This window comes from Ruditapes philippinarum, unplaced genomic scaffold, assembly GCF_026571515.1.
Source record: "Ruditapes philippinarum isolate M1 unplaced genomic scaffold, ASM2657151v2 ctg196_1_1_1_1, whole genome shotgun sequence".
Taxonomy (NCBI): Eukaryota; Metazoa; Mollusca; class Bivalvia; order Venerida; family Veneridae; genus Ruditapes; species Ruditapes philippinarum.
In genome coordinates, this window is record NW_026862528.1 from 249,989 (window position 1) to 303,288 (window position 53,300).

The 53,300-nt window shown below is 33.5% G+C and overlaps 1 protein-coding gene and 1 non-coding gene across 2 annotated transcripts; both read right to left on the reverse strand.

Annotated features, from left to right (window-relative positions):
• Positions 1 to 334: 334 nt before the first annotated feature.
• Positions 335 to 406, reverse strand: Trnaa-cgc (transfer RNA alanine (anticodon CGC)). Its single transcript has one exon. It is a non-coding gene; the product is annotated as a tRNA-Ala (tRNA).
• Positions 407 to 13,541: 13,135 nt separating this feature from the next.
• Positions 13,542 to 44,545, reverse strand: LOC132719375 (poly(A)-specific ribonuclease PARN-like). Its single transcript, XM_060703140.1, has 11 exons — positions 44,538 to 44,545; positions 40,053 to 40,095; positions 38,515 to 38,590; positions 37,280 to 37,390; positions 35,503 to 35,572; positions 35,285 to 35,340; positions 22,287 to 22,373; positions 19,399 to 19,473; positions 18,331 to 18,634; positions 17,824 to 17,924; positions 13,542 to 13,815 (listed from the first exon to the last, which is right to left on the reverse strand). The coding sequence occupies exons 2-11, from the start codon at positions 40,074 to 40,076 to the stop codon at positions 13,559 to 13,561; spliced, it is 1,161 nt and encodes a 386-aa protein (XP_060559123.1). The 5' UTR covers positions 40,077 to 40,095; positions 44,538 to 44,545; the 3' UTR covers positions 13,542 to 13,558.
• Positions 44,546 to 53,300: the final 8,755 nt, after the last annotated feature.

A 53,300-nucleotide genomic window follows, 5' to 3' on the forward strand; every position in this document is an offset into this window, starting at 1 on the left:
ACCGAGTCTGCATTTTTCATGTAATTTTATTGTTTTGGCGCTTCCAAGGGATCACATTTTTCAGATATTTATTTCTAGCCCCATCATAATAAAAAATTCCTTCAATTCTGTTCGGATAAACATGCCTTTAAAAATGAGGGCTGAAATATCAAATTACTGGACAGGCTATTTTCATTACATTATCGATCTGTAATCAAATATGAAGTGCAGTATTATTGAGGAGTGACTTCACTTGATGGAAAAGAAATGTCTTACGGTAAATAATTAAAAAGAAGTAAAGTAAAAAAGTACACTGAACCATTTAGAAATATAATTAAAAAATATTAAAAAAGTGTGGAGATGCCGGGGATTGAACCCGGGGCCTCTCACATGCGAAGCGAGCGCTCTACCACTGAGCTACATCCCCTTGAACTCTTTTGGAGACCTATAATTGTATAGATTGATAGTCTCTTACATATCGCGTATATTCTTTTGAAATATGAATGTTTTAATGTATATGCAACCATTTTATAAGGTTGATGACTTTTAATATTTATCACACGTCAATTTACTCTCCATATTATGAACTAATATTTCACAGCACCTCTCTGCTTGTCCGTCTTTTCCAATATCGAAACACGCACTTAATTCTGAGAAGTATAGCTGGCAAATACGAATGGAGGGGCGAATTTGCTTACTATACTGCGCGCAAATGTCTACGTTCGGCTACTACATACGTATGTTCACATGTAAATTTAAAGATATATTGTTTCAAATGAAATAGATCTAGGAAGTAAGACTATGTATTAAATTGCAGAAATTTGACCAAATGATTTAAATCTACAGAATTAAGTTATATCTGGGACTAAAATATAACGTGTATCTAATTTAGTGATTTAGTAATTCACTTTGCAAATTAAAAGATTCCTAGATGCCTTGTTGTCATAGATCACACTAAGGTGATAATTTTGATGAATAAATACATTCAATTTCATATATCTTTGCTTTGATGTAAACAGGAATATCTGTATGCTACTGCACGGATTTATATTACAAATATAAATCCGTGGCTACAGTACTGTTAGAAATTACTTAAAAACATTGCAAGTTAAAAACACAATAACTGCTGCAGTAATTTAACCTGAAACTGTGTAACTGTAACTTAGACAAATATTTTGATGTCTAAAGCTGGGTACTGAGTTTTTCTTTGTTCTGGGTCAGAATAATGCTTCATATACATGGAAGATGCCCAAACTAAATAGAACTTGTGGTACAATTAATCTGACAACTGAGTAACTTGAATATATATAACACAGCAGACCTTTTTTGTACCCTGTATTAATTAACATGTGCACTAGTTTATGTGATATCATGATCAATATATATATATAACAGCAGTACCTATAGTAAAATATACCCTTTATATAGACAGTTGCATGCTGAGTGTAACAGTTAAACTGTGAGGGAAACCTAAAAAAATAATGTACATGGTAACATTTAATGTACATGGCAAAACTAAGAGGGGAAACCTTTAATGTGCATGGTAAAACTGTGAGTGCAACCTTTAATGTACATGGTAAAACTGTGAGTGTAACCTTTAATGTACATGGTAAAACTGTGAGTGCAACCTTTAATGTACATGGTTAAACTGTGAGTGTAACCTCAAATGTACATGCTAAATCTGTGAGTGTAACCTTTAATGTACATGGTAAAAAGTGTGAGTGCAACTTTTAATGTACATGGTAAAACTGTGAGTGTAACCTTTAATGTACATGGTAAAACTGTGAGTGCAACCTTTAATGTACATGGTTAAACTGTGAGTGTAACCTTAAATGTACATGCTAAATCTGTGAGTGTAACCTTTAATGTACATGGTAAAAACTGTGAGTGAAACCTTTAATGTACATGGTAAAACTGTGAGTGTAACCTTTAATGTACATGGTAAGACTGTGAGTGTAACCTTTAATGTACATGGTTAAACTGTGAGTGTAACCTTTAATGTACATGGTAAAACTGTGAGTGCAATCTTTAATGTACATGGTAAAACTGTGAGTGCAACCTTTAATGTACATGGTAAAACTGTGAGTGTAACCTTTAATGTACATGGTAAAACTGTGAGTGCAACCTTTAATGTACATGGTAAAACTGCGAGTGCAACCTTTAATGTACATGGTAAAACTGTGAGTGTAATCTTTAATGTACATGGTAAAACTGTGAGGGAAGCCTTTAATATACACAGTAAAACTGTGAGGGAAAACTTTAATATACACAGTAAAACTGTGAGGGAAACCTTTGATATACACAGTAAAACAGACTGAGTGTAACCTTTGATAGACATGGTAAAACTGTGAGGTTAACCTTTGAAATACACAGTAAAACTTAAAGGGTATACATTTAACTTGCATACACACAGTAAAGCTTTGAGTGTACCTTTACTCCTTGTAACTATCATTTTGCTTGTGGTGATGAACAATGTAAAATGTTTATGCCTTCTGAAATAAAATCTTGAATATACACAGTAAACTGTAGGAGAATACCTTTAATATACACAGTAAACTGTAGGAGAATACCTTTAATATACACAGTAAAACTGAGTGGGTATAGTTAGTTACCTTCAATATACACATTAAAACTTTTAAGTGTACATGTACCTTTAACATACCCAGTAAAACTGCAAGAGTGTACCTTTAATACCAGCAAAAAAAAAAAAGAAAAAAATATGGGAGTGCCCCTTTATACAGGTACATATCAAATGCAATTCAAATCTTTTACAAACATCAAACAGTTTCGAAATAATGTAAAATATTTACAGTCAAGTTTATCAATGGTCTTCAAAATCCATTCATAAACTGCTGGACTACTTTTTACAATGTTTTATCTCCGATATTCAAATTTGATTGGCTTACAAAATTTTGGGGAAACCCCTGAAGATAATATTGGTTTCGGTTTATGTAAACAATGAGTTAACAATGTCCTTGTTTTAATTTCTAACTGTCCAATGTTTTTACTAATAAATAGTGAAATGAAGAATAAGATTTGGCTACCCCACAGCAATTATATTGTATACTGGGTTCTGTAGCTAAGCTAAAGCCTAGTGGCTAAGATGTTTGCCACTAAACCCAGGGATCGTGGGTTTGTACCCTACTCAGGCCAACAAGACCAAGATTCCTTAAATGTTACCAGTAATTGATTTTCATATTGATTCCGAGATTGAATTTTAATTCTCTTCATTATCTTTTGCAATTGTTTCCATTTCAAATGTATCTTAAATGTTTTTATTAGCTCCAAAGAGAGGTTGAAAGATGGACAAGTCCATTTAAGATATATAGTGTGGTAATGGTTTAAAAGACTCATATATTGATCAAGCTAAATAATTGCATAGCAACATTTATATTTAATATGTAGAAGAAAAATACTCTTGCACCTATTAAAGTTTTAAATTTACAGATGATCATTTTTTTTCCAAAATATAATGAATATAGATCTAAGCTCTAACCATACTGTGAATCCATAGGCATGAAATTTCGTGGGTATGAAGTTTCGCGTTTTTGTCACAATGGTCATTTTCGTTGGACCTTAAAACCATGAAAATAAGTGCCCCACGAATCATAATGTTTTTGCAGTAATATAATTATCAAACCAGATAAAAATTGTAACAGTAACCAGGATGTTTACTTTAATATCGCCACATTTCAAAATCGGCAACATTTCTTGAAAGTGAACCAATGTCACTTGACAAGTCTGCGCCCTGAGGTTTTGAGATGTGGTTTTTCATTTTTTACTATTTCAATTTAAGATTAAAAGCTTACAAAATGAAAAGTTATTAACATAAGATTAAACATTGAGATATATGGTTATTGGTTAAATCATGAAATTTGTTCATCAACTTCTTTCTTTTATATAAATTAATTGTCTGCAGTAAAGATGCCATTGTTTCAACAAGAGATACTGTTCAATTATAAACAAGAGGGCCATGATGGCCCTGAAGTCGCTCACCTGTATATAGGCCCCCCGGAGCGGGGCCAGTTTAAACCCCAGGGCTTTTATGTAGACACCCATTAGAAGATGATTCATGCTAAACATCTAAGGTCTAGCTCGTTGGGTTTTTAAAAAAAAGATTTTTTAAGTTTTTTCTTTACACATATATATTTAAAAACAATGACACCCCTGGGGCAGGGCCAGTTTTGACCCCAGGGCTTTTATTTGAACAACCTTTGTAGACACTTACTAGAAGATGTTTCATACTTAATATCTACACTCTTAGCTATTCAGGTTTTTTCGAAGAAGATTTTTAAGTTTTTGCTATACACCCAAGGGCTCTTATTTGAACAAACTTGGTAGACATCCATAAGAACATGTTTCATGCTAAATATCTTAGCTCTAGCTCTTTGGGTTCTTTAAAAGAAGATTTTTAAGTTTTTACTATATTCATATAGGGAAAATCAATGACCCCCTGGGGCAGGGCCAATTTTGACCCTAGGGCTCTTATTTGAACAAACCTGGTAGACATCCATTAGAACATGTTTCATGCTAAATATCTTAGCTCTAGCTCTTTGGGTTTTTTAAAAGAAGATTTTTAAGTTTTTACTATATGCATATAGGAAAAATCAATGACCCCCTGGGGCGGGGCCAATTTTGACCCCCAGGGTTTTTATTTGAACAAACTTGGTAGACACACATTAGAAGATGTTTCATGCTAAATATCTTAGCTCTAGCTCTTTGGGTTCTTTAAAAGAAGATTTTTTAAGTTTTTACTATATACATATAGGGAAAATCAATGATCCCCTGGGGCGGGGCCAATTTTGACCCCAGGGCTTTTATTTGAACAAACTTGGTAGACACTCACTAGAAGATGTTTCATGCCAAATATCTAAGCTCTAGCTCTTTGGGTTTTTTAGAAGAAGATATTTAAAGTTTTTTCTTTTGGTTGTCATGGCAACCAGAGTTCTGCATGGAAATAAATTCTTTGAACAATTTTCAAAGGTGTCCACCAAAGGAACATTCCTGTGAAGTTTGGATGAAATTGGCTTGGTGGTTTATGAGGAGATGTCATTTAAAGCAAAAGTTTACGGACGCCGGACAGTGCAGAGCATGCTGTGCCATCTGATCTTGGTCTGCACTGGTCCCATGGGTAGAATATGTTTCCGCTAGCAGGGTAAGAGTTAAGATCTAAGGGCCTAGCCTCCTAGGGTTGGCGAGTATGACACATAATCTGTGTCTGGAATAATTTTTCTAATGATCTACTTGTTAAATATCATTTTCAGGGTTCAGCATAACAATTTCTGGACACATTGAGCTCTTGCACTGAGAAACTTTCTTTTAAGTTATTGTATGTAAGGAATTTGTAACGGTCACAGACCAGTACTGGTCTAGAACATATGATGTCAAAATTAACAGTCTATACATTTGTATTATTCTGATAATATTAATGAAATTTAAACAAAATTAAGACAGTTTTCCTTTCAGATTATTAATTAAAATACTTTCAGTTTGCATGAAAATTATTTTTTCTTATCTTTCTTCCTTATGACGTGGAAGAATAATTCACTTTAAAAATTGCTAAGCCCGCAAAGTACAGGTGCTGTATATAAAATTAATCACTCATATATTGCTGAATATGATATTGGACAGCTAGGGTAAAAATTTTATGACATGAAGGAGTCAGTTTCACAAATCTATAATTGTAAAGCAGCTGCAAATCTGTCATAGCAGTTAACATATGTCAATTCTGTTAACAATGTAATCACCAAGTTTTAATATTTCAATTTAAACCAGCTTATTTGATTCCTGGAAAAAATCAACTGCTTTTATGCTAGATATTAATGATGTGAAAATAACATATACTTGTGGATTAGGTTCTAGTTATGTCTCTTTACTTGTTGTTATGTATAACTGCTCCAAAACTGTGGTTTCTTCATATATAAAAGGGTTCTAACCTACACTGACAAGAGGCAAGTTATCTAAAATCAGGAATCACATATCCTTCACATATCCTGTATATTAACTAGGAAGGCTACTTAAAACAAGAGGTGTCTAAGGGACCACTTTTCTCAAGGCAAAGTAGAACAAGATTGCATTTGTAAAAAATGCTATGCCACCGCATAAATACAACACTAAAATAGTAATGTAGGAACACATTTTTTTTGTTTTGACCCAAGGGCTTTAATTTGAATAATCTTGCTAAAGGTTCACTACACAGTGTTTACTGCAAAATGTCTCACCTCTAGCCTTTGTCAATTCCAGAAGGTGATTTTTTAAAGTTTTTACTATATACATGTAAGGAAAACCTATGACCCCGGGGCAGGGCTAGTTTTGACACTAGAGGCAAAATTTGAACAACTTTGGTAGAGTACCTAAAGATGATATCATATACCAAATATCAAAGCTCTAAGCCTTGTACCTTCAGACAATAAGATTTTTTAATTTTTTACTAAATGTACATAGTGAAAATCAATGACCCCCGGGGGTGGGGCCAATTTTGACCCCAGGGCTATAATTTATTCAATCTTGCTAGAGGTTCACTACACAATGTTTCACGCAAAATATCTAACCTCTAGCCTTTGTCAATTTAGAGATGATTTTTTAAGTTTTTACTATATACATATGAGGAAAACCTATGACCCCCGGGGCAGGGCTAATTTTGACACTAGAGGCAAAATTTGAACAACTTTGGTAGAGTACCTATAGATAATAACACATACCAAATATCAAACCTCTAAGCCTGGTACCTTCAGACAAGTTTTTACTATATGTACATACAGTGAAAATCAATGACCCCCGGGGCGGGGCCGATTTGGACCCAAGGGATATAATTTGAACAATCTTGATAGAGGTCTACCAGACAATGCCTTATGCAAAATATCTAAGCTCTAGGCCTTTTGGGTCTTTACAAGAAGATTTTTTAAATTTATTCTTATAATTCCTTTTGGTTGCCATGGCAACCAGAATTCTGCATGGAATGAAATTCTTTGAACAACTTTGGAAGGCCTTCACCCAAGGATCAATCCTGCCAAGTTTGGTTGAAATTGGACTAGTGGTTTTTCACAAGAAGATTTTTTAAGTTCACTATATAATCTATATATAATCTATATAACACACACACACACACACACAAACAAACACACAGGTGAATCGCTATATGCCACCGCATCGCAGATGCTGCGGTGGCATAAAAAGGGGTAATAATTCATTAAAATGGCTTGATAGAATTATCTGCCCTTGATAGTATTATCTGCACTTCACAGTTAAGTTCATAATTTTTGAATATCTGCAATGGTTTTTGAGAAAATTATGGCAATAAGAACAAGAGGGCCATGATGGCCCTGAAATCGCTCACCTGTATATAGACCGTCAATTTTAAACCAGGGGCTTTTATTTGAACAAACTTGGTAGACATCCATAAGAAGATGTTTTATGTTTTATATCTAAGCTCTAGCCATTTCGTTTTTACTATATATAAATAAGGAAAATCAATGACCCCCTGGGGCGGGGCCAATTTTTACCCCAGGGTTTTTATTTGAACAAACTTGGTAGACACCCACTAGAAGATATTTCATGCTTAATATCTAAGCTCTAGCTATTTTGGTTTTTTAAAAGAAGATTTTTTACGTTTTTACTATATATAAATAAGGAAAATCAATGACCCCCTGGGGCAGGGCCAATTTTTACCCCAGGGTTTTTATTTGAACAAACTTGGTAGACACCCACTAAAAGATATTTCATGCTTAATATCTAAGCTCTAGCTATTTGGGTTTTTTAAAGTTTTTACTATACACAAATAAGGAAAATCAATGACCCCCAAGGCAGGGCAATTTTGACCCCAGGGCATTTAAATGAACAAAGTTAGTAGACACTGATTAGATAATGTTTCATCCCAAATATTTAAGCTTTTAAAAGAAGATATTTTAAGTTTTTCCTTTCGGTCGCCATGGCAATCAGAGTTCTGCTTGGAATTAAATTCTTTGAACAATTTTTAAAGTTGACTACCAAATGAACATTCTTGTGAAGTTTGGATGAAATTGGCTTAGCGGTTTATGAGGAGATGTCATTTAAAGTAAAAAGCTTACGGACGGCCGGACTCCGGACGAAAAGCGATTACAAAATCTCACCATGTCACTTTGTGACAGGTGAGCTAAAAAAGGGAATAATTAAGCAAAGTGGATTTCAAGGTTATCTGACCTTTAGAAATGCATTCCAATTTTGTTAGCATACAAATATTACAAAAATTTTAAGGCAAATATCTATGAAAGCCTTTGAGTTGGTTATGACCTGTGCTCCTTTTTTTTCTTCAAAGAGAGGAGCTAAAAACTATATTCGGTAATAAAATAGCCTTGTGATAAACTGACAAAAAAAGTCGTAATACAAATAGTTTATTCAGTGACTGTATTGTATACAGCTACAATGTAAATATGTACACATATATTTTTCCTCATTTCATGCACAAACAAAATTATCTTTGAGCGACAAAATCATGAAAACCAAGGTCTTGATATTCAAAGTAAACTGACACATTTTCAGGCTATTATTAAAAAAATTCTAGTTTGTTTCATCTTTTCAAAGTATGAAAATTCCCTGACATCTCCATTGTATATTTTTTGTCATTTAAATAAATAAAGTGTTAAAGAAAAATGATTCTGTTTATAAAGCTATATAGAATGTTGAAGATTTTGCTAAAAATAGAAACCTATACATACTTGTACATATATGCAAATTATCCTTATTGACCTCAATATTCACATTATCACCATTTTATTATCATTATCATAATCACAATATTTAATACTTTCATCAATGACTTTCACATCACCTTGAACTGTAGTAAGTCTTGGCAAAATTACTGTACCCTTACTTTAATTAAATTATCAATATACAATCATGTAGTAATACAAGTGGCACAAGGTGAAAAAAAGTGAGATTCTTCTTAAACATCAATTTAAAATTACATCAAAGACAAAGTACAAAAGTACTAATCCACTATCAGAATGATCCAAAACAATTTTTTCCTAAATTTATTCAATTTCCATTTCCTTTAATTTCCATTTTTTTCTTCTTATTTCCATATTTCTAATATTATTCTTTCAAAAGAAAAATACATTATTTTTCCTTTGCTTTTGTAACGAACTGACAAGGCACTTGACAGATCAACTTTTGTCAATCTCAATGTCCTAATTTAAGGTCAAGGTCACCAATCATCAGGTTCACGAAACAACTTGTCTTCCTCTTTTTCTGAAAAAGACAATAATGTGAAGGGTATAAATAACTAGAACTATCGCTGAATGCGATTCATACCCCCACCAATGTCCTTGACAGAAGAAGACTTGGAAAGGTGGTTAAGGGAATAACTTAAGTGGCACAAATACATAAAAAGAAATTATCTCTGCTGAAAAAAAGACTAATAGTACAGGTAAAAGTGTAAATATATTATCAAATCATGTTCGAAAGAGTTACAAAAACCCTTTCATTTTCCCTATGTACTAAACATTTTATTTTTAAGTCAATTTTTGACCTTCAAGTGTGGCCTTGACCTTAATCTGGCACACGGGTAACATGGGTTTTGCACATCGCACAGTTGGGGTGAACATTTGAGTAAAGTTTGAAGAAAATCCTTCCATTAGTATAGAATTTATAGAGCGGACACAAAATACTGTCTAGTATTGATTGTATGTAAATTTGAAGACTTAAAAAGGGGCATAACTTTGTCAAAATGCAATACAGAGTAATGAAACTTGACCTGCATATCTTATTTGCGACATCTCATATATCTTAAAGTTTCAAGCAAATACCTGTGCTAGTTTCAGAATTATTCAAGTACATGTTAAAATTTAATAACATTTTCTAAGTCAATTAGTGACCTTCAAGTGTGACCTTGACCTTTAGAAGGCACAAAGGTGACATGGATTCTACACATAACCTTGTTGAGGTGAACATTTGAGTAAAGTTTGAAGAAAATTCTTCCATTAGTATCGGATTTATAGAGCGGACACGACATATTGTCTAATATTTGATTGTATGTAAATTTGAAAACTTAAAAAGGGGCATAACTTTGTCCAAATGCAATACAGAATTATGAAACTTGACCAGCATATCTTAATTGTGACACTTCATATATATTTTAAGTTTCAAGCAAATACTTTTCTAGATTCAGAATTATTCAAATAAATGTTAAAATTTAAGAATATTTTCTAAGTTAATTTTTGACCTTCAAGTGTGACCTTGACCTTAAGCCGGCAAAAGGGTGACATGGGTTCTGCACATCCCCTTGTTGAGGTGAACATTTGAGCCAAGATTGAAGAAAATCTTTCAATTAGTGTAGGACTTACAGAGCGGACACAACTTACAGTGTAATATTTGATTGTTTGATATTTAACCTTCAATTGTGACCTTGAGCTGACACATGGGTAACATCGGTTCTGCACATCCCCTTGTTGAGGTGAACATTTGAGTCAAGTTTGAAGAAAATCCTTCAATTAGTGTAGGACTTAAAGAGTGGACACGACATACTGTGTAATATTTGATTGTTTGATATTTGACCTTTAATTGTGACCTTGACCTTGAGCTGACACATAGGCAACATGGGTTCTGCACATCCCCTTGTTGAGGTGAACTTTTAAGCCAAGTTTGAAGAAAATCTTTCAATTAGTGTAGGACTTACAGAGCGGAAACGACATACTGTGTAATATTTGATTGTTTGATATTTGACCTTCAATTGTGACCTTGACCTTGAGCTGACACATGGGCAACATGGGTTCTGCACATCCCCTTGTTGAGGTGAACATTTGAGCCAGGTTTGAAGAAAATCCTTCAATTAGTGTATGACTTACAGAGCGGACAGGACATACTGTGTAATATTTGATTGTTTGATATTTGGCCTTCAATTGTGACCTTGACCTTCAGCTGACACATGGGCAACATAGGTTCTGCACATCCTCTTGTTGAGGTGAACATTTGAGCCAAGTTTGAAGAAAATCTCTCAATTAGTGTAGGACTTACAGAGCGGACACGACATATTGTCTAATATTTCATTGTTTGATATTTGACCTTCAATTGTGACCTTGACCTTGAGCTTACACATGGGCAACATGGGTTCTGCACATTCCCTTGTTGAGGTGAACATTTGAGCCAAGTTTGAAGAAAATCCTTCAATAGGTATAGGAGTTATAGAGCGGACATGAAAATGGAGACGGACGGACCGACCGACGGACGGACCGACCGACGCGACAAAGCGAATCCATTATAGCCCCCCCCCCCCCACATTTTGTGGTGGGGGTATAATAAATGTAAAAGGTCATAAATAATAGTATCAGTAAAAACATTCAATAAATAATATACAACTGAACCAAGTAGGCCTAGTCCACTATGCCACCAGCACAATGAAAGGTCAAATGTACAAGTGCAACAAATAACTGTTACCATAAAAAAATTCAAAACCTTAGTGCAGTAATGGTTTAACTCCTTACATTTATTTATAGGCAGTTAACCTGTTACTGCACTAAGGTGACAACATGGTTCTATAAAATTTCATATTTCCATTATTTATAAAGTTCATTAAACAGAAACATTAAAAAATATAACAGATGATTTGTACATAACATAGCGTTAGAAAAAAAGAGAGGATAAATATATGATATATAAAAGAAATAGCAAACTCCTTGATAAAGAGGGATTTGACCCCTGTGAACATTGGAGGTTGATAAATTTGTGAAATAGATAGTTAACTATTATATTGAATAAAAGGCGTTTCAATCAAAAATTATAAATCCACTTCAGTTTTGCTGGATCTTAATAGCGATATTGAGTGATAAATGGAAACTGTTTTAAGAGGTGTGCAATAAGAAGAACATCTTTTGTATAAAGATGACATTATTAATGACAAAACATAGTTAAAATAGGCTTTACATGCATGAAACATTAAAATGTAACTGGTGACACTAATTCAAAATAATTCTATTTTGAACAATACCTTACAGTTTGTGCTGTTTGCTATACTAAATAAACAAAGAAAGAAGTGAATTGTTAACTTTTGTTAATTAAATGTGTGAATGCTAGTAGTTGAATTTCTAGCATTTTCATTACTTACGTCTTGTGAAACATTACAAGGGCCAATATGCTTCTACATACATGTACTATTATTATTATCATAAAACCTAGTAACATACATTTCTTGCATGTATCATATAAGCCATAGAAGAACCTCCCAAGATTGAAAGGTTTATAAGAGGTACCTCTTAACATATATATCTTACATATCACTTTTATGAAATAAGGTGCTATATAAGAAACTGTAAAGGATAAAGAACTTAATGGCAATATGCAGCATTTGCAAATTTTGTTTTGGTTTTAAACACAGAATTTATCTAATTTTGTTCATATCTTGGTAGTTGGTCCATCTAACAACCACCTGACAACCACCTCACCAGCTTTCCTGGATAAATACCCAGTAATTACCAATTTCTCCACAAGTGACCAACTACTAATCCCACATGATTTCTGAATCAGTGGTTAGAGACAAATGACCACAAAACTCAATGTCCGACATGTATAATTATTGTCATAGAGAAATTCCACTTGGCCTGAAGATCAAACCAGCGACCATTGGATTACATCTGTTAATACAAATCTGTTGCTCTCCCTATTGAGCTAAGAGAGTGGACAAATTAAAAATTAAGTTCTTGTCTCCACCCAACCACTTTAACATTTATCAATATTTAACATTTTTCTATACCAACAAATTTTTTGACAAGTGACAAGTTCATACCCAACAAGCTTATAATTATATTTCATTGGCTTGGTGGAGAAAGATTGTACCTCCTCCTTTAATCCCCATATAAGTTACATCTGCCTTCCAGCACTTTTTTTTTTAATAAAATGTTGCGCAACTACCAGTAGATAGTTAATTTATGTCTCCACCTACCACCATCAAAACTTTAATACCTTGATCTTGTTATATTTTTGTAACTGTTTTATGATGCTTGCTATAATCATAATCACATAACGAAGGTTGATCGCAAAACTGTTGTAAGTCCTTCTTTATTTCATATAAGTTTCTGCAGTTTTGCAGTCAACCTCCAATAATCATTATACTCGCCCACAGCAACTTGGGAAGTAATAAACCTATAGTTATGAATGCACTATTTTTTTTATATATATGAGCCGCGTCACAACAAAACCAACATAGTGCGTTTGCGACCAGCATGGATTCAGACCAGCCTGCGCATCCGAACAACACATTTTAATAACCAGGTAAAGATTGAATAAATCTGATAAATTTAACAGTCTTAATGACTTTATAAAAAACCAAAAAAAAACTTTAAGAGCAACCAAAGTGACAAAATTAAAAATGTTGCAAGCTCAGTTTGACTGAACCTGTTGATGGGCCCAAGCTACCATCTACACCCCTAGCATCCTCCGCTTACTAAATTTTCGAGCAATTATACATAATCATACATATGTATGTATTCATACAATAGTGACTAACTTTTTCAGGAAGGTGAAAATTTAAAAATAAACAGGTGCCATGTATTATAAAACCATTGTAACATCCATCACCAATGAACATCAAATACCTTCAAACATGAACCAACTATGCTAAGGGAGGAAAATCTTCCTCTTTAATTGTAAACTCTGGTTTTTCAATCTTTTCATCTTTTTTCTCTTCCCCATTTTTCTTGCCCTTATGCCATGATTTTTTCTTCCCATCATGTGTCTTATTCTTGTTATTTTTATTGAAATTTTTCATTCCTTCTAAGTTTCTTCTTCCATGGAAGGTTTTCTTTCCATTGTATTTTCCTTTACTTTCCTTTGGTCCTTGGTTGATTTCTTCAGGTCGCTTTAATATCACTGTGTAAGACCATATTTTAACATTAAAGCGAAACACATCCAGATTTAAATAAAACTTTTATGAAAACTTGAAAGTTATTTCTTTGCATAAAATGTTGTCAATGTGTGAGAATGAAGAGATTTAAAGTGCAGAAATTACCTAGACACCTTTTCATTTGTTGGTTGGGGTTTTCATTGCACTACCATGATATCTGTCATTTGGCAACTTTCCAGATTTACAGGTGGAGGAACACCTCAGATGCCCTTCCGTGCATTATTTCAGGCACGAATGAGCACCTAAGTGGAACCAGAGACTTCCATAGGCAAGCTGTTTGTTTGTTTCATTTTACCCCTTTTCCCATCAGTATTTCAGTCATATAGGCGAGTAGTTTCCTAACCATCATTCCTGGAGAGTTACACCAGTACTAGACGACCTTCCTCCGCGCTAAACTACCAAAGCATCTCCCGGGGATCAAACCCACGCCAGAGAGGTAACTGGATTAGAAGTCATCGACTCTAACCCCTCAACCACGAAAGCTGGATGGTTTTCACACATGAAAGAATCAGGAGACACCTGCAGGCTTGAACCTGAACCTACAGAGGTGTGAGGCAAGTGGACCCTAACCACTCTGCCATAGAGTCAGTAACAGCACAAAATTTCAGGTAGAAAATTAATACCTTCCATCAAATTTTGAATATAACGAAATGTGAATATAGTTTCATTTCTTGTACTATATAATATATTTGTTTTCAAAATATTTGATTCCTTGAAAGGGTGTCCCTGGCCAGATGTAAAGTGGTCGACTTTAAACGACTTGGCCCTCATCTCTGCAGGTTCATGTGGATTCTTTCATGTGAGGAAGATTTCTTGAAAATTTACTATGCTAATCAGGAGGCATGTTGCATTAAAAGTGGTTTCAATTTAATTGGCTGAAGTTGAGGAAGCCAAAAATTTAACATTGGCCATTTTGATTCACATTCCCTTTAATGCTGTGTTTGGACATTGGCACATTTCTGTTAAGGCAGTTATCAAGGTTATGACAATTTTTTATTTTTATTTGTGCATCAAGTTACATGCACACTGTTTAAAATGATAGTGACTGCTTCAGCTTAAATGTTGTATGGTGACTTTTTCAGATATCTCCATAAATAATACTTTTTAGCCCCTACTTTATTAGAAAGGTCAATCTATGTAAGGCCTCTGGTAGCCTGGTACTGAAATTTGGTATTGAAATTTGGTATTGAAACTAATCTTCATATACATGTAATGAAAATATCAATTTTAAATTTTTATCTTTTTTTTTTTTTCTTAATGAAATAAAAATATGCATCAATCATCAGATATTCTCTTTTGATTCCTCCTTATCATTACAAACATAAGTGATTGATTGATAATGTCACATTAAAACAAGATTATTAAATATTAAACTAAATATTTACACTGTTTGGAAGTGTTTGCTAAATGCTAAATCAATATAAAATATTTTTTCGTCCACATTACCTGTAAAACAATACCATTTGGCAAAAGTTTAAAATAATCGCTAACCCATTATCTTTAAAAAAAAAGGGGGGGGGGGGGGTAAAAATCTGTCATCTTGCACAAAGAGAAATGAAATGAATAATGCAATTATACCATTGTTATTTTGACCGACTTTACCTTTAAAATAAAAGATTTAAGGGCACGTGTAGCTTTTGAACAAGTTTTTGGACAAGGTCTCTTGTACCGAAATAGGCTACAAGTGCAAATGTTAATCTTGAATGAACAAAAACTTTCAAAAATCTGCTGTCTTACTTTTTTTGTGAAGTATTTTTCTTACCAAATTTTTATTTGTTTTTTATTGGTTAAAAATGAATTGATTCCATTTATATGAAGAATAACACACATAACATGTTTGATTCATGACATCTTACTTTCTGTATTAATTATAATAAAGATTGAATAAGCTATAATACAACGAAACAATGACAATATAAATGTATTCTCCACAAAGACTTTACTTATCTCTACATAAATGTAACAAAATGCTCACAGCCTTAAGTAAATTTGTCAAAAAATTTGCTTAATGTCCTACTGAAAAGACATATCTTATAGAATTAACACTTCTCCTAACAGACCATCAACTTCCTCAAAGATTTCTCCTATCTCTTATTATAGCCAAAAAACAGTCATTTAATGACAAGAGATATCTCTTTTGAATTATTCCACCTTCTTATAGACCTTAGCAATTTAACAGACTTGACCCCATCTCCTCAAAAAACTTGACCCATCTCCTGAAAGACTTGACCCATCTTCTTAAAGGCTTGACACATTTCCTGAAAGACTTGACCCAACTTCTTAAAGGCTTGACCCATCTCCTGAAAGACTTGACCCATCTTCTTAAAGGCTTGACCCATCTCCTGAAAGACTTGACCCATCTTCTTAAAGGCTTGACACATCTCCTGAAAGACTTGACCCATCTTCTTAAAGGCTTGACACATCTCCTGAAAGACTTGACCCATCTTCTTAAAGGCTTGACACATCTCTTAAGAGACTTGACCCATCTTCTTAAAGGCTTGACACATCTCCTCCAATACTTGACACAACTTTACACAGACTTGACCCTTCTCCTCAGTGACTTAAACTACCTACATACTGACTGCAGATTTATCCCATCTCCTCACAGGCAATAAGCAATCCCTGCACTGACCTAACAAATCTAAGGGAATTGACGAATCTACTCATAAATTTATCCCATCTTTTTCCTGACTTGAAATTTCTCACAAACTTAACCTATTTCTTTGATTAGCCTATGTCTTTGTTGACTTGATATATCTTAGTCATAGCCAGGCTAAGCATTTCTTTTGCTAACTTGACATATCTCACACATAGTGTATCTCCTCATTGACTTGCCTTTTAGCCTTTTTCTCACTGACATGACATATCTCACCGACATAAGCCTATCTCCTTATTTACTAGACGTATCTCACAGACTAAGACTACCATATCTCCTTGCTGACTTGACATATCTTACAGTCATTGGCTGTCTTTTGACTAACTTGACATACATCACAGACTCATTTCCTCACAGACAAACACTTATATCCCACAGACAAATTTCATCTCCACATGAAATTTACCCACCTTTATGGATTTGACTTACATCTTAATAGTCTTGATATGCTACCTCGAGACCTTTTTTGCCATTAATTTTATCAATGTCCTTATCAAGATCACCAAGCTTATGGCCTAAATGGTATATCCACTGTCCTCACTCACCACTATATGTATATCCATTAATACCAGAATTTGAAAACAACACATGAATTGTGCAAAAAGTAACACCCTAATATGCAAATATATGGCAGAAATGAGTGAAAACATGAATAAGCGATATACGCTGTGACCACTCTATTTTGTAGTAAACCAAATTGAAAGAACTTTTTTCTTTTATTTCTGTTTGGTTTTACGGCACACCAACACAATTTAGGTCATATGGTTCTTAAACAGGGAAGATGATTTTGGCGAACCATGGTAGTTACAAACTTAAAGCAGCACCAGAGGTCATAACCACCTCATCTGCTGTAGCTAAGAGATGTGTAGACTACAGTAATTCAAAACCATTTATTCACTTCTTACAATCACGCAGGTATAAATGGTTGCTGCAATTCTGATGCCTCAACCCTTAAAGGCTACCCCTCAGCCACAAGAGGTAATAATTAAGATCATGAAGATAGTTAGACATTTTATTCCAACCCTTATTAGAAAAATTTCAAGGAGAATCTTTGCTTTTCAAAATCATTCATTAGAATGACGACCTTGCCTACTTTTATATTTTGGTGAAGTTCGTTTGTGCAATATCATTATTGTCACATCTCTGCACAATTTCAAATCCCCACAATTTCAATTCCTGCAATTTAAAATCTCAGCATTTTCAAATCTCGACATACTGGATATACACTGTGTCAAAGACTAACTTCCTAAAACAAGAACGGACACATGTGCACTAGAATGACACTTTAGAACATGTCCCAACATGAGCAAACACATACCAATCTTTTTCCCTGAACTGTTTATATCCTCGGGCCATTTTATGCTCTCGTCTTTCTCTGGGGTAGATGTGGGGGTAATTCTTGACTGAAACTCTGGGGCACTGTAAAAAAAGATTCTTTTCCTTAAGCTATATTTTCACTTCTGGTTGAATAGCAACTAATTGCAGAAAACAATGCCCACACTTTGTCAGAATCTTGAAAAGAAGAGCTTATATACACAATCTACGTGACACTTATTGCAAAATATAAGAGTTTAATTATTTTAAGTTTTTTTTTATCTCTTGACAATTTTCCATAAAAAGAATGATGGATCAAAACTGCCAAAACATTGTTAGATTAAAACTGCCAAAAAATTGTTAATTAAATTCATATTGATTAAGACATTTTATAACATTCTTTAAGGTATTGGATATTGTATGGATAAACTAACAAGTGTGAAAAGTTTCCTAAACAATTTTTTTTTCAAAGGGTCTGAAAAATTATCAACTGAAAACCAATCAGACTTACTCTACGTTCAATGACTTTGCCTTCTTTCTCCCACTATCTGAAAGAGTCCCATTGTTCTCTGGGGAATGAGATCTTTTCGTGCCTTTCTTTACTTCAGCTGAATGCCCATCATGCAAATTATGCCCACTAGGGGGAGCTGTGGTCTGTGTAGGTGTATGGAATTGGCTATGACCATGTGACTGTTGTTCTGGTTTCTGATTGGTCCATTTGTACTGGCTTGAATGTTCATGCCGAGTGTAAGTTTTGTGATCGTTGTAGGACATTATTCTGTACACAGATCCTTTCTTACATAATGTCTTTAACACTGAAATATCATACAGGTGTAAACTAAGGAATATTATGTGAATGATTAATCAATATATTGTGATAAAAACACACTTCTTTTATGTTATTATTCAATTTCTGTCTTACTTTATTATTTTAAAATCTCACTTTATTATTTTAAAATGTCCCTCAATAATTATTAATGTTTTTTCCCCATTTCATTCTTTTCTTGAGTTACATTGATACAGTAACATTGATATGGCAACCTGTAAGCTGACCTTCTGCATTATTTCAGGCATAAATTGGCATTCCAGCAAAATCATATTTGACTTATGGCACACAAGTATTACCATATAAGCAAACCATATCAGACTAACGACACACAAGTACAACCATATTTGACTTTTGGCAAACAAGTGTAGCCATTTTTGACCATCCTTTATTCCTTTATATAGCAAGACCAATTGACCACATGACAAAATCTAAAGTCTCTGGGATCAAATAAGGATCAAGTGATCTGACCTTGACCGCTTGGCTATACACGTTTCTTTTTAGTGTTATACATTGTAGGTGATGATGTTAACTTGAAGCAGTATGTCTTTATTCAGACTTATAAGCTAAGTGGTTTTTGGCACATCTCGGCATAAAATTAAGCAAGCCTCATCTATACAATGATCAGCTGCTGTGGAATTCTTGTTATTTCAAGGTCTTCAATACTATCTCAAGGGGTATGGACTTATCTTTGACCAAAAAATAGCCAATCCAAGTCCCTATGTATTGATACCATCAGAATTGTAGTATTACCTGAGTTAGCAACAGATTTACTGTTGAGGGCCACATAAGCTGACACTTCATCTATCCAACCAATATGTACACTACCTGAAAAATAATATGATACTCTTATGTAACAAGATATGTTTGTAAAACATGTATGCCCCCTATCAGCAGCCAATTAGTCATGTGATAAGGTTATTATGCACGACTTCTGACCCAGTGATCAAACAATTAATAAGCGTTATCAAGTATCTACTGGTCATGACCTTGACCTTTGACCCCTTGACCCCAAAATCAATAGGGGTCATCTGCTGGTCATGACCAATCACCATGCCAAGTTTGAAGTTCCTAGGCCGAAGAGTTCTTTAGTTATTGATCAGAAACCGTTTTTACTTACAAGGTCAATGGTCAATGTGACCTTGACCTTTGACCCCTTGATCCCAAAATCAATAGGGGTAATCTGCTGGTCATGACAAATCACCATACCAAGTTTGAAGTTCCTAGGCCTAAGGGTTCTTAAGTTATTGATCAGAAACCATTTTTACTTACAAGGTCAATGTGACCTTGACCTTTGACCCCTTGACCCAAAACTCAATAGGGGTCATCTGCTAGTCACGACCAATCATCATACAAAGTTTGAAGTTCCTAGGCCTAAGCGTTTTTAGTTAATTGATCGGAAACCGCTTTTACCTACAAGGTCAATGTGACCTTGACCTTTGACCCCTTAACCCCAAAATCGATAGGGGTCATCTGATTGGTCATAACCAATCACCATACCATGTTTCAAGTTCCTAGGTCTTTTGTTATTGATGGGAAACCATTTTTACCCAAGAGGTCAATGTGACCTTGACCTTTGACCCCTTGACCCCAAATTCAATAGGGGTCATCTACTGATCGTGACCAATCACTATACCAAGTTTGAAGTTCCTAGGCCTTAAGGTTCTTTAGTTATTGATCGGAAACCGTTTTTTGCTTACCAGGTCAATGTGACCTTGACCTTTGACCCCTTGATCCCAAAATCAATAGGGGTCATCTACTGGTCATGACCAATCACCATACCAAGTTTGAAGTTCCTAGGCCTAAGGGTTCTTTAATTATCACAGGGAAACTGTTTTTACCCAAGAGGTCAATGTGACCTTGACCTTTGACCCCTTGACCCCAAAATCAATAGGGGTCATCTACTGATCATGACCAATCACCATACCAAGTTTGAAGTTTCTAGGCCTAAGAGTTCTTTAGTTATCACTCGGAAACCGTTTTTACCCAAGAGGTCAATGTGACCTTGACCTTTGACCCCTTGACCCCAAATTCAATAGGGGTCATCTACTGATCATGACCAATCACTATACCAAGTTTGAAGTTCCTAGGCCTTAAGGTTCTTTAGTTATTGATCGGAAACCGTTTTTGCTTACAAGGTCAATGTGACCTTGACCTTTGACCCCTTGACCCCAAAATCAATAGGGGTCATCTACTTATCATGACCAATCACCATACCAAGTTTGAAGTTCCTAGGCCTTAAGGTTCTTGAGTTATTGATCGGAAACCGTTTTTGCTTACAAGGTCAATGTGACCTTGACCTTTGACTCCTTGACCCCAAAATAGGGTCATCTACTGGTCATGACCAATCACCATACCAAGTTTGAAGTTCCTAGGCCTAAGGGTTCTTTAGTTATCACTCGGAAACCATTTGGTCTATGGAACGACGAACCGACAAGTGCAAAGCAATATACCCCCTTTTCTTCAAAATGGGGGCATAATAATAAGAAGTAATATTCAAACTAATACACTGGTCATTTGTACAACCTCTCCCAAATTTCCAGGAATAGTAAGAACTTTGTTTTTGAAGCCAGCAAACCAATGGTAAAGGTTTTATACACTGCAGAATACATAAATTTCATGTGTTCACTGCAGAAAACATAAATCTCATGTGCGAGAAAAAAATCTCATGTGTATACAGCAGAGTACATTAATCTCATATGTACACTGCAGAGTATATACATGTAAATCTCATATGTCCACTGCAGAGAACATAAATCTCATATGTACAATGCTGAGAACATTTATCTCATGTGTACACTACAGAGTACATAAATCTCATGTGTACACTGTAGTGTATATAAATCTCATGTGTACACTACAGAGTACATAAATCTCATGTGTACACTGCAAAGTACATCAATCTCATGTGTACACTACAGAGTCATAAATCTCATGAGTACACTGTAGAGTATATAAATCTCATATGTACACTGCAGAGTACATACATATCATGTGTACACTACGATTACATAAATCTCATGTGTACACTGTAGAGTACATAAATCTCATATGTACACTGCAGAGTACATAAATATATGTAAACTACAGATTACATAAATCTCATGTGTACACCGTAGAGCATATAAATCTCATATGTACACTGCAGAGTACATAAATCTCATGTGTACGCTGCAGAGTACATGTATTGTATGTGTTCACTGCAGAATACATAAATCTCATGTGTACACTGCAGAGTACATCAATCTCATATGTACACTGCAGAGTACATAAATATCATATGTACTGCAGAGAACATTAATCTCAATGTACACTGTAGAGTATATAAATCTCATGTGTACACTGCAGAGTACATAAATCTCATGTGTATACTGCAGGGTACATAAATTGTATGTGTATACTGCAGGGTACATAAATCTATTAAGTACACTGCAGAGTACATCAATCTCATGTGTACACTGCAGATTACATAAATATCATATGTACACTGTAGAGTACATAAATCCCATGTGTACACTGCAGGGTAGGTATCACATATAGAAAACTTTAATCAACCCATAACATTAAAATATACCCTCTAAATGATAAACATCTATAGCAATTTTAGACAAATAGTCATGAAAAATATTTCATTGACTTACCAAATTGAGCAAACAGTAGACTGATGTCAGAGTGTTTCCAGTCTTTAGGAAATGTTACATGAAATACATGATCTCTTGAAGGCGCCACTGAAAATAGAAAACACAAAATATGTCATATGTTTTATTATATCTTTCCAAAAGATTTACATAAAAGTTGTATGTCATATGTTTTATCACTTCTTACCAAAAGATAAAAATAAAATTTGTACATGTCATATCCTTTGGAAATTTATGTACTGCAGATGTCTTGCTTAGAGTTCCAAACACACCATTGTTAACTGAACGTTTTTTTAAACTCAAATCCCAAAATTTATAACACAAAAGGAAAGTAGGATATAGATGTGACATAGTCCTTATACATGTACTGTGAATTCATTTGATTTCGTTGACATGAAGTTTCATGGTTTTGTTATGGCTTCTTTAATTAGTTGATTGTATATTTTTTTAAATAAATGTAAGAAATGTAATGATTTTACAGCAGGTGACATGAAATTTGTTGGAGCTGAAACTCTTGGATTGACATGCCACGAAAATCAGGTAAATTTGTGTGCCATGATTAATAATAATTTCAAGTAATATGTATTTGGCACTGAAAGCTTCTATTTTAAGAGTTAAAAGAGGTTGAACAATTCGGTCTAAACTAGTAAACATTTCGAAATAAAGAAATATTTTAAGAATGAAATTGAAAAGTGATAATAAAAGAATTTATTAGCCAGAGTTGAATTAAAAGTGTTTTTTACATTTTTATATTTTGTATAATAAATATGATAATTCAGGAATAACTGAGTGAGCAAATAATAGGAAGTTTCACACAAACATTAATTATACTAAGTGAAATGGTATAATAATCTCAAAAAATACTTTTCCAGTCCCATCATGTCAAAAACACTTGGAAATCCGTTTAAATAATAAATAAGTAGGAACAATTGAACAAAATAGAGTGTAAGGAATGAATTTTTCAAGTGAATTCTGCAAAGGAACTCTGCAAAAGAACTTCCAGCTGCATCCATAAAATATTATGTCAAGTTAAAATTCTTCAAAAATTGCTGAATATGCAAAGAGACTTAAGCGTACTCAAAAACATTGATCGTTAGAACCCTTGAAAAACTTTGGCCCTTCCGAACTGCAAACAGTTCATTCCGATTGTTTAAATAACATGATTTACGAGCGTAAAAATAACTACATTATCCAAACTCGTAATCAGTGCCATTGAAATAATGCAACGCATGTAATTACGGTTGGCAAGTTTACACAATGGATTTGGAAACTTTACCCTGCCTTCTGACACCCTACTCTATACAGCCACTAATTAGCCAATTGCACTCTTAACACTGTCATGTAATAATTACTTCAAATAGCCACGTAGCCTTCAAGATGTGTTCCTTTTCAACAAGTCTCTTCGTCATGAATGAAATAAAATGAAACGCATGGTGTGAATTGACGACTATTTATCTTGAAGATGTTTTAAAGCGATAGTGACAATTTCAGTTGAAAATATAATAGGACACTCGCCACTTTTTACAATGGACTAATCATCATTAAGGAAAAATGATTTACATTTATACATGAATTTAAACAAATCTGTACGAGAAAAATTAGACAAATTGTTCTAATCACTATAATAGACAAATTACATGACAACGTAGAATATTCCGACAAAGATATTATAAGAAATTGCAATAGATTATTACCCGCTTTGCTCAAAAAATTTTTTTTACCAATAATTTCAATATAATTGACTTAAACACAGTTTCAAGATTGTGACCAAAATTATACATAGATGGAAATCTAGAGACTCGAGTTGACACCAAACAAACTGAAAAAGTTCTTGCAGAATGACCATTTCTATACCCATCCCATGATCCCCTATCTCTACTGCCATCAAAACCCAAAAGTTCAATTAAATTCTACAAAATAAATGGAAATTAACATCATTTCTTTGTAGGGGCTATAGCCCTTTAAAGTTTAGCGTCAGTATTAAAGGGATACACAGGCAAAATAATGACAAAAATACAAAAATGAACTTCTGTACTCAAATCACCCTAAAATGACTTTTCCTAAAGTCCCAGCATGAATTTCTGTATAGATTCTTTATTTTTTGGGTTTGAAGCTTAAATTATCTATATATGTTGAACGAAATTTGGTCGCCAACAGAATCACCGAATAGTTTAAAAACAAGTCATGTGATTTGAACACACCCTGGAAGTTACAATAACAGGTGTTGTGGATATTGTATGATTAAAACAAGTCTAAGTAATTGATTTGACATGTTCTTTAACGTTTCCAGAGTACACAGTAACAACTATTTTGAAATCATAGCGCTCTAACCTGACCCACGCGGGTCAAGTTAGGAAAACACCATTTTATTCTTTATATGGAGAAAAGTTTTGTTCTTTTTACTGTTTAGTGTATTCATTTTGATGACATTTACAGAATAATGAATGAAAAATTAAAAACTAAGAAATTAAAATTTTGCCTGTGTCTCCCTTTAAAGACACAAGTTTTTTAAGTCTGTTTTATCTATGCATCTTTTGCCCTTACCACACTAAATATCTTAAATTCTTAGACTTGTTTACCTTTCTAACTGGACAAAACCATTCCTTGCTTTTTCTGGGAACTTTTTTTACAATATGTACTGACTGAATAGCAAACAGTGCAGACTACAATATGCTGGCTGATGAAGCAGTGCAGACCATGATATACTGGCTGATCAAACAAAGCAGACCACAATATGCTGGCTGATGAAGCAGTGCAGCTGCAATATACAGGCTGATCAAACAGTGCAGACTACAATATGCTGGCTGATTAAGCAGTGCAGCTGCAATTTGATGGCTGATCAAATACAAGGCGGGGACCATGCAGATTATTGCTGGCTGATTAAACATGCAGACACAATATATGACTGGTACAATCCCAAACAGTGCGACGCAGACAACAATTCTGGTGATCAACAGGTGCAGCCCAGATAATGGCTATGGTCATTTAGTTAAAAAAAACATTGGTAGAACCAGCTGAACAGAAAAATCAATCAAACACATTATGAACATTTTAATATTTTGTCTATTTTAAAAGATTAAAAATCATCTGTTTTCACTACACTGCAAAACTACTAAAATGAGTGATATTTCAAGGTCATACTTGTAAGTAGGTGGAAAGAAATTTTTTGAATTCTTTTTTCTCTATCTGCCTACATCATTATAACATGTAAAGAGATACTTACAAATTATGAAATTGTGAGGGGAGAAGAAAAAAAGCATTAAAAAAATTGTGAAGATATTTGTGGTTAAGGATGTATCATTAAATTCTATTTTAAGTAACAAGATACAAATATTAATAGGCTTTCACCTGGAATATTTAATGATATATCTCATGATGAGATAGAATTTTTATTTATTTCCTAAATTTGACACCCACGCCTCATTCAGCAAATTTACATAGGAGTGGACACAAAAATTGAGTGTCAAGGTGAAGAAAAATAATGTAAAAAAAAATAAAATAAATAAATTTACAATTTACTGACAGGTAGATCTACAACTTTTCAGCCCGGTCATAAATTTTTCTAAATGAAATATTTGTGGCAAAGATAATACTGATACTTTCTTTCCCTATAAAAACGCTTTTTCTTTTTTGTGTCATAAACTGTGAAATAATGAAAGAAAGTTTACATAACTTTCCTATGTCATGTAAAGTGACTTTGGATTGGACTGAGCCTCAAACTATCTGTCTATTCTAAATTTGTGAAGTGACTGGTTGGATATTATAAATGTAGTATTAGGCACTATTTATTAACCATTACCATGCCAAATATCTTAAATAGACTTGCTAATCAAAAGCATTCATCAATTTTAGGGGGAAAATTCAAAATACATGTACAAACAAAGTGAAAAGCCAAAAGTGCCGATCATGATCAGACTGCAGGGATGTGCCGACTGATCTTGGTCGGCACTGGTCACATGGGTAGAATCTGTTGGCTAGGTGGGGTAGAGAATGAACTAGAAATCATCAGTGAAGTTTAAGCAGAATACGGAAACTCTGTAACAGTTGCATCCCTATTTCAGCATTTTGATAATGAAACCATTAACAATGACCAAGCAGTTCAAAATACATGTACACCTCATCAACAAAAGTCCAAAATACATCTCAAATTCAAGACAGTTTCCCTTTGTACAAATATGAACAACTACATTTAAACAACAAGAAGCAAATTTCAAAATGACACTCATTTTCTGAAAACAAGAAAAAAAATTGTTTCAAAATTTCACACAGAAATAAGCCTATGTTACACTTTTAAGCGCGGGCTTTCAAATTCCCGCCAAACCAAAAAACTTATTTTTATCATAAGATATTCGTTCTGCTGACATCGGCAAAAAAATTAAGAAATTTCCCAGCATACTACTGGTTACTCATAATACTGACTAAAAATAGAAAATTCTTGTTATGTTGTATTGTTACTTAAAAAATAGTTTCACCACTCCTTAAGGTACGCTGAATTTAAATATCCGGATCTAGTTTTTATGATAAAATGAAAATGAATGAGTTGTTTCTCGTGCAAGAATTTTACCTTTAAACATAAAAGAGGAAAAACTGTAAATCTTTTCTTAACTCATACCTCGTAGAACTTGTGAAACGAACTTGTGCTTTTAAGTATAAAATGTCCTGTCTAAAAGCGGAAACTGTCCACGATTACAACGCAGTTTCATGGATATCATAGCACAGTAAATAAGCATCCATAAGGACAAGGTTGGGTCTGACAGCATGATAGTGTGAGATGACCTGGCTTTATTATGGTCTAATGGAATATACTGATCATCAGTATTGTCACTTAAGATTTCCTACTAGAGAAGATTTTGTATAAGATGTATACTATTAATATCAATAGACTTTATTTTAGTAATTGCTTGATTTTATTTTATCATATTACAAGGAAACAACACATAACCTCATATCACGATAATTATCTGACCACCAGTGCAGAACCTGATTTATCCTAGGTATATTTACTTTAATCAACCAACATTATTTTATTTTAGTCCCCCCACCCCCTGCATTATCTCTCAAAGTTACATATTGCAACAAACCTAAACAATAAATAAATCTTTGAAATATATATGTTTATAATCATTGACAAAATTCCTAAATCCATTAATCATTGAGTGATTAACCTAGAGGTCAACACACCTGTCAAATATGACATTTATACAATACAGTCTGGATGGAATTTATAAAGTAATTAACAAGAGACACCCCCCCCCACCCCTCCATTATTTTGATTATTAGTAACCTTGTAACAATGGAACTATTTTCTGAAAGGTATGCATGTTTACTATGTAACAATGGATGGAACTATTTTTTTAAGGTATTCATGGCTATAAAGCGAGTAAATAGGTATATCAACTGAATCTATGTTTTTAGGTGGCCATAATGCAAGAAAAAAAACCTAAAAACTAAAAATCAAAATAAAAAAAATCAACTCTTCCTTCTTTTAAAAAAAGAAGAAAAGAATAAAAACACCCCAAAAAATCAGATAAGAGTCAGTAATAGAGTTTAAGGTTACAATATAATGATTTGACTTCAGGTACGTGCAAATCTGTGACAAGCACATAAACAAAGGTAAAATGTTTCATTCACATATAGCTTCCTAACTTACTATTTATAAAATAAACCCTAAATAAAGTTATCCATTTTTAAATCTTTTTATATATATCTACCATTTTATTTTTGCTTAACCAATCCTATCTCTTTATAACTGTGTATTACATAATAAGATATTTTGACCTTCAAACTGGCGCGCATATTTTTTGGCGGTTTTCCCATGAATTCGCAAAAAAGCGCGCAAGAGGATTTCTTTGATATTTTAAACGTCTGTAAATTACATGTATATGCCCTTTTGTCTTAAACGTTTGGGAACTATTTGTAAAATATTAACAATATGCTGATGAACGGACACTAACAACACAAATATCACACAATTATACTAATAGATAATATCAATTACAGATGATTTTGAAAAAAAATGGAATTTGATATAATTTCACATTTCTTTTTTTCAATTTGTAACACAGATTTCAAAATAGGAAGAAACAAGAGCTGTCCGTAAGACAGCGCGCTCGACTTTTTTATTGCTTGCCAATAAAAAAAGTTTTTGCAGTAAAAGGCAATACAAGAATCTCTGTATTTTTAAAGTGAACAATGGCCATGAGCATTAAGATATTTAGTGAAGAATTATTTTATTATGACATAATTTATGGTAAAGTGAACAAGTGGATAGGAATGAATTTTTTTAGATTTTTTAAGTTTTTTAGTGCTTGCCTATAATACAAAACATTGACAGTTAAGGGCCATAATTCAAATAAAATCTTTGACAGAATTACCTTCTCCTGGACATGTTTGGGAATCATGATTGTAAACAAGTATTCCAACTTTCAAATTAATATCTCAAACAGTTCAGTCAAAAAGTGGACTGGTACTAAAAACTTAACCAAGATTCTAAGTCGATAAAAGGCCTTAATTTTTAAAACAAATCCTTGACAGAGTTACCTTCTCTTGCGTACAGATGGGGGTAATGATGTGAAATAGCATTAAAAGTTTCAAAGCAATATCTCAAAGGGTTAAGGCAATAAGTGGATTTTACCCATATTCAATGTATTTTCTAAGTCAAAAAGGGGCATAATTCTGTCAAAAACCTTGACAGAGTTATGTCCTCTTGTCTGTTGATGAAGGTCGTGATGGTAAACAAGTATGGTCAGTTTCAAAGCAATACCTCCAATGGTTTTGAAATAAAGTGAGGTGGTACAAAAAACTTAACCAAGCTCAATACACTTTCTAAGTCAAAAAAAGGGCCATAATTCTGTCAAAAACCTTGACAGAGTTATGTACTCTTGTCTGTAGATGGAGGTTATGATGGTGAACAAGTATGGTAAGTTTCAAAGCCATACTTGTAATACTTCTGAAATAAAGTGGGGTGGTACGAAAAACTTAACCAAGGTGTGACGCCGACGCCGACGCCGGGGCGAGTAGGATAGCTCCCCTTTTCATAGAAAAGTCGAGCTAAAAACCAACCCAACTTGATATTTGATATCAGCTTGTAAAAAAGGCACTTTGAAACACTAGATTAATGTATGAAGAAAACAAGAGCTGTCCGTAAGACAGCGCGCTCGACTTTTTTATTGCTTGCCAATAAAAAAAGTTTTTGCAGTAAAAGGCAATACAAGAATCTCTGTATTTTTAAAGTGAACAATGGCCATAATTCAAATAAAATCTTTGACAGAATTACCTTCTCCTGGACATGTTTGGGAATCATGATTGTAAACAAGTATTCCAACTTTCAAATTAATATCTCAAACAGTTCAGTCAAAAAGTGGACTGGTACTAAAAACTTAACCAAGATTCTAAGTCGATAAAAGGCCTTAATTTTTTTAAAACAAATCCTTGACAGAGTTACCTTCTCTTGCGTACAGATGGGGGTAATGATGTGAAATAGCATTAAAAGTTTCAAAGCAATATCTCAAAGGGTTAAGGCAATAAGTGGATTTTACCCATATTCAATGTATTTTCTAAGTCAAAAAGGGGCATAATTCTGTCAAAAACCTTGACAGAGTTATGTCCTCTTGTCTGTTGATGAAGGTCGTGATGGTAAACAAGTATGGTCAGTTTCAAAGCAATACCTCCAATGGTTTTGAAATAAAGTGAGGTGGTACAAAAAACTTAACCAAGCTCAATACACTTTCTAAGTCAAAAAAGGGCCATAATTCTGTCAAAAACCTTGACAGAGTTATGTACTCTTGTCTGTAGATGGAGGTTATGATGGTGAACAAGTATGGTAAGTTTCAAAGCCATACTTGTAATACTTCTGAAATAAAGTGGGGTGGTACGAAAAACTTAACCAAGGTGTGACGCCAACGCTAACGCCGACGCCGGGGCGAGTAGGATAGCTCCCCTTTTCATAGAAAAGTCGAGCTAAAAAAGATACATTAACTGACAGCCCCATGCAGGCACATTAAGGTATTTAGCATTCCAAAAATGGAAGCTGGAAAAGCTGGAAAAGTTCCTTTAAAAATTCAGCAAAAAACAGTTAAACATTCTTCATTCTTGAAATAACCATTCATTTGTAATTTAAATAGTTTATCAAGCTCAGCAGTGGAGTATAACTGCTTTTTCATAATTTCTCTCTGTGATCCCCCAACCAGACACAACTTCTCACAAATTTATTTGATACAGTAAGTTTTACTGTAATAACAATAACATAAATTCACCATAAGTAGCAATGTCCCTTAACACAAACTTCTTGCAACAATATTAATTTTTGGTAAAAAATAAAACACAAACTTCTTGCAACGTTATTTGGTAAAAAATAAAACACCAACTTCTTTTGCAAAGTTATTTGGTAAAAAATTAAACACAAACTTCTTTTGCAAAGTTATTTGGTAAAAAATTAAACACAAACTTCTTTCAAAGTTATTTGGTAAAAAGTAAATCACAAACTTCTTGCAAAGTTATTTGGTAAAAAATTAAACACAAACTTCTTGCAAAGTTATTTGGTAAAAATTTAAACACAAACTTCTTGCAACGTTATTTGGTAAAAATTTAAACACAAACTTCTTGCAAAGTTATTTGGTAAAAAATAAAACACAAACTTCTTGCAAAGTTAAATGGTAAAAAATAAAACACAAACTTCTTGCAAAGTTATTTGGTAAAAAAATAAAAACAAACTTCTTGCAAAGTTATTTGTTAAAAAATAAAACACAAACTTATTGCAACATTATTTGGTAAAAAAAAATTGTCACAATTCTTGAAAAAATTTGTTTTAACTTTTAATTTGAATGACATAATCAAATTCAGGAACCAAACTTCCCCTGGTCGACAAAATCATTTTGCCATTTATGTAATAATTTAAAGTAGCACTCCCCACCTTCCACCTTACCTTTAGTCTTATCGGAACAGAATCTTCTTATGCAACCAGTGCAGACCAAGATCAGCCAGCACATCTGTGCCACCTGACCATTGTCTGCAGTGTTTGCTATTCTGTCAATATAATTATTGTGCTTTAATAATTTTACTGGAAATGTTGAAAAGTTTTGTCCACATTGAAAGGTCGTCAAGTCCATTTAAGATATTCAGTGGGGTAAAGGTTAACTAAAATCAAATAAAGAGCTCGAACTTTTGTTAATGTAGATCATGCAATTTTACTTGCGATAGCTTTAATAACCCAACACCTTTAAAATCCCTTTCACCGAAAAACCAACCAAACCCTAAAACCCACTTCCACACCCATTTTCTGCACAGTCATTTGAAACAAAACATTTTATGATGAAGAAAGTGGCACTTAAAACATCAATGACTTTTATCAATTAAACTTGCCCTAATCTGTTAAAATACCTTGACATGGAGATAAAACCAAACAGGTATCACCCACGACCTGGTATTGAGCTACCATAGTTTCACATTGCTAAATCAGTTTCAAGGACAAATCTCATTTGGTATCAGGAAGTACTGATAATTTACAAGGGTACAACATTTTATGTTCTTTTAAATCAAAGCATCTCAATTATACTTCTAAGGAAGGCATTTTTTCTCTCTATCTTTAAAAGGTATACCAATGTAAAAACATGAGGGCAATAAAGACCCTTGTATTAGCTCACCAGAATTTAAAATATCAAGCCACCTTAAATGGCAACAGAAAAAATGCTTGATGCACATTCTGTATATTAATAAATATTAAATTTAGATTCCATTACACAAACTTGGTGGGGTAAGGGTTTCAGGGTGCAGTGTGACTAGACTCTATATTATCTGCTATTTTTATATTTTCATCTTCATTTCCAAAAAATTAATAATGGACAGTTCCAAAATGGAAGCTGGACAAGTCCATTTAAGAAATTCAGCAGGTTAGGGGTTATTTTTATGATTATGGAGAGCCCAAATATGATACTAATAATAATATTGCTCAAAAGTCATTTATATTTGGTGTTATTTTAATGTTACAGAAATAGTATTCCTGAACAATCTTTTGATTATTAGCCATTAGTGTAAATAGAGTGATTAAGTATTTTATATTTAAGACTAATACCACTTTCGTTTACAGTTTGTTACTTTAAATACAAATAACTTCACATTAAATTCTGCTTGCTTCACATGATGAAGCATGGAGTATGGTCTAAAATACATTATCAATACATTATAAGCCACTGAGGTCTGCCTTTCTTCAGAAATAAAAAAAAAACAATCATAAAATACATCTCTGAGGTTTATTTGTGCCTTTAAATTAGGCTCCGTACAGGTAACATCCATTTATTTCTTTTTTTTTTTTTTTTTTTTTTTGCAATTTCAGTCAAAATTTTGGCTTGTCATACTCAAAGATAACAAAGTACAATCGTCATTGAATGTGACCTTGACTTATGAATGAAATACAAAAATATTTCCCATTTTCATGCAACCTTCAAGCTTGGTGACTAAAAACAAAAAAAGAATAAAGCTGGTACATGCAGGGTATGTCTGGGACACGGATTAGCAAGCATAAAAATTTATGACGACTTATCGTCTACCAATCCTATCTCCTTAATAGAAGATCTAGTCGTTATTTACACGAACGCGCAAAAATGGAACATTAAAACCGCTAAGCAGACAAGTTTTATGAAATTCGCAGCTTTTTTGTAACGGTATAAAAAGAATAAGATCGACCATTTTCCGCAATTTTTTCAAGATTTAAATTCTGTTCATAAAATGTGATCAGTATAAAAGAAATTTGAAGAAAAAAAATTGTGGGAAATTATTAGCTAGCTTTGCAAAAATATCGTTCAATGCTTGAATAGAGGAAGTCCACACTTCAATATGTCAGGCAAATTTATAGAACATTTTAGAAATCATATTAGCAGGTTTTAACCTTTTTATTTACATAAACATTTAAGAAGTGTTTTAAGACCAATTCATGAAAGTTTACACATACTTAAATTTTGAAATTTGGGCTTTCATTTTCCTTAAAGAATTTAACGATACCCTGTAAAATGTTTGAGTGATTTGGCAAAAATTACAACACTTTTTTTTCTTACCAAAAAAATAGAATTTAGTTTGTTTGCACTGCAGGAGAATTCACATTTATTAAAGTGCAGCTGGATATTTTGTATATTAGTTTGGTTGAAATTACTGAGAAATTTTAGGCATCGCCCACAAAGAGGAAAAATTCCTCTTTATATCACACGTCATAAAAAACAAAAGGAATAACAAGAGCTGTTTGAAAGGCAGCACCAAACAACTATTCCCAGTGCTTGATAACTTGAAAAAGGGCAATTATTCTAATGAAATCCATGACAGAGTTATAAGCCTTGCACTGTGGCCTCCTATTATGCTCTCAAATAAACGTGTAAGGTTTCAACCCATTCCTTTTATCAATTTTGGAGATACCAACTTGCACGGGGAAAAACTCTAAAAAAGTGTAACTCCAATGTGAGTACAACAGCTCTCCCTATTCTTTGAAAAGTCAAGCCAAAAATAATTAATGCACGAAAGCCTGCCAAAGCAGTTTGTAATAATTCTTTTTGGTTCCAATCCCATGAGAAATAAAGGGGAAATTGTAACCAGAAAAAAGTTTTAACAGCAAGCCACCTGTGAAAATTCACCGATCTCAATCATCATTATTTTCCCCCAAATTAAAGCTTAAGGTAGACATTTTACTGCATTTCTTCTTTAAGTTTCAGTTTTAATTCAGAGGTCTCTTAAAATTCTTGAAACAATTCTGAACAGTTTTACAACTTTTTACATTTGCATTGTTTTCAACTGACCCCCCATCCCTTTTCAACTCTATAAATGAATCACTTAACATTTCCCCACCCCCAGTGGAGGTGCATGTAAAAGTAGTTGTCCCCAAGTCTGGAAATTTGCTAAATGTATAACAACTGCTCACTTAAGCTTATGTTTAAATTAGAATGCATTAATTTGAATATAAATGCATTACCTGATGTATTTTTATTGATACATGTACATAAACTTTAGAGACTGCATTTGACATACATATTGCAAATTTCAAAGCCGGGTGGGGTGGGGGAGTCAAGTGTCCACCTTTAATTTCAACAAATGTCCCAAATTCCAGAAGAAAACCTGAAAGTTAAACTAAAATTCAGCACACTCATTTACTTACAACATGTAAATATGTACTTATTTATAACTTTAATGTCCTTAAAATGAGAACTTTCCCTAGATTATTTCTCAACAATTCAACCCTTTGATTTTCAGTCCTAGATTAAATTTGGGACTGTCCATTAAATATTTCACAACTGTCAGATAATACACAATTATCATATAGAAATTAACAAAATTCAATTAAAGGGAAGTAATCCAAATACATAAAAATATGTTTTTTTTCTAATTAAATTTCAAGCTTGACAATGTCAGTTCCCTTGCTATATCAGTTAATTGTAAAGTAAAAACTTAACCATATATCATATTTGATGAGGACGGTACAATAGGAGTAATTCAATCTTTATTGTGTTAAAAAACAAATCCACACTGTTCAAAGTTGCTTTATAACAAGTTGTGTTTTTCAGATTTTACATGCAGGGACAGGACTGCATTGCATTATTTCTGGCACAATCTGGCATATTGTTACGACTTTGAAGTATTACATAAGGCACTTTCAAGTGAATTTTTATCTTTACCTCCCCCTACCCTACTCCACCTCTGCCCCAATACACACACAAAGTAAAAGCAACAAGGCTGTTTGAAGGACAGCTAAATCCTCTTCTGCAGCAGACATGAATGTGAACCTACTGACCTTTCACCAACCATAAACTTGATGTTGTGCAATGCTCTTTCAGTTATTGACCAATTTTCCTTATTCAGGAGGATACCTTTGTAAATCCTCTTATGGACCGGACACAAAAGTGTATCGGACGGACGGATGGACAGACGGAGAACATTCCTATAATCCATTTCCCGCTTTGCAGAAGGGGATTAATAAAAACATAGATATAAACAAAACAATGTGACATGTTTGGTTAACCACTTACAATCAGCAGCCACAAGATCCATATATGGTATATCCGCTGACCTCATCATGAATATTCTGAAATAATTAAAAACAAAAATTGTTTTTTTCCCCATTTGCATTAAAAAATACATTTTCAGAAATATCCTCATGATACATAACAATACATTTTAATACAAAGAATTAGAAATGTATGTTTCACACAATATTCTACTTTACAATATATTATATTAAGCTTACTTGTTGAGAAAAGGTTCTAAAAGTGGAGAAGATGGAGGGACACGGTCTGATGGTGGCTGCTGGAACTGGCCTGAAATATAAAAATAATTTGTCTGCATCAAAATTTTGCAATCTGACCCAAAATACGCAAAAAAAGTATTTGCTTGCTTTAAAGTTATAAACTGCAATTTGACTTGCAAAAAATTATTTATATTTAAGTCTATTGTCTTCTTCTAGAAAGTTTCATAATGCTATAAAATAACAGTTCCTACTTACCTTGAAAGTTTTATACAGCTATATAATAACAGTTCCTACTTACCTAGAAAGTTTTATTGAGCCCTATATTAACAGTTTCAACTTACCTAGAAAGTTGTATTCAACCCTATATTAACAATTTCTACTAACCTAGAAAGTTGTATTCAACCCTATATTAACAATTTCTACTAACCTAGAAAGTTGAATTCAACCCTATATTAACAATTTCTACTAACCTAGAAAATTGTATTCATCCCTATATTAACAATTTCTACTAACCTTTCAACCCTATATTAACAATTTCTACTAACCTAGAAAATTGTATTCAACCCTATATTAACAATTTCTACTAACCTAGAAAGTTTTATACAGCCCTATAGTAACAGTTTAAACATACCTCAAAAGTTTAAAAGAGTGCTATATTTACAGTTTCTATTTATAACAATTTCTACTAACCTAGACAGTTTTATAGAGCCCTATATCAACAATTTCTACTAACCTAGAAAGTTTTAGAGCCCTATATTAACAATTTCTACTAACCTAGAAAGTTTGAGAGTCCTATATTTATTGTTTCTACTAACCTAGAAAGTCTGAGAGCCCTATATTAACAGTTTCTACTTGCCTGGAAAGTTTTATAGAGCCCTATATTAACAATTTCTACTAACCTAGAAAGTTTGAGAGTCCTATATTTATTGTTTCTACTAACCTAGAAAGTCTGAGAGCCCTATATTAACAATTTCTACTTACCTAGAAAGTTTTATACAACCCTATATTAACAATTTCTACTAACCAAGAAAGTTGTATTCAACCCTATATTAACAATTTCTACTAACCTAGAAAGTTGTATTCAACCCTATATTAACAATTTCTACTAACCTAGAAAGTTGAATTCAACCCTATATTAACAATTTCTACTAACCTAGAAAATTGTATTCATCCCTATATTAACAATTTCTACTAACCTTTCAACCCTATATTAACAATTTCTACTAACCTAGAAAATTGTATTCAACCCTATATTAACAGTTCCTAATTACCTAGAAAGTTTTATACAGCCCTATAGTAACAGTTTAAACATATCTCAAAAGTTTAAAAGAGTGCTATATTTACAGTTTCTATTTATAACAATTTCTACTAACCTAGACAGTTTTATAGAGCCCTATATCAACAATTTCTACTAACCTAGAAAGTTTTAGAGCCCTATATTAACAATTTCTACTAACCTAGAAAGTTTGAGAGTCCTATATTTATTGTTTCTACTAACCTAGAAAGTCTGAGAGCCCTATATTAACAGTTTCTACTTGCCTGGAAAGTTTTATACACAGTTTCAACTTACCTAGAAAGTTTGAGAGTTCTATATCAACAATTTTTACTAACCTAGAAAGTTTGATAGTGATATATTAACAATTTCTACTAACCTAGAAAGTTTGAGAGTCCTATATTTATTGTTTCTATTTACCTAGAAAGTCTGAGAGCCCTATATCAACAATTTCTACTTACCAAGAAAGTTTTATAGAGCCCTATATTAACAATTTCTACTAACCTAGAAAGTTTGATAGTGCTATAAAACACTGTCCAGTAATGTAGGCATCATATCCTGCTTCATGTAAACTCTGCGAATCTTTATATTTGTTATCACAGTCTTCAGATATCTCTACAATATTAGATTACATCATGATTAAAATATTAGTTATTTTATAATAAATTAATTCTAACATCTTATATGGCTGTGTACAAGTTATAGTATAAAATAATATAAGGTTCTTATGCCAGCTGCCTGTACATACCGGAATATCTAGCTCGAGGGTAACTGTTTATGGCGGTAACGAGGCTCTGCTGAGTTCCTGTTTAACAGGTACGCAAGAGCTAGATATTCACGTCTGTACTGACAGTGTTTGATTCTTTTTCTTGCATTTTACAAATTAATGGTATTACGAAAAGAAATTACGAAAGCTAATATTTTTATTTTGCCCTTTTTGCTTATAGAAGCGTATGAATTTACAACTTCATTCATTATGGCACAATGATGTCATCCTAAGAACACAATTAGTTAAAAAAAAACGCGTAGGAATGATGTCATTTTTTTTAAAACACACAACTTGACTTACATAGGGGGGTGGGGGGTGTAAGGTAGGTTTTTCTAGCATTGGTGTAAACAATGATATTCCTGTCCGATATGCAAGAAATTACATTATATAGTTAACCATTTTTTATATAAAGGCATATAACTTGTCAAAAAGTCTTTGTAAACAAACTTGTAATAATACACCAATTGCTTCCCTTTAATTAACATCCAAATTAAATTGTAAATTTGCTCCATTTATACATAATATAAACATCACAACTATCAAAAAATATTCATGTTTAAAACTTGCATTATTATAAAGAAACATAGCTTAAAAGGCAGCATATGAATCTACCAGTGCAAATAAAGCAGACAGAGATCGTGGTCTGCACTGTTCACCATTCAGTACAGTGAGTACTCCTTTTGAAATTTTCCATAGAACTGATGAATTTTCTAGAGTGAAATTCAATTTATCAATTTTAGTTATGGGTTATAGACAATTAATGAGACGGTTTTCTTAGAAATCCATCCAGGTACAAGATACGTCTTTGCCTTTAGAAGGTTGCATAAAAATCATTGTGATTTGAGAAAATAAAAAATATTCCAACAAAAAAAATAATAATATAAATGCAATACAAAATAGCCCAGAAAAAGCTTACTATCACAATTAATGATATTATATATATACATATTTATTAATTAATACCACCTACCAACTTCAGGTTTAACAAAGGGAGGTAACTGTGTAAGGTGATGAAGAAAACTTAAACCAGAGTTATCTATGCGATCCTGAAAATAATACAGAATTTATTTTCAAAGCAACAAATACACAGATATCATTCTTATTTTAATACAGGTTGGAAGACTTTAAACTGGTAAGCATACACAGAAGCCCATTCCTACTATTCATCGAAAAGTCGACCTTAAAATATCATGACCTGATCTTGACTTGAATCACAATCAAAGTAATTCTTCCTACACATTAACCAACACTTTAGCAAAGAAGGATGTGAGTGGGCAGATGGGTTTGATACATCTACAAAATTTTCTAATTGTTTCAACGTAAACAATGAAATTGTTTACTTCCTTTTTACTAAGATATCAATTTGATTCAATCTGACCAAATACTTTGGTTTTCAAAATACATTGCCTTATCTACATTTTAACTTCCTTTTTTTCTTCCGACAAATCAGGTCGTTAGGTCAAGCATATGAAGTACGCAATTTATTTGTACACATTTTTAATAGGATTTAATTTTATATCACACTTAAATTGTTAAGATCCTATGGGATATCCAAGCTTCACTGGTAAAGGATTATTTCAGAAAGCTAGCTGGATAGCATCCTTACATGAAGGAATCCAAAGTCCCTTTTCGGGATTTGAACCCGCAGCAGAGAGGGGCAAATGGTTTGAAGTCAGCTACTTTTACCACTTGAGCCCCATTATGCTATATACTAGGCACAAAATGGGTGAAACCACACACTTCCTGTATGGTAACTCATCCTAACTGTATAACTTTCATAACGGGTATAAATCTATATCTTATGAAAAATTTTACTAAAATTTATCAACAGTTCAAATTATATTGGTTCCATTATTATATGGTTGATTCCCAAAAAAGTTGTAAAATAGAATGTCTCTGTTATTTAATACACATGAATAATGTGCGTAAACAGAATAAAATGAGCCGCGTCACGACAAAACCAACATAATGGGTTTGCAACCAGCATGGATCCAGACCAGCCTGAGCATCCGCGCGGTCTGATCAGGATCAATGCTGTTAGCTTACAGACCCTATAACAAGTAGAGAAACTGATAGCGAACAGCATGGATCCTGATCAGACCGCACGGATGCGCAGGCTGGTCTGGATCCATGCTGGTCGCAAACCCACTATGTTGGTTTTGTCATGATGCTGCTCAAATGTTCCCAGAACAAAATATTATTTTGCTATTTTAAGTAGGTTTTTTTTCCCATTTAGCAATGATTTGTGCATGCGCCATTTCATACAAGCATTAATTTTAGGAAGTATACATTTTTAAAATTCAAACAATATTTTTTGCATCGGATATATAGTTTTATACACTTTAAATGAAAGAATTCATCATTCCAGGTTGGATTTTGACCTATATCAATGACAGACAAGTGTTTCCTAAAAGGCGTAAAATGAAACAAACAAAATACTCTGTGACTTTGTTCACTTAGCCTCTGTAACTGCTTCTGTAATTGTAAATATCTAAATAATATTTTTACCTTGAATGGTTGAGTATTTGACATTAACTTGGTATCTATCAACCTGTAACAAAGATATGTCAGTGCGATAGAATTCAATTACTAATTATGTAAATATAAATATTGAGAAAACTAGAACTGTGTCCAAAGGACACGGATGCCCCCACTGACAACATATAATATGGTATATAGTGAAAAAATCAACAAAGGGCCATAATTCTGTTAAATTTGGTCGCAGCAAAAAATTCCTTCCTTTACTACCATCTACACATTAAGGTTGTTCATCCCTGGAAGTTTAAGAAAAATCTGCCATCCAGTAAAAGAGGAATTGCGTTCACAAAATTTCTATATGGTATATAGTGAAAAAATCAACAAAGGGCCATAATTCTGTTAAATTTGGTCGCAGCAAAAATTCCTTCCTTTACTACCATCTACACATTAAAGTTGTTCATCCCTGGAAGCTTAAGCCAAATCTGCCATCCAGTTTACGAGGAGTTGCGTTCACAAAATTTCTATATGGTATATAGTGAAAAAATCAACAAAGGGCCATAATTCTATTAAATTTGGTCGCAGCAAAAATTCCTTCCTTTACTACCATCTACACAATAAGATTGTTCATCCCTGGAAGTTTAAGCAAAATCTGCCATCCGGTTTAAGAGGAGTTGCGTTCACAAAATTTCTATCTGGTATATAGTGAAAAAAATCAACAAAGGGCCATAATTCTGTTAAATTTGGTTGCAGCAAAAATTCCTTCCTTTACTATCATCTACACATTAAGGTTGTTCATCCCTGGAAGTTTAAGCAAAATCTGCCATCCGGTTTAAGAGGAGTTGCGTTCACAAAATTTCTACATAGTATATAATGAACAAGAGCTGTCCGTAAGACAGCGCGCTCAACTTTTTTATTGCTTGCCAATAAAAAAAGTTTTTGCAGTAAAAGGCAATACAAGAATCTCTGTATTTTTAAAGTGAACTAGTTGTTTGATACCCTTGAATATTACAGCAATGTTTATATGACATAATTTATGGTAAAGTGAACAAGTGGATAGGAATGAATTTTTTTAGATTTTTTAAGTTTTTTAGTGCTTGCCTATAATACAAAACATTGACAGTTAAGGGCCATAATTCAAATAAAATCTTTGACAGAATTACCTTCTCCTGGACATGTTTGGGAATCATGATTGTAAACAAGTATTCCAACTTTCAAATTAATATCTCAAACAGTTCAGTCAAAAAGTGGACTGGTACTAAAAACTTAACCAAGATTCTAAGTCGATAAAAGGCCTTAATTTTTAAAACAAATCCTTGACAGAGTTACCTTCTCTTGCGTACAGATGGGGGTAATGATGTGAAATAGCATTAAAAGTTTCAAAGCAATATCTCAAAGGGTTAAGGCAATAAGTGGATTTTACCCATATTCAATGTATTTTCTTAAGTCAAAAAGGGGCATAATTCTGTCAAAAACCTTGACAGAGTTATGTCCTCTTGTCTGTTGATGAAGGTCGTGATGGTAAACAAGTATGGTCAGTTTCAAAGCAATACCTCCAATGGTTTTGAAATAAAGTGAGGGGTGGTACAAAAAACTTAACCAAGCTCAATACACTTTCTAAGTCAAAAAAGGGCCATAATTCTGTCAAAAAACCTTGACAGAGTTATGTACTCTTGTCTGTAGATGGAGGTTATGATGGTGAACAAGTATGGTAAGTTTCAAAGCCATACTTGTAATACTTCTGAAATAAAGTGGGGTGGTACGAAAAACTTAACCAAGGTGTGACGCCAACGCCGACGCCGACGCCGGGGCGAGTAGGATAGCTCCCCTTTTCATAGAAAAGTCGAGCTAAAAAATCAACAAAGGGCCATAATTCTGTTAAATTTGGTCGCAACGAAAATTCCTTCCTTTACTACCATCTACACATTAAGGTTGTTCATCCCTGAAAGTTTAAGCAAAATCTTCCATCCAGTTTATGAGGAGTTGCGTTCACAAGATTTCGGGACGTACGGACAGAAGTACGGACGGACGGACAGACGGACGGACAAGTGCAACGCTATATGCTCCCACTTTGTGGGGGCATAAAAATTGGCATGAAATTGAGAACAAGTTTCATTACTTTTTTTCATCAAGATCAATAACTCTTAAAAATCTGAGAATAAGCAGTGGTTTAAATAAGTTTTGGTAAGAGATTAGTAGCTTATTATCCAGAATGGCTTGTTTTCAATATTGGCCTATTTTTGAGTTGAAAATGTAATATAGTTTCACTGACTCATTTTTAAAGATAAGGTTACTGTGTATGAAAATATAAAAACATTCTTATATGATGCACTTATGAAGATATAAGTGCATACGTATGTCTTTATTTGGTGTGGCTAGTGAGTGTTTTATTTATTTATTTACTTTTTATATTTTTTTTTTTTTCGGGGGGGGGGGGGAGGAGGGGGGGGGGCCCCTTCAAAAGGTTTGAAGTCAATGATCTTAACCACAGAGCCCAGGTGGGGCTCAAAGCTACAGTAGTAAGGATAGGCAAGAGCTTTTGAAGTCAATGACCTTTACCAATCGACCACAGGGGGCCCCTAAATTATTCTCTCAAATAAAACATTTTCTTAAAACCTCCTTCTAGTATAAATAAAATGACTGTATCATTTAGTGTTTCTTTCATTATCAATAATTCAATACAAAAAAATTAGTTTTTTGGTATACGAGGGTTGTTTTCAAAAAGTAATAGGACTGAGGGTCTTGCATATTCATATTTCATCCAGTTTAGAATATTTTCATATGTATAGAGGGGTTGTGAGATGTTTTCTACAAATTTTAGGGGCCATAAGTTTATTGATTTATTGTGATGATGTACGTGCGTTTCCTGTGATATTGAATAACCATGGTAACACGTACCCCGGCGCAGCACATAAAAAATAGTTATTGAAGCTAATTGTACTTCTAATTTATCCATAATTTATACTCTGTTTGTCCATATATTCCACCAACACATTTATTTATATTTAAGTGACATTATATCTAAAATTTTGACGTCATTTCGGGCATGAAATAGGCATAATTATTTTATTTTTGAACAGTTGTGATCATGGGCGTTAAATGTACAAATACAGCACTCAGTAACAAACAGAAAAATTCGTGCGATGGTTAAACCCTGCCAACAAATTTTGGCAATATTCTTTCAGATACATACAAAATAATAAAATTTAAAGAAAGGAAAATTATCCTGCCATAAGGGGACACTGGTTTTTTAGCTGTGGTACAATCAGTTAAAAAAAAAGCGAATACAAAATCTCTTACAGGGAGGCTGTGGGATAAAAGCGAAAATTTGATTTGGACGTCAATTTGCCAAAAGTGCTGTAAATGGCTAATCGACAGTATTACAGTAATGCTGACTGTCCGGCACTTTTTTGTCTGCGGCGGTCTACTTATTTAGTTCTCACCAAATTGAGATTATATATAAGATTTTTTCTATCAAAACACAATTTTATTGATATCTCATTAGGACTAATACTAGGTTTTATTAAATCAATATAATAATGATTAAGGGTAATTCTTAGTAGTAATTTCCCCCAATTACATTTAATAAATGATACTAATTAATTTGATAAATACTGTTATTTTACTTCATTGTATCATCAGCGTGCCGCCGGGTTTTCGTACCCCTTGTCATTTTGAAAATTTTTGACAGAATTGTAATTTGAAAACATTTTGTATTTGATTTTTTTCACTGGTATATAGAGAACATGTTTCCAATATTTGTTTTCTTGTAAAATTTATGTACGTAAATTAAAAAATGTGAACAGTAGAGCTTGCCAGTCCTATTTCTTTTTGAACAACCCTCGTAGCTATAGCTACGAGTCTTATTTCATGTCCATTTATTTTTTGAATCCTTGTTTATTATTGAGACAGGCTTATAATTAAATCTTTTAAGGTATTGTGTAATGAAACAAAAAAAACATAAAGTAATAGCAAGCAAATATTCATTATCTGGAACTAATTGTAATTTTACAGGTTTTCAAAAAAAAAAAATCAGTTTCTTTTTGAAATACTTTTGGTGGTTAATAAGTCATGAAGGGTTGAACATAAAGACTTGAACAAAGAAAGCACTATGCGGTGACTGATGACGCTCATGAAGATGTTGACAAACAAGAGCTGTCGGTAGGACAGCAACGCTCGACTATTCTTAGTGCTTGATAGTAAAAAAAAATGCTTGATACAGTTACCTCCTCCTGTTTACAGGTTGGGGTCATGATGGTGAACAAGTGTGCAAAGTTTCCAAGCCATATGTCAATGGACTTTGAAATATTTGAACTATTACAAAAACTTTAACATAAGTGGATACGCCGATGCTCGGGTGACTACAATAGCTCTACTTATTCTTATCGAATAGTCGAGCTAAAAAGCACAGATGATAGCTTGGCCATTCTTTAACTAGTTTTTTAACCCTACATACTAAAGATGTTGTAAAGAAGATAAACTCGAAATATACATATAGAGTCATAATAGAGATTTTACCTTGGAAATACACAATCTGCACATTGATTTGAATTCTTTTCATAATCCTGATAAAATTAAAGATTACAAATTTTTACATTAGTTTTCATTTTATATTTTACTAATAAGACTATTGTTGATAAAGTATGTGGTATTTCATATACAAATTAGGCTGGTCTATACAAGAGAGGCAGCTCCAACCATACTATTTACCACAAGAAACAGGCCTGCTTAAACAACCGGTCTATACAACACAATTTTAAAATAATGACCTCTTAAAGGAACTCCACTGAGGTCCAAAGGCCTAAAAATATAAAATTTGAATTTCTTACAAATATCAGCATGAATACTTTAAAACAGAAAGATGTGTGAAAGATAATGATAAAATATATCCAAAACAAGTTGAAAGTTGTATATGTGTGCTATCTTAACCCTTTACCACATATATACGCGAAACAACGCACTTTCGACCCCCCCCCCCCTTTTTTTTGGGCCTCAAATAGTTTTTTGAAAAAAATGTCCTCCTATTTGGGCCCCAAACATAAGTTTTCGTTTGAGAAATGTTGCTTAAAAAAAATTGAGCACTTTTTTCGGGCGCCGCCCCCCATCATCAAAAGATACATCAGGGGGTTGCCAGAAGGGGATGTGCCCCCCTTCTGTTTGGGGGGGTTTTGAAGGGGGCGGAGTCCCCCTCATCGCCAAGAAAATTTTGGACTTGTGAGAGGCTAAAAATGACCCCAGGTCGATCATAATGTAACGTTTAACCAACGCTGAAAAGCCTTTGACTCTATTCTCAATCCCTTGAGAAGTTGCAGCCCTTTGAAATAAATTTTGATGGAAAAAATCGAGGCAAAATAGTGATTTTTTGGCAATTTTGAGAATGTCCCCTCGTTGCCATGGTAACAGAAAATTTGGACTGAGCATGTCGTTACAAAAGGCAATGGTCCAGTCAACATTTGTGCCAAGTTTGATTAGTATTGAAGCATTTTTCATAGTTTCATAGCAGTTTGAACTTGTAACAGGAGGCTTTTCAGTGAAAACGGCCATTTTTCACAATATGCTCATGGGGGAAAGGGTTAAGCCCGATTTGGATGAAAAGCTTTACGTTTTTCAGTTTAGTCATTTTCCATATTTAGACTGATAATTCTGGAAAAAAGAAGTGGGCGATTGGTCTGAAATTTTGTACATTAGTTATTGGTCTAGACATACATCAAATAAAATATAAATCACAAAAAAATATTTCCAGTCCCGTCATGTCAAAAAACATCTGTGGAGTCCCTTTAAATGCCATGGTAAATGAGAGAAGCCAAATACAAAGGTCGTTTGAAATATGATTATATAGGATATAAAATTGCTTACTGATTATCTAATCTAATGAAACTAAAAATGTTCGTGAATTTGTCACATGTGAAATTTTCAACATTATAAACAATGGCAAAGATTTGCCCATCGCAAAAAGTGCAAATAACTTTTAGGAATACAGTATCCTGTACACTAAGCATCATACATTACCACAGGTTTACTGTCAAGTTGGCAACTTACCTTTGGTAAAGTGTACATGAACTGGTTAATTGTGTGAGCAATATCTAACATCATATTGTGGCCTACCACTAATTTGCCCTGAAATATAATGCAAAAACGGTCACATTTGTGTACAAAGTGGCATACCACTAGCTTGCCCTGAATATAATGCAAAAACAGATAATTATATTCACGAATTACCACTAGCTTGACCTGAAAGTAATGCTAAAACAAGTAACATTAATACACATTGTGGCCTACCACTTGAACTTGTCATATATATAATGTAAGAATTTAGTCACTTTCATATTAGGAGTGTTTGCAATGGTCTAGTGATAACACTATTTGCAGAGATCCAGTGGTAACACTATCTGTAGAGTGTTTAGTTTATACAGAATTTATTTTAGTTCTATTGTTTAGAAAGGAAGCTATAAGCTTAAAGACAGACTGTTGGAGTGGTAACACTCTGTTGGAGTGGTAATACTATCAGTTGAGTGTTTGCAGTGGTCCAGTGGTAACACTCTCATGAGGGTAATGAGTTTAACACCCTCCACCCTTCTCTGTTGTTCCAAAAAACAAAATATAAACAAGAAATGTTGAATGACACATATGCCCCCTTTCTAGCCCTTGACTCACATTATTGGTAATTTTGTTTAAAAAAACTTGCCATAAATGTGTACATGGAAGTGTTCAATTTAATAATGAAAACTTTGTGATAAATAGTTTTCAAGATAATGAGCGGATACCATTCTGTCATTTAAGGCCCCTATGATATTGACCTTTGAACTAGTGATCCAAAAATCAATAGGGGTCATCTAATTAATAAATGACCAATCAACATTAGAAATATGAAGACTTTGTGATAAATAGCTTTCAAGATAATGAGCTGAAACCATTCTGACATTAAAGGCCCCTATGACCTTGACCTTTGACCAATTGACCCCAAAATCAATAGGGGTCACTTACTAGTTATGACCAATCAGTATGTGAAATATGAAGAATTTGTGATAAATAGTTGTCAAGATAATCAGCGGAAGCCATGTGGTCTACTGACGGACAAACCAACAGACAGACCGACCCACATTAGCACAACAATATACCTCCTCTTTTTCGAAGAGAGGCATAATTATTAACACATTTTAAGGAATCACTTAAGGATCCTTTCTTAAAATATAAGAAGAAAGTTCAAATTTATAACTTTATTTATAAATATATATAATTATATATTTCAGTTATTTCAGTTTTAAGTCACACCTACACTGCAATGGTCATATGGTGACAGACTATCTTTACTGGTGAAGGAAGACGTCAATTGCCTCTCTGTGCATAATTTCAGACACTCAGGTAACCAAGTAGAACAACTTACATTCATAAAGCTAGCAACTTACATTCATAAAGCTAGGTAAATAGCTTCCTCACTTGAAAGAATTTGAAGTGAGATTCAAACCCAGAATGCAGTGAGGGGCGACGGACAAGTGGTTTAAAGTCAACCACCTTAACCACCATGTCAGGGCCACTTCTATTAAATATAAAGGATAAGAACTTACACTCTGTGAGATCATCTTAATCACTTGAGTAAACCCAACTGCAGCATCAACTTCAGCCTGAAAACAATAAATATCATATCTGTTTACTTTTAATCATACACTTCATCGACAATTCCTAGTCATATAACATATAATCTTGAAAGTTTTGTTGCAAAAATAAAAAAAAATTTTACCAGTTCTACTCGAAGTTTCATATAAATCTACTTTTAGTTATATAGCAAAATAAGTCAGTAACAAGATGTTATTGCTGCAACAACTGTAGTTTCCTAAATACAGTCTGATATCTTTTGTTGTTTGTGAAATAACAAGGGATAAAAGTTAACTATGTTTCCTACTTCTGAAGTACTCTTTGCAGTGAATTTCTACATGTACATTATTTGTTAGGTTAAGAACCAGTTTGAACCCAAATTAAACTGAATTTAGTCATGCAGGCACTGTACTCGGATGCAATCATCTACCGCACAAAAATCAAACATTTTTGTTTGTCCCTAACACGATAGAAATACATGTATAAACATTTTTACAGAATAAACTTCAATTTAAATGATCTTATTTTTACTCTTTTTTCAATTTCTTGCCAAATCTACCAAGGTAAAAATTTGGGAAAAATCCAAGGTTTCAAATTAATTTCCAAAAATGATCCTGTGTCATATGACAAAGCCAAACACTATATGGGTTTGCAACCAAGGCAATTTGGATCCCAGACCAGCCTGCGCTTCTGCGCAGTCTGATCAAGGATCCAATGCTGTTCGCTACAAACCCATAGCAAGAAGAGAAACTGATAGCGAACCAGCATGGATCCTGACCAAGACTTGCGCGGATGCGCAGGGCGGGGGTCTGGATCCATGCTGGTCGGCAAATCAATATGTTGGTTTTTGTCGTGACACCCGGCTCATTATTATTTTCCTTACTATTCCTGTCTACATAAACCAGATCCTGAAGCTTGTTTTACTGTCCTCGAATCTTTTTCAATCTCATCTTCACCTTTAATCTTTGTCACAACAATAAACCTTTCCTTGTTTCCCCTGTTTTACTCTGAAGATAAAGTTCCCCTCCATACCTGCAATGGTGACTTTTAACAGTCTTATTTTTTTCTTTTTATCTGATGATTTCATCACCTTACCGAAAACGGCCAGGGAGATAATCCTGTCATCGATTGTTGCAAACCCATAAAATCAGGGGGATAATCATGCTGCAACTTTTCAAACAAGAACCGGTTGAAGAGAAGAAGAAAGAGAGGTTTTGGACACAAGGAAAGTATTATAAAAACAAGAGCACCGCTAGGGCGGAGCATTATAATGCCCGAAAGTGTTTTTTTTTTTAGTAAGGATGAAGCATTTGGTAAGACATGGGAATTAGCTGTTCATCCTAATAAAATTTTACGCTGTAGGGGTTGATTAATATTTAAGTAATTTAAATAATGACGCTTAACCTTTGACCTTGATGACCCCAAAATCAAATAGGGGTCTTCTACCTTATATGGACAATCATCCTAAGAAGTTTTGAATATTGTGGCCAATTGGAACTTTAAATTATGCTCTAGAAACTGTTTTCAGTATTAAGGTAAAAGTGAATTTGAGCCTTGTAACATCAAAATCAATAGGGGTCTTCTACCCAATTATGGACAATCATCCTATGAAGTTTGAAAACATTGTTGAGCCAATTGGAACTTAAGTTATGGCTCCGGAAACTGTTTTCAGTATCAAGGAAATAGTGACCTTGGACGCTTTGACCTTGTGTGACCCCAAAATCAATAGGGGTCTTCTACCTAATAATGAAGGACAATCATCCTATGGAAGTTTGAACATTAATGGGTCGAATGGAACTTAAGTTATGCTCCGGAAACTGTTTTCAAGTTTTAAGGTAATAGTGACCTTTGACCTTTTTTGCCCTAAATCAATAGGGGTCTTCTACCTTTAATATGGACAAATCATCCTATGAAGTTTTTGAACATTCGTGAGGCCAAATGGAAATTTAAGTTATGCTCCGGAAACCATTTTCAGTTTTAAGATAATAGTGACCTTGACCTTTGACCTTGTGACCCCCAAAAATCAATAAGGGGTCTTCTATCCAATATGGGCAATCATCCTATGAAGTTTGAATTACTGTGGGGCCAAATGGAACTTAAGTTATGCTCCGGAAAAACCAAAATTGCTAAACGACGGGCGGACGAAACATCCTTTACATTTGTAGTCTTTTGGGTATTTTACTGTGAAAAAAAAGTACCCAACAATATTTATCAAAATTCATTTAAAAATACCCCCAACAATACAACGGAGTGGAGTGGTTGGTAGTTGTTTTGGGTAATTTTGTACCAACATTATACTCGAAGACTCGGACAGAACGGAAGCCAGGGGGTATAACAAAATATGCCCCCAAAATTCTTTGGGGCATAATAAAAATTTAGAAAACATTGTTGGAAAAATACAGGATTTACATTATAAGGAAAAAAGGAATTCATGACCCGGAAAGGGGCCAAAATTATTGGACTACCTAGGGGGTTTTTATTTAAAAAAACAAAAACATGGTAGAATTTACACCAGAACATTGTTTCATCCAAATATCCCAAAGCTCTACTCCCCTTTTTTTTTTTTTAGAAAAGAAATTTTTTAAAAAGTTTTTACTAAAAAAAAAAAAAAAAAATATACAATAAGGGGAAAAATCAATGACCCAACTGGGACTGGGGCTACTCTAATTTTGTGAGCAAACTCCACTGTCAAATGAAGGAACCAAATATTAGAAGCAAGTCTAGAAACAGGGTCGCTTTCTTAGGAAGTTGGGTTGAGCCTTAGCAAACGATCAGCTTCCTAGGAAAAGAAGCAAGTCTTAGAGAAGGTCCTAAAAATCTCAATGAGTGGAAACCAAAATTTGAACAAAAATAAGCAAAACTTTACTTTTCCTTGTAAAGACCTGGTAGGGTTAATTTTCTCTTGGGAATCCCCGTGCATGGTTTGGTGAGTGACAGGGTATCATGCCTCACCGCCGACTCCAGAAATTCTTTTTTTTACTTTCTTACTGAAAAAAAAGGAAAATTTTCACAACTTCCTACTGAAAAATAAAAGAAAAAAAAAGAATGTTTTTTTTGTTTTTTTTGTTTTTGTTTTTTTTTTTAAATCAATTTTTTTTTTCAAAATTCAACAATTTTAAAAATGGTAATTAAAAAGGTTAATGCACATAAACCAATTCCAACTACATATAGTACATGTAAGTTCTCCCCTAAAAATATTCAAAGGCAAGCTTAAAAAGTGTTTTTTTTTTTTTTTTTTGTTGTTTTTTTTTTGTGGGTTAAGGAGGCCAGTTTAAGTCAAAGTCATATTGCAATTTTCCAGCAAGACTCGGGTGACAGCATAAAATTGCAATGGTGCATTGCTTGTAGGAATAAAAATTTTCAAAAAATTAATTTTTTATGTTCCTAGACAAAGATTTCAAGCTGGCAGATTGATTATGGGGATAACTGTTTTGGATGTCAGCAAACTGTTACAATGGTCTATAAGTGAAGTGTGGATTTTGGTTTTTTCAATATTTTTGTGTGTGTGTGTTGGTGGGGGGGGGGAGGTTTATAGTTCACCACATTCAAAATAGGTGCAGTATTGGTAGACAATTTCCAGCATAACTAAGGTGGAGAGGCCCTCAGTTCCTTTTTTTGTACATTTATTTCAGGAAAACAGGCCAAACCCCCCAAATAAGAAAACACGAGCAAATTTTATAAAACTAGCTGGAAAACTTCCTTCATGAAGAATCAAAACCCAAAACTTGCATGGCTTGAACCCACAGCTTTTGGGATGGTTTTCCCGTTTGGGCACATGAAACAAAATTAAAAATAAGCACAGTGACCTTTCAAACCCCAAAACATTTGGGAAGCTTTCCCCCAATTTAAAAAAAGGGGTGCGGTTTTTAAATTTTTAATGCTGTAAAAACAAAAACTATTGTAAATTGAAAATTCTTGATTTTTAGAACAAACCTGGGCTTGTCTATATAACTGGCAGGTAAGCTGGTAAATCTTGCCCTTTTAAAATTTAGTCTATTAATTAATTCCAGTTTATTAATTTATAATAACTTCAAACATTTTTTAACTAACAAAAATCAACAATTTGTTTTACTTCGATGGACAATAATATTTTGATACTTTTATGGATTGATTGCAGGATTAACAAGAGCCATCGCCAGGCAGGGGCAACACTGGACTTTTTCACTTTTTCTATAAGCGAACAATTAACGGTTTAAGGATATCTTTAAAAAGAAAAGTAAACATAAGTTTTTCTTCTTTTTTCGAATTTTAATAGGTCTGTCTAGTCACACTTGTTGTTTTTGTGTTTTAGTATGCATTATTTCCATAAAATAAATGAAAAACTAAAAATATCAGCAAAAATTCATTTGACTCTAACAAAGGTCCATTTAATAAGGTAAGGTCAATATCTAAATCATTAAACATGTCCGTTTTTGGTCATGAGAGTTGTTTTGTCCATATACGATCAAAATCTGTTATAAATAACAAAAAATGAACAACTGACAAGAAAAATGCAATAATTTTGACATTGGTCATCAGTTGAAGCATTAAAACACAACAAAATTTAGCAAGAGAATTTTGCAGACTCGGATTTGATTTGAGTCTGTACATGAGGGATAATGAATGTAAGAAGATATTATTGAAACATTCAGAGTTAGATCCCAGACAAGAAATCTGCAAAGAACAGACCAAAACCATTCTGAAAACAAAAAACTAAAGTATACCCAAAAACTACTTCGTTTTTTAGGGGTGTAATAATTTTACCTTTCAAGGTACAAGATACATACATGAGCTCAACGGTCAATTGTGTTTGATATACATGAAGGTCCTGACCTAAATATGTTTTGTCTCAATATTTGAATAACAAAGCTATATAGCCAGTTGGCAGCAAAAAAAAAAAAGAGAATTTCATTAATTTGACCTGGATGTCAAAGTCAATTAAAGGTCAAAGTCACATATAAAATATTTCATAAAAACATGTTTGTTTGGTAAGTAAGTACGTTGTTTTTTCCATGTTATAAATCAAATATGTACATAAATGACAAAACTATGAAAATTAAAACCAAAATTCATAATTTGGTCTTAATGGTCAAGGTTATTTAAAGTTCAACGTCAGTACAGAGGTTTCAGAAAGTTACAATTAATTGTCCAAAATGTTGTCTTGCCCAAGTATGAAGACAATCTATTGATAAATTACCAACTTACAGTCAATTGTAGCAAAAATCAGTGAAAACTAGATAATTTAACCTTCAAGGTCAAGGTCATATAAAATGAGCCAAAGTCAATTTGAAGGTCAAGTTTATTCTAGCCTTCTGGAAGGTCTTTTCAAAGGGTTGTTGTGGCCTAGTATAAGGACAATACACGAAGAACTTAAAAAGTTATGATCAAGGCTAAAGTTTGCTTGCTGACAGGACTGAAACAATACCTCCTTTTTTATAAAAAACTAGAACTATCACTAAATGTGATACCCCTGCAAGACTGCTTCGGAAATGAGGAAGTTACTAGTAACAGAATACCTTGTAAAAGAATTTGAATAATGTTATGGTTGTCAGCAATTAAAGATAGTTGTGGTTCTTGTACATTGAATTTCCTTTCACTGTGGTTCACCATTGATGAAGTTTTATTGAATTACTCTGTAATAAGTCCAGATAGAGTTATGATTTTGAGAACTGCTCTTTCTTTCAATGTGCTTGGCCATTGTATGAAGTT

Coding starts and splice junctions, on each gene's coding strand:
- LOC132719375 (XM_060703140.1), bottom strand. CDS start 40,076: ATGTCAAATACTCAACCATTCAAG. Junction 38,591..40,052: donor CAAATACTCAACCATTCAAG/GTAAAAATATTA, acceptor TATTATTTTCAG/GATCGCATAGATAACTCTGG. Junction 35,573..37,279: donor AGCACTATCAAACTTTCTAG/GTTAGTAGAAAT, acceptor TTTATATTTCAG/GCCAGTTCCAGCAGCCACCA.